A 69774-nucleotide genomic window follows, 5' to 3' on the forward strand; every position below is an offset into this window, starting at 1 on the left:
GGTGGAACACTGGAAGGGGTTGCCCAGGCCCAGTCCCTGGAGACAGTCAAGGTGAGGCTGGACAAGGCTCTGGGCAGCCTTGTTATAGAGTTTTATTAAACACAACACATCACCGAATAGAAAATTTTGGCAATTTATTAAGTAGCAAGGCAGGAGCAAACACAGCGCTGGGCGACAGGGGAGTCTCCGCTCCGCCAACTGCCGCGCTTAACACGAGTTCCCGTCCCCTTTTATAATTCCTCCTTTGATTGACGCCCTCCTTCTCGAAACTTCGTGGCTCTACTCTGCGCATGTGCACCCAGTCTCTTCCAGGTCTCCCCCGCCTCCCGCTGGTCGCAGCGACGAAGATCGGCAGTCCCCCCCCCAGCCGCTCCTCAGATGACAGCCCCGGTCCCACCCCGTGGGCATGCCCAGGCATGCCCATACACACAGAGCAAGGTTTTATGAACAAAACTAATCAGATGGACAAAACCAATCAGGATGTACTTCCCATTCTATCACAATTCCCCCTCTGTCTTCATCCTGATTGGTTTTGTCCATTATATGTAACATAACCAGCACCCCTCAAACCAGGGCACATATAAAATCCCGTCGGGTTTAACATCTGATTCAGTATTAGTCATAAAACAGTTGATAACCAAAACCACTTGTAAGGACTATAAGGGTCTACAACATCAAAAATCCACTCCATGGTCCTGCTTTAAATGATTATTAGGGGTTCTTGATCTCCACTATTTTCTACTCCTCTGCCTCGCTCGTCGACTCGGGTGCCTCGAGCCACGAGGGGTGTCATCTTCTCGGCAGCAAGAGTATTCTTCAGGAGTCCCCAGAATAACTGTCTCTGTTATTTGTTACAGAGGTTTGAGGATTATGGAGGGATTTTCTGGTTATCTCACCCTTTGCCCTTTACAAAATATTAGATTTCAATGTTTTAACAAATACAGATGAGATTTGACTCAGGTCAGTTCTTTTTCTTATGTATAGTAAGCCGCAAGTCCCCTGGTCCTCGGGTGACTTGCCACTCTGGTCCTGAATCAAAGGCTTCCTTTTGGTCTGGTCCCCGCACTGGTCCTTTAATTCTGCTAGCATGTGTCCATCCCTTTTCCGCTGTCCGAACTGCGGTCTCTGTGGTTAACAGCACAAGGTAAGGTCCCTCCCATCGTGGAGCTAGGGTAGTTTCTTTCCAAGTCTTAATCAATATCCAATCTCCTGGTTGGATGCGGTGCAGTTTTAGGTCCAATGGGGCCCTTTGTGCCAAAGCCCCTTTCTTCCACAATTGTTCTCTATACCTAAGTCTTGTTCTTTTAGTACTGGATGATCCAGAGGTCTCTCAATATTATAGGGCATTCCATACAGCATTTCAAAGGGGGAAAGTCCCATATCAGTTCTAGGCTGTGTTCTAATATTCAACAGGGCCAGAGGCAGACACTTTAGCCATGACAATTTGGTTTCCATCATTAATTTTGTCAATTGTTTCTACTCGTCCCGAACTCTGTGGGTGCCATGGGGTATGGTGATACCATCGAATTCCCAAAGCAGCCATAGTTTCCGTAATGATTTTGGACACAAAATGCGGCCCTCTGTCTGAATCAATAGATTCCACCACACCATACCGGGGAATGATTTGTTCTAAAAGAATTTTTATGACCGCCTGGGCAGTGGCTTTTACTGTAGGAAATGCCTCTTTTTGCTGCTGGCCGCCCTCCCTTCAGGGGTTGTCTAAGGCCAGCCTTATTAACCTTCAGACAGGTGATACAGCCCCGTACTATTTGTTTTGCCAAATCATCCGCCCCAAAGCACATATATTTTATAGTAAATTGATCAACAAGTGCCTGTGACCCCCCAGGAGTTTTGCTGTGTATCTTCCTCATAATATCCATAGCAACTGGTTTGGGTAAAACTACCCTCTCACTACCCAGAAGCTTCCATTCCCCTTTTAGGTTCTCTCGTAAACCCATTTTATGCATCTTCTCTTTTTCTTGTGTGGTAAAACTGTATAATTTCCATGGAGGAGGTTCCTCTGTCTCTGGGGGCCAATCCTCATATCCTGGATCCTTGCATACACAGTCTACAACATACATCCTGTCTCCTCTCTTATGGATATAACAAGGCTTCTTCAAATAAATTCTCCCACAGTCCCCACACTTTATTCCCTGCTGTATGTGTAGAGTTAGAAGAGCCGCTCTTTTTGCTTCCTGATCAGCTATGTTATTTCCTCTGCTTTTAGGATCCATTCCTCTCTGATGCCCTCTTACATGAACTACAGCAATTCTCTTAGGTTCTCTCAGAGCCTTCAATACTGCCTGTATCAATTCCCGATGTATTAAGCCCTTTCCTTGTGAATTTATCAGTTCTCTTTCCTCCCAAATCTTTCCAAATGTATGCACTACCCCATAGGCATATTTGGAATCAGTATAGATGGTACCCTCTTTATCGGACAGCATCTGTAATGCTCGTAGCACAGCATACAATTCACATGCCTGTGCTGACCAAGACTTATTTAGTGGTCCTGACTCTATCACGGTTAACTCTTTCCCTTCAATTATAGCGTATCCTGACACCCGCTTTCCATCCACCACTCGAGATGATCCATCAACAAATAGTTTTTCCCCTTCCCCTAATTCTTCCTCCTCCAAGTCTGGGCGGATTTTTGTCTGTTCTTCTATAACTGACAAGCACTCATGTGTTAGGTTCCCTTCTCCGGGTGTCCCATACAAGAATTGAGCTAGGTTCTGTAGGGCGGTTACCTCCAAAGATAATTTGGGGGAGTCAAGCAATACTCCCTCATACTTTAGAAGACGGGAGTCCGTAATCCATTTTTCCGCCTTTTGCCGCAATATCCCTCGGATATTGTGAGGGGATAGTACTCTCAACTCTCCATTCAAGGTAATCTTATTAGCCTCTTCAACAAGTAACGCACATGCCACTATGGCCTGTAAACAAGTAGGCCATCCTCGACTCACTGGATCCAATAATTTAGATAGGTACCCCACAGGTTTCTTTCTCCCCGCCCAATCCTGGGTTAGTACCCCATACGCGGTTCCGTCTTCTATATTTACAAACAAGTAAAAGGGTCTCTTTGTATCCAGTAAGCTCAATACCGGTGCATTGACCAAATCCTGCTTCAATTCATCCAAACTGTTTTCATCTTCTTTACTCCATTTCAATAATCCTTCCTGACTTAATTTGTTATACAGAAACTTTACCTTTGCACTATAATTTGCAATCCATTGTCGGCAGTATCCAACAAGCCCTAATAATTGCCTCACCTGCCTTTTATTTCTGGGAGCTGGCATCTCTAAAATTCCTTTTACCCTTTCGGGGTCTATCTTCTTCTCCCCCTTTCTAAGATAATGCCCTAGATACTTCACCTCTTCCTCAACAAACTGTAATTTGGCCTTTGACACCTTCAATCCCTTTACACTCAAAAAAATTCAATAACTGAATACTTTCCTCACGGACTTCTTCTTCCGTGTCACCGGCAAGGAGTAAATCATCTACGTACTGGACAAGAACCACCCCTTCCCTGGTCTGGTATTCCTGTAAGATTTGCTCCAAAGCTTGTCCAAACAAATTTGGGGATTCTGTAAACCCCTGGGGAAGCACCGTCCACCTCAACTGCTGCCTTCGATGCGAGATAGGGTCTTCCCATTCAAAGGCAAAATAATCCCTACTTCTTTCATCTAGGGGACATGCCCAAAAGGCATCTTTCAAGTCTATGACACTATAATATTGTTTTTCTGGACCCAGTCTACTCAACAAAGTATATGGATTAGCTACCACTGGAAAACGAGCAATGGTTCTTTTATTGATTTCCCTTAAATCATGCACTAATCTGTATGACCCATCCGCCTTCTTCACAGGCAAGATGGGGGTATTGAAAGGGGACATACAGGGTTCTAAAAGACCCTTGTCCAAAAGTCTCTCTATCTCCGGTTGCAGTCCTGCCTTTCCCTCAGGGGAAATGGGGTATTGCAGGGGTGTACCAGACCTCTGGGTTAATCCTCGCCTCATCCTCCACCCTTAAGGGGCAAAGTCTAATCTTTATTTCCTTATTCACTACCTCTATGTTAATACCTAACTCAATAATTAAATCTCTACCTAGCAGATTAAAATCCGCTTCTGGAACTAGCAAAAAGTTTCCTACTCCTATCCTTGAGTCTGTCTCTATTAACACATCCTTTATTACTGAGACCGTAAAGGGTTCGCCCTTAGCTCCCACTACTTGAGCCACTTCCTTAGATAAACTACAACCTTTTGGTAATTTTTGCACAGTTGATCTTTCAGCTCCAGTGTCCACTAAGAACTCAACCTCCTGTTGCTGGGGACCAATCTTCAATTTTATCAAGGGCTCCTGATGTCTCTGGGTCCCCAGCAAATAGAGCCCCTGACCCCTCTAATCTTCCTGAAACTCTTTTTCATCCTTTAATCTTTTCCTGCACTCCCTCTTAAAATGCCCTTTTTTCCCACAGTAATAACACACAAAAACTTCTCTCCTTTCTGCCGACATTTCCTTTTCCCCGCCTTTGTCCCCCACCCGATCTCGTCCTGTAAGAAGCTCCAGCCTTTTCAGCCTCCTTAATCACCGCTATCATTATCCTAGCCTGCCTGCGCTGACTCTCCTCGTCCCGTCTTAAAGGTGTCTGAGGGGGAGGGGGCGGGTGCCGGAACGCTCTTAAAGCGGCGATGGCCGCGGTGAGGCCCACAGGAGAGGCGCTTGGAAGGGGTTTAAGGAGAACCAAGCTGGAGGGGATTATTTGGGGGAGGAAGAATTAATGACTCCTCCTCCTCCTTTCTATGTTTAATCTCTCACCTCCTGATTTACCTGAGTTTTATCATTCACCCACAGATTAAGTCTCAGCTTCACCCAGTCTTCCGATGACCCAAACATTGGCCACAAAACATTTGGGGAGATTTCTTTCCCTCCCCAAATAACCGCACAGTAGTGAATAATTTTTTCCTTCGTCTTGTTTTTAATATTTGGGTAATGTTCCCAATTTTCCAACATGAATCCTAACGGACTGTCCCCGGGAATCGGGGGAAGTTCTATAAGGGTTAAGGACTTGCTTCTCCCTTGTCCCCTCTTCTGGAGTACCCCTCAATCAATCGATGTTCAGTCGCTTCCCCTGTTTCGTGGCTCACGCTCTCGCGAGCAATGAGAACCGCACTACTGAGGGTCCACACTCGCTTGGGGAATCCGAGCTGCCGGTTCCCCTCTCACACTCACACACAGTCACTGCAACTCCAGGATCCCTGACCCAGACCGAACGGTTCCCGCAATTACTCACGCATCCCGCGTCTTCGTCCGGACCTTTGTGCACAAAGTTTATAGGGTCTGCCGGCTTCCCTTTGCTCCTGTACCTTGAATTTAGGTTCGTCGGTACAACCAGGGTGAGATTGGACCACCAAGGCCACTAAAAAAAATCAAGTGGGGCGCCTCCTTGGAATGGTCACAAGCCCAACCACTTAAGTTGCATCCGAGTCACGGCACCAAATTTGTTATAGAGTTTTATTAAACACAACACATCACCGAATAGAAAATTTTGGCAATTTATTAAGTAACAAGGCAGGAGCAAACACAGCGCTGGGCGACAGGGGAGTCTCCGCTCCGCCAACTGCCGCGCTTAACACGAGTTCCCGTCCCCTTTTATAATTCCTCCTTTGATTGACGCCCTCCTTCTCGAAACTTCGTGGCTCTACTCTGCGCATGTGCACCCAGTCTCTTCCAGGTCTCCCCCGCCTCCCGCTGGTCGCAGCGACGAAGATCGGCAGTCCCCCCCCCAGCCGCTCCTCAGATGACAGCCCCGGTCCCACCCCGTGGGCATGCCCAGGCATGCCCATACACACAGAGCAAGGTTTTATGAACAAAACTAATCAGATGGACAAAACCAATCAGGATGTACTTCCCATTCTATCACAGCCTGATCTAGTGGAGGATGTCCCTGCTGACTGCAGGGGGGTGGAACTGGATGACCTTTGGAGGTCCCTTCCAACCCAAGCCGTTCTCTTGCCTGCTGTCCATGCAGGACTGGAGCTGTCACATCTGGGTGGTGCAGGAGTTCTCAGCCTTTGCAGGCCCTTTGCTCATCACATTGAGAAACTCCCCTGAGGCAGGAGCACAATCCTAGAGCCCGGCCTGAACCCCTGCCTTGGTCACTGCTCTGTGCTCCTGTGTGGCAAACCAGCCTGACCCACTCCAGTGCACTCAGCCCTCTCACAGCCAGCTGGCAGCCAGGCACTAGTGCTGTCCCCCAGGGATCAGTGCTGGGCCCCATGCTCTTTAACATCTTCATTGATGATCTGGAGGAGGGCATTGAGTCCATCAGCAGTAAACCTGCAGATGACACCAAGCTGGGGGCAGGAGTTGATCTGCTGGAGGGTTGAGAGGCTCTGCAGAGGGACCTGGACAGGCTGGGCAGATGGGCAGAGTCCAACATTTAGCAAGTACAAGTGCCAGGTGCTGGACTTGGGCCACAACAACCCCATGCAGAGCTACAGGCTGGGGTCAGAGTGGCTGAGAGCAGCCAGGCAGAGAGGGACCTGGGGGTGCTGGTTGACAGCTGCCTAAACGTGAGCCAGCAGTGTGCCCAGGTAGACAAGAGGGCCAATGGCATCCTGGCCTGCATCAGGAACAGTGTGGCCAGCAGGAGCAGGGAGGTCATTGTGCCCTGTGCTCAGCACTGCTCAGGCCACACCTTGAGTCCTGTGTCCAGTTCTGGGCCCCTCAGGTTAGGAAAGATGTTGAGCTGCTGGAAGGTGTCCAGAGAAGGGCAACAAAGCTGGGGAGGGGTCTGGAGCACAGCCCTGTGAGGAGAGGCTGAGGGAGCTGGGGTTGCTTAGCCTGGAGAAGAGGAGGCTCAGGGGAGACCTTGCATGTCTCCAACTCCCTGAAGGGAGGTTGTAGCCAGGTGGGGGTTGGTCTCTTCTCTTAAGCAACCAGCACCAGAACAAGAGGACACAGTCGCAAGCTGTGCCAGGGGAGGTTTAGACTGGAGGTGAGGAGAAAGTTCTTCCCAGAAAGAGTAATTTGCTATTGGGATGTGCTGCCCAGGGAGATGGTGGAGTCCCCACCCATGGAGGTGTTCAAGAGGGGATTGGATGAGGCACTTGGTGCCATGGTTTAGTAGTCAGGAGGTGTTGGGTGATAGGTTGGACTTGATGATCTCTGAGCACTTTCCCATCCTTGATTCCATGATTCTCATGCTTGGCTTCCCTGGCAGCCAGCACAGCTACACTTTGCTACTTGATCTGCTCAAGAGGGCACTCAGCCTTCTGTACCACAAAGAAAAAACCTGAAGCACACTTGATTAATTCTGGTGTAGACCCTTTATTAGTTGACCTTTCATACAAAGTGTACTTCAAAGTGGTACAAACCGGTACTGCTGCTTTTCCAGGCTACACAGGTTAAGATCTGCTAAGTGCTGTCTTTGTCCTTCTAGTGTTATACAAAGGTAGAAAATTGGCAGTGAAGCACCCTGCTGGAAGACAAGTTCAAGGTTGGTTTGTTAAGAGAAAGTTGCATAGAGTTGTAGGTCCTTGGAAAGGCATCTGTCTGTGTGGTGAGATCTCCCTGCCCTGCCCTGCTTCACCTGGCAAGCAGTGGAGGAGAAAGGCCAGGCCAGTACTGCTCCCTGCCTGGCAGCACTGCTAAGGGAAAGGGCTGTTGGAAAGCACCATGCCAGAAGCCTCCCAGGGGGCAGCTGCTGGCAAGGGGAAGTTGCAAGGCTACACAGTTACAGGAGGAATTTTTGCCACCTGGGATGGATGGGCAACCAAATCTGGTTGAGAGGTGTCCCTGCCTGTGGCAGGGGGCTTGCAGTCTCTGAGGAGTTGGATCTCTGAGGTCCCTTCCAACCTGAGCTATTCTGTGATTTAAAATCCTTAAAAACACCTAAGAACAAGAGAGACCAAACCACTCTTGGCCAAAGGGCTTCACTCTGCTGGGGATGTGGCTTGCCTGCCCTTCCTCTCCTTTCTGTGCTGGTGAGTAGCTCTAGGATGGGTGCTGCTACATTCATTGCCCTCCTGTGAGCCTGCTGCTCCAGGAGCACATTGGTGCTAGCTGAAACCTGCCACCTGAGTTAGGAAGTCCCCCAGACTTCTTCCTTGCCACTCCTGCCCCTGGCTCAGATGCATGGTCCTCAGTTCCACTCCCTTGCTGAAAGTGCCCTGAGCCTGCTGGAAGCTCTTCCCAGCACGACTGTGCCTGCTCTGAGGGAAGGAAGCCCAGCAGCAACACTTGCTGGGCAGGACACCACCAATGGTTTGCTCTGGGAGGAGAGCAGGGGCTGCAGCTTGGCTGCTGAAGGGCACAGAGGCTTTGCCTTCAACCTGACCTCTCAAGGGCAGAAGTCAGTTCAAGGGAGCCAGCTGCTGTGTGTGTGTACCTGGCCTCTTGCTCCTGCAGAGTGAAGCAGCTGATTTGCCTTCAGAGACTAACTTAGCACTTTCATTACTGAAATACACCCTGAGTTATCCCTTCCCACCCAGTTTCATGGGGGATGAGGATTTGCTCAACACCTCCTTATGGCCTCTGGTCTCCCAGACTTGGCAGCTTGCTCTGAGTCTTTCTGTGACTCTCCCAGGCTTAGACCTACTGCATTTGTGCCCCCAGCCTCATCTCCCTCTAGTTCTAAAGCCATGTTAACTCCAGTGGCACCAGCTAGCAGTTTGCACTGCTCAGCCAGCTGCTGGCACAGGCTGGTGCAGCTGCTTTGTTGCTCTTGGGCTGTGGAAAGAGGGCAGCCTGCACTTCTCCTTCCTCTCCCTGCTCCACACAGCTCCACACAGCACCCAGGTCTGGCCAAGAAGGCCAATGCCATCCTGGGTTATATTAGGAGTGTGGTCAGTAGGTCAGGAGAGGTTCTCCTCCCTCTCTGCTCTGCCCTGGTGAGACCACATCTGCAATCTTGTGTCCAGTTCTGGGCCCTTCAGTTCAGGAAGGACCTCAGGGAACAGCTTGAGAGAGTCCAGCGCAGAGCCACAAAGATGATGAAGGGAGTGGAAGATCTTCCTTAGGAGAGCCTGAGGGAGCTGAGTGCTCTGTAGCTTGGAGAGGAGGAGCCTGAGGGTGACCTCATTCATGCTCATGAAGATGTGCAGGGGCAGTGCCCAGAGGCTGGAGCCAGGCTCTGCTGGGTGATGCCCAAGGACAGCACAAGGGGCAGTGGTGGAAGCTGAGGCAGAGGAAGTGCCATGGAAACAGGAGGAAGAATTATTTCCCTGTGAGGGTGCCAGAGCCCTGGAGCAGGCTGCCCAGGGGGGTTGTGGAGTCTCCCTCGCTGGAGACTTTCCAACCCCACCTGGATGTGTTCCTGTGTGACCTGCCCTGGGTGCTCCTGCTCTGGCAGGGGTTTGGACTGGGTGAGCTTTGGAGGTCCCTTCCAGCCCCTGAAATTCTGTGATCCCCACACAGCTCCTACATCTCCACTCTCTCCTGGCTGCAAGTTAAGAGTACCCCAACTGTTTGCATGCTTATAGTGGTCCACTTGAGTCACAGCTCCCCTTGCTGTCAGCACAGCTCCACCTGGGAGGAAGTGGAACTGATTCCAGTGTGGTTTAGGTGAGGGAATGCCAACAGCAGGAACTGAGTGCTGGAGCCTCCAGCATGCCCTCCTAGCAGTGTCTCTCACATGAGCCTAAGCAGACTCTGCTTCCAGGGAAGCAAGCCAAGGCCTTCACTTACACCAAGTCTAGTCCAACAGCTGGATCCTTAGTCTTTATCAAAAGGAGTCTTTATCAAAAGGCTGCTTGAAAGGAGGAGAAAAATTCCCTGCTTCTGCCAGCTGCTGCTGAGAGCTGTGTAATCCATGAGTATGGGAAAGCTAAGAGCAGATAAAACAGGAAGATAAGAGGCTATTTAATTTCAGCCCAGTTAATTGTAAGCCAGGTAACAGGAGGCCCATACTTCAGCACACACCACCCTGGGAGTGGTTCAGCACCAGAGGAAAACTTCCAGTGCAGAACAGTCACCAGCACAGAGGAATGGGATTCACCTCAAAGTACCTGGAGGGGTCAGATGCTGTTAGCTGCTGTGTGCTCATTAAAAACACCTCTGCAAGTGCTTTGCTGCTAAAGGAAGCCTGAGCTGACAGGGTCATACCAGCAGCCAAAGTGTTGCCACAAATCCAGGCTGGGGAAGGAATGGCTCAAGAGCAGTGTGGAGGAGAAGGCCTTGGAGATGTCAGTTGGTGACAAACTGCCCAGGAGCCAGCAATGGTCCCTTGCAGCCCAGCAGGCAGCTGTGTGCTGAGCTGCAGCCAGAGCAGGGAGAGCAGCAGCACAGGGAGGGGATTCTGCCCCTCTGCTCTGCTCAGACCCCACCTGCAGCACTGCCTCCAGTTTTGATGCCCCCAGCACAGGAGGGACCTGGAGCTGATGGAGCAGGTCCAGAGGAGGCTACAAAGATGATCAGAGGGCTGCAGAACCTCCCCTCTGGAGACAGGCTGAGAGAGTTGGGGCTGTTCAGCCTGAGGAGGAGAAGGCTCCATGAACACTTTAGAGCACCTACAGGAAGGGGCTTACAAGAAGGCTGGGAAGGGACTTTTGATAGGGGCTTGTAGTGCCAGGATGAGAGGGAATGGATTGAAGCTTGAGGAGGGCAGATTCAGACTGGAGATTAGGAAGAAATTCTTTCCAGTGAGGGTGGTGAGACACTGGCACAGGTTGCCCAGGGAGGTGATGGATGCTCCTCCCTGGAGGTGTTCAAGGCCAGGTTGGATGAGGCCTTGAGCAGCCTGGGCTGGTGGGAGGTGTCCCTGCCCAGGGCAGGGGGTTGGAACTGGATGATCTTGAAGGTCCCTTCCAACCCAAAGCATTCTATGAATTTGCACACTGAGAAGGTCAAACTCTCCAGAGCTGGGGACTAGAAGCTACCCAGACTGCACAGCAGGAGGTCCCTCCTTAGCACCTAGGACATCTTTGCTCACCCAGTTTCATGTGGGTCACTTAGGGGACAGACAGCAGACCAAGGGCTAAGCAAGTATTAATTAAACCCTATTTCTTATACAGGAGGGAATTTAGTCCTAAGTAAGTGGCTGGAGTTCCTGAAATGAATGCAGAGTTCTCACCATGGAGAAAGCAAAGAGCTAATAACTTGCTTTTGAAAGGCTGGGTGACCATTACTGCCCTCCAGCGTGGGGAAGATGATCCAGCCCAGCTGGGTTCTCAGGAATTGTGAAGTCATTTTCTTCTTTACACATCCAGCAATGCAAATAATGCAACTAAAAACCACCCCACAGAAGCACACAGTTACAGCACACAGAGAAGCACTGACTGAGTCCAAGAGCCCAAGTGCTGGGTCCTACACAGTGGCCACAGCAACCCCATGCAGAGCTACAGGCTGGGGTCAGAGTGGCTGGAGAGCAGCCAGGCAGAGAGGGACCTGGGGGTGCTGGTCGATAGTAGGCTGAACATGAGCCTGCAGTGTGCCCAGGTGGCCAACAAGGCCAACGGCATCCTGGCCTGCATCAGGAACAGTGTGGCCAGCAGGAGCAGCAAAGTCATTGTGCCCTGTGCTCAGCACTGCTGAGGCCACACCTTGAGTCCTGTGTCCAGTTCTGGGCCCCTCAGGTTAGGAAAGATGTTGAGATGCTGGAAGGTGTCCAGAGAAGGGCAACAAAGCTGGGGAGGGGTCTGGAGCACAGCCCTGGGAGGAGAGGCTGAGGGAGCTGGGGTTGCTTAGCCTGGAGAAGAGGAGGCTCAGGGGAGACCTTCTTGCTCTCTCCAAGTCCCTGAAGGGAGGTTGTAGCCAGGTGGGGGTTGGTCTCTGCTCCCAGGCAACAAGCACCAGAACAAGAGGACACAGTCTCAAGCTGCGCCAGGGGAGGTTCAGGCTGGAGGTGAGGAAGAAATTCTTCCCAGCAAGAGAGATTGGCCATTGGAATGTGCTGCCCAGGGAGGTGGTGGAGTCACCATCACTGGAGGTGTTTAAGAAGAGCCTGGATGAGGCACTTGGAGCCATGGTTTAGTTAGTCAGGAGGTGTTGGGTGATAGGTTGGAGTTGATGATCTCTGAGCTCTTCTCCAACCTGGGTGATGCTGTGATTCTGTACCATGCAATCTGGTGCTGCCAAGGAGCTTCCAAACGAGTGTGAGTGCTGCAGTGGAGTACCACAGACACCAACAGCCTCCTGAGAACACAATCAAAGCACTGCTGCCTTCCACCTGCACATTGGAGGATGTGACTGCTTATTGTGGATGAAGCTCTTGCCAAATTACAGCTCCACCTGGGAGGAAATGGAACTGATTCCAGTGTGGTTTAGGTGAGAGAATGCCAACAGCAGGAGTTCAGTGCTGCAGCCTCCAGCATGCCCTCCTAGCAGTGTCTCTCACATGAGCCTAAGCAGACTCTGCTTCCAGGGAAGCAAGCCAAGGCCTTCACTTACACCAAGTCTAGTCCAACAGCTGGATCCTTAGTCTTTATCAAAAGGAGTGACAGGCTGCTTGAAAGGAGGAGAAAAATTCCCTGCTTCTGCCAGCTGCTGCTGAGAGCTGTGTAATCCATGAGTATGGGAAAGCTAAGAGCAGATAAAACAGGAAGATAACAGGCTCTTATTATAGGGTGCTTGGAAGAAGGAAACAAACCCTGCTGTTAAGAGCTGTGGGTTAGTGTTTCAGATGGTTAAATCTGGCTGCTCAAGAGCTGTGCCATGTCATGAGCTGGTGAGACTGCTGCAGTGACCTGAAGACCACCAGTGGCTGTGATTTAAATACAAGGCAAAGTCTGGACACAACTTGCCTTAAGGATGCTTGCTTTCAGAACCCCAAGCTGTTACAGAAGAATCACTTCTGTCACTCTTCCAAGGAGCAAGACCTGAACCTGTGCACAGCTGCTTCAGTGGTCCTGAAGCACTCAGAGAGTTAGAAGGATTTATTAATGCCTGCAATGAAGGCAGCTCTGCCTTTGAGTCTTCCCCCATGTGCTGCCCCTGCTGCAGAAGGTTGCTGCCTCTCTTGGGTTGGGCCAGGAAGCATTGCTCTGGGTGACAAGGCAAGCACAGGAATGGCTCTGCTTTCTCAACTACAAAATCAGCTTGCTCAGATCGCTGCACCTCCAAGTTCAAAACTGATTTAACACATTCAGGCCAAGGCTCTTGCCTGGATACTCCACTGAGGAGCTGCAATGGGCAGAATATGGCTCAGAGATAGCACTGAGACCAAGGGGAACAGGCTGTAGGAGAGGTTCAGCAGAAAGGCTTTCAGCTGCACAGATTTCTCCTGCAGTCCTCAGGGATAGTTCTCTTCATCCAGTATTTGTGGGTCTGTTAAGAAATTCCCAGCTCTGCCACAGCTGCACACTTGAGCACTGATAAAGATGCCTGAAGTCTCTGCCTACTGCAGAGGGATTGGACTAGATGACCTTTGGAGGGCTCTTCCAACCCAACCCATACTATCACTCCATCAAGTCCAAGTGACTGTGCAGACCCCTGTCTAGCTGTGGGTATTGATGATCAAGCAGCCTGCAACCTGCCAAAAGAGAAGGAAGGACACTCCAGGAATTGAGATGTGCTTTAAAGCTACTGAGTGCCAAAAGGGCTGGTCTGGGGCTTAAAGGAGCTGCAGGAACAGGTGTTCCTTCACAGGTAAAAGCTGCTCCTCTGAAGACAGACTGAGAGAGTTGGGGCTGTTCAATCTGGAGAGGAGAAGGCTCCAAGGAGACCTCATTGTGGCCTCCAGTATCTGAAGGGGGTTACTGGGGAGGGACTTTTGAGGGTGTCAGGGAGTGATAGGACTGGGGGGAACGGAACAAAACCAGAAATGGGGAGATTCAGCTTGGATGTGAGGAAGAAGTTGTTCCCCATGAGGGTGGTGAGAGCCTGGCACAGGTTGCCCAGGGAGGTGGTGGAAGCCTCCTGCCTGGAGGTGTTTGCAGCCAGGCTGGATGTGGCTGTGAGCAACCTGCTGTAGTGTGAGGTGTCCCTGGCCATGGCAGGGGGGTTGGAACTGCCTGATCCTTGAGGTCCCTTCCAACCCTGACAATTCTATGATCCTATGATTCACAGCTTGGAATGAAATGTGCATCCCCTCCCACAAGCTCCAAGTTGCCCTCACATCTATCTCAAAAGGGTTTTTTAGGTGACTCTGTTGCCTTGGGCTTTGCTGTTAGTCTCTAAAGTGTGTATCAGCCTAGGAAATTAGAAGAGCTCTGAAGTCAGCCTCACCTGAAGCCGTTCTGGAGCTGTAGCAACACAACTGAAAGTGCTTTCTTTCCACCTTTGAAACAGCCTCTGCACGAACACAATCTATTCATTTCTATTACTGACTTACTAATTCTAGCAGTGACTTCCTAAAATGATTACTTAATTATTATTACTGATGCTCACCGTTTTCTTCCCACTTCAGTTATAAGCATGAACCAACAGACTAAGATGGAGCAGGAGGGAAGCACCCTTGGAGTATCTGCTGTCTTTAAAAGGCTCTAGCTCGACAGGCTGCTGTAAATGATTCCCTGCAGAGCTAACAAACCGAAGCCTCCTGCCCCCTTTTGGTAACAAAACGAGCTGGCAATGTTCTTTGCCAGCTGCTGGTTTCAGTGCCCTGTGCTCCCCAGGAGGACATGCTCCTGTTTGCTTCCATGCCAGGAAAGGAAGGAAGGTGGACATTTAGACTGAAAGGAAAACAAACCCCCACCCCAACCCAGGAAGTACGTCAGAAAGGGAATGATGTGGAGTTGCCCAAGTAGAGAGGCCGGCCAGGCGGCGTCAGAAATGGGCGCAGCGCGCTCCCCGAGCTTACTCCTGCTCAGATGACCGTCACCTCCCGAGGCTTCCGCTTGGCGCTCTCCAGCCGCGGCAGGGGGCGGAAGTGCGCCAGCTTCCTGCTTCCCTCGGGGGCAGCTCCTCGGCAGTCCTGCTGCAGCGCCCGCAGCAGCTCCAGCAGCTCCCGCTTCTCCAGCTCCGCCTGCTCCAGCTCCTGCCGGTGCTGCCTCTCTGCCGCCATCAGAGAGCGGACGTCCGACATCAGCCGCGACATCTGGCTCTGCGGGCACACACCCAGCACGGCGGCGCCCTGAGGCTGGAGAGGCCTTCAGTGTGCCCTGAGCCCAGCCGAGCCCCTGCAGCCCAGCCGACCCCCTGCAGCCCAGCCGACCCCCTGCAGCCCAACCGACCCCCTGCAGCCCAACCGACCCCCTGCAGCCCAGCCGACCCCTGCAGCCCAGCCGACCCCTGCAGCCCAGCCGACCCCTGCAGCCCAGCCGACCCCCTGCAGCCCAGCCGACCCCCTGCAGCCCAACTGACCCCCTGCAGCCCAGCCGACCCCCTGCAGCCCAGCCGACCCCTGCAGCCCAGCCGACCCCTGCAGCCCAGCCGACCCCCTGCAGCCCAGCCGACCCCCTGCAGCCCAACTGACCCCCTGCAGCCCAACCGACCCCCTGCAGCCCAGCCGACCCCCTGCAGCCCAGCCGACCCCTGCAGCCCAGCCGACCCCTGCAGCCCAGCCGACCCCCTGCAGCCCAGCCGACCCCCTGCAGCCCAACTGACCCCCTGCAGCCCAGCCGACCCCCTGCAGCCCAACAGACCCAAAGCACAGCTGCACCCTGAGGCTGGAGAGGCCTTCAGTGTGCCCTGAGCCCAGCCGACCCCCTGCAGCCCAGCCGAGCCCCTGCAGCCCAGCCGAGCCCCTGCAGCCCAAATGACCCCCTGCAGCCCAGCCGAGCCCCTGCAGCCCAAATGACCCCCTGCAGCCCAGCCGAGCCCCTGCAGCCCAAATGACCCCCTGCAGCCCAACCGACCCCCTGCAGCCCAGCTGACCCAAAGCACAGCTGCACCCTGAGGCTGGAGAGGCCTTCAGTGTGCCCTGAGCCCAGCCGAGCCCCTGCAGCCCAGCCGAGCCCCTGCAGCCCAGCTGACCCCCTGCAGCCCAAATGACCCCCTGCAGCCCAGCCGACCCCCTGCAGCCCAGCCGACCCCCTGCAGCCCAACTGACCCCCTGCAGCCCAAATGACCCCCTGCAGCCCAGCCGACCCCCTGCAGCCCAGCTGACCCCCTGCAGCCCAACAGACCCAAAGCACGGCGGCGCCCTGAGGCTGGAGAGGCCTTCAGTGTGCCCTGAGCCCAGCCGAGCCCCTGCAGCCCAGCTGACCCCCTGCAGCCCAGCCGAGCCCCTGCAGCCCAACAGACCCCCTGCAGCCCAGCTGACCCCCTGCAGCCCAGCTGACCCCCTGCAGCCCAACCGACCCCCTGCAGCCCAGCTGACCCCCTGCAGCCCAGCCGAGCCCCTGCAGCCCAACCGACCCCCTGCAGCCCAGCTGACCCCCTGCAGCCCAGCTGACCCCCTGCAGCCCAACCGACCCCCTGCAGCCCAGCCGACCCCCTGCAGCCCAGCCGACCCCCTGCAGCCCAGCCGACCCCCTGCAGCCCAGCTGACCCCCTGCAGCCCAGCCGAGCCCCTGCAGCCCAGCCGAGCCCCTGCAGCCCAGCCGACCCCCTGCAGCCCAACTGACCCCCTGCAGCCCAGCCGACCCCCTGCAGCCCAACTGACCCCCTGCAGCCCAGCCGACCCCCTGCAGCCCAGCTGACCCCCTGCAGCCCAACTGACCCCCTGCAGCCCAGCCGAGCCCCTGCAGCCCAGCCGACCCCCTGCAGCCCAGCCGAACCCCTGCAGCCCAGCTGACCCCCTGCAGCCCAACTGACCCCCTGCAGCCCAGCCGAGCCCCTGCAGCCCAGCTGACCCCCTGCAGCCCAACTGACCCCCTGCAGCCCAGCTGACCCCCTGCAGCCCAACTGACCCCCTGCAGCCCAGCCGACCCCCTGCAGCCCAGCTGACCCCCTGCAGCCCAACTGACCCCCTGCAGCCCAGCTGACCCCCTGCAGCCCAACTGACCCCCTGCAGCCCAGCCGAGCCCCTGCAGCCCAGCTGACCCCCTGCAGCCCAACTGACCCCCTGCAGCCCAGCCGAGCCCCTGCAGCCCAACTGACCCCCTGCAGCCCAGCTGACCCCCTGCAGCCCAACGGACCCCCTGCAGCCCAGCCGAGCCCCTGCAGCCCAACTGACCCCCTGCAGCCCAGCTGACCCCCTGCAGCCCAACTGACCCCCTGCAGCCCAGCCGAACCCCTGCAGCCCAGCTGACCCCCTGCAGCCCAACTGACCCCCTGCAGCCCAGCCGAGCCCCTGCAGCCCAGCTGACCCCCTGCAGCCCAACTGACCCCCTGCAGCCCAGCTGACCCCCTGCAGCCCAACTGACCCCCTGCAGCCCAGCCGAGCCCCTGCAGCCCAGCTGACCCCCTGCAGCCCAACTGACCCCCTGCAGCCCAGCCGAGCCCCTGCAGCCCAACTGACCCCCTGCAGCCCAACTGACCCCCTGCAGCCCAACTGACCCCCTGCAGCCCAGCCGAGCTCCTGCAGCCCAGCTGACCCAAAGCACAGCTGCACCCTGAGGCTGGAGAGGCCTTCAGTGTGCCCTGAGCCCAGCCGACCCCCTGCAGCCCAGCTGACCCCCTGCAGCCCAACAGACCCAAAGCACAGCTGCACCCTGAGGCTGGAGAGGCCTTCAACACCCTGAGCCAAACCAACCCCCTGGAGCCCAACTGACTCCCTGGAGCCCAACAGACCCAAAGCACAGCAGCACCCCTGAGGCTGGAAAGGCCTTCAACACCCTGAGCCCAACAGACCCCCTGGAGCCCAACTGGCCCAAAGCACAGCTTGACTCCCTGAGGCTGGAAAGGCCTTCAATGCCCTGGAGCCCAACTGACACCACTGGGTCCAACAGACCCCTTCAAGCCCAACTGACCCCCTGCAGTCCAACAGACCCCCTGGAGCCCAACTGGCCCAAAGCACAGCTTGACTCCCTGAGGCTGGAAAGGCCTTCAATGCCCTGGAGCCCAACTGACACCACTGAGCCCAACCGACCCCCTCGAGTTACAGAATCACAGAACATGAGAGGTTGGAAGGGACCTTCAGAGATCATGCAGTCCAACCCCCCTGCCAGAGCAGCATCACCCAGGGTAGTCTGCACAGAATGCATCCAGGTGGGCTTGGAAAGTCTCCAGAGAAGGAGGCTCCACAATCCCTCTGGGCAGCCTGCTCCAGGGCTCTGCCACCCTCACACCAAAGAAGTTTCTCCTCAAGCTGAGCTGAAACCTTCTGTGTTTGAGTTTGTATCCATTGTTCCTTGGCTTATTACTGTGCACCCAACCAACATCCTCAAGCCCATCCCAACTGCCATGGCCACTAAACTATATCCTGAAGTGCCGTATCTACAACCTTCTTGAACACCTCCAGGGATGGTGACTACACCACCTCCCTGGGCAGCCTGTTCCAAGCCCTCACCACTCTCTCAGTCACAAAGTTTTAACTCAAGTCCAACCTAAACCTCCCCTGGCACAACTTAAACCCATCTTCTCTTCTTCTATCTCTGGTTACTTGGGACAAGAGACCAACACCAGCCTCACTCCAGCCTCCTTTCAGGTAGTTGTAGAGAGCAATAAGGTTTTCCCTCAGCCTTCTCTATTCCAAAGTAAACAACCCCAGCTCCCTCAGCTGCTCCTCATATGATGCCCTTCAAACCCCTCACCAGCCTTGCTGCTCTTCTCTGGACATGCTCCAGGCCCTCAATGTCTTAATGCAATCCTTTAATGCAAAGGCCAACCCCAGGCACACAGGCTGGGTGCAGAGTGCCCTGAGAGTAGCCCTGAAGACCATTTAAATTATGAAGCACTTTCATAACTTTGGTGTTGAAAGATCCTTGTTGTGTGATGCAATGAGGACTGGCTGACTGAAAAGGTAACAGCCTTGCTTGTAACTTGATGAAGTTTGCAGCCCCACCTTCCAACCCTCTGATCAGAGCTGAAGCACAAATGCCACTGCCTGCAGCAGGGCTCTCTGCCAGCACTGGACTGAGTCCCTGTGGACAGCACTGCAAGAGGAGCTGGATATTCAGTTACAGCTGAGTTGTGATGTATGCCCTGTGTGTAGACACTGAGACCTGGGGCTTTTTAGTCTGGAGAGAAGATTGAGGGGGGATCTAATCAATGTCTATAAATGTCTGAGGGCTGGGGGTCAGGAAGGAAGGCTCTGCTCACTTGTGCCCTGGGACAGGACAAGGAGCAATGGATGGAAACTCCAGCACAGGAGGTTTCACCTCAACATGAGGAGGAACTTCCTCACTGTGAGGGTCACAGAGCCCTGGAGCAGGCTGCCCAGAGAGGTTGTGGAGTCTCCTTCTCTGGAGCCTTTCCAGCCCTGTCTGCATGTGCTCCTGTGTGACCTGTGCTGGATTCTATGGCCCTGCTCTGGCACAGGGGGGATGGACTGGAAGATCTCCTGAGGCCCCTTCCAACCCCTAACATCCTGTGAGCCTGTGACTTCTGGTACATCATGCATGCAGCAAGCAGTGCAGCGCTTCTACAGGGGGTACCCAGCTCCAAGTCAATCTGAAGCAGCCAAACCACTCAAGTACAGCACCCAGCCTGCTTCTCAGCAGAGCTGCTTTGCCTGTCAAAACCAGGTGCTAACAACCTTGCCCACTTCCCAAGCTTCAGGTAATTCTCATCTCTATGAGACTACACCTGCAAAATAAGGGACTCCTGCTGGGAAAAGTCAGAAGCTGGACCTCTGGGAGGGGGGGGGAAAGAAAAACACAATGATGAAATTTACCTTTAGCTCCTCAATTTCATTTTGCAGAATACTCTCTTTTTGGACCATGTGTCTTCTCTGTGAATCTAACCTTGACTCCATCTCATGTTTTGCCTCTTCCACTCTGCAGATCATTTCTGACCTAGAAAGTTTATTTATCCTTGTTAGAACAGGGAGGGGTGGGGGGAAAGGAGATTTTCAAATACCACAAAGCCTTTTTGCAGGCAAACAACCTGACCTGCTTCCCACTGTATTCTACAGCACACCCCTCTACACGTGCCTTCTGAGCTCAGAAAGCAGACAGGAGAATCCTTCCTGTCTTGATGCACTTAACCCAGATTTGAGCCTGAGCTCAGAAAGCAGGCAGGAGAATCCTTCCTGTCTTGATGCACTGACACCAGATTTGAGCCTGAGCTCAGCAACAAGGCAGGAGAATCCTTCCTGTCTTGATGCACTTAACCCAGATTTGAGCCTGAGCTCAGAAAGCAGGCAGGAGAATCCTTCCTGTCTTGATGCACTGACACCAGATTTGAGCCTGAGCTCAGAAAGCAGGCAGGAGAATCCTTCCTGTCTTGATGCACTTAACCCAGATTTGACCCTGAGCTCAGCAACAAGGCAGGAGAATCCTTCCTGTCTTGATGCACTGACACCAGATTTGAGGCTGAGCTCAGAAAGCAGGCAGGAGAATCCTTCCTGTCTTGATGCACTGACACCAGATTTGAGCCTGAGCTCAGAAAGCAGGCAGGAGAATCCTTCCTGTCTTGATGCACTTAACCCAGATTTGAGCCTGAGCTCAGCAACAAGGCAGGAGAATCCTTCCTGTCTTGATGCACCTCAACCAGATTTGAGGCTGAGCTCAGCAACAAGGCAGGAGAATCCTTCCTGTCTTGATGCACTTAACCCAGATTTGACCCTGAGCTCAGCAACAAGGCAGGAGAATCCTTCCTGTCTTGATGCACTGACACCAGATTTGAGGCTGAGCTCAGAAAGCAGGCAGGAGAATCCTTCCTGTCTTGATGCACTGACACCAGATTTGAGCCTGAGCTCAGCAACAAGGCAGGAGAATCCTTCCTGTCTTGATGCACCTAAACCAGATTTGAGCCTGAGCTCAGAAAGCAGGCAGGAGAATCCTTCCTGTCTTGATGCACCTAAACCAGATTTGAGCCTGAGCTCAGCAACAAGGCAGGAGAATCCTTCCTGTCTTGATGCACCTAAACCAGATTTGAGCCTGAGCTCAGAAAGCAGGCAGGAGAATCCTTCCTGTCTTGATGCACCTAAACCAGATTTGAGCCTGAGCTCAGAAAGCAGGCAGGAGAATCCTTCCTGTCTTGATGCACTGACACCAGATTTGAGCCTGAGCTCAGCAACAAGGCAGGAGAATCCTTCTTGTCTTGATGGACTGACACCAGATTTGAGCCTGAGCTCAGAAAGCAGGCAGGAGAATCCTTCCTGTCTTGATGCACTTAACCCAGATTTGAGCCTGAGCTCAGCAACAAGGCAGGAGAATCCTTCCTGTCTTGATGCACCTAAACCAGATTTGAGCCTGAGCTCAGCAACAAGGCAGGAGAATCCTTCCTGTCTTGATGCACTGACACCAGATTTGAGCCTGAGCTCAGCAACAAGGCAGGAGAATCCTTCCTGTCTTGATGCACTGACACCAGATTTGAGCCTGAGCTCAGAAAGCAGGCAGGAGAATCCTTCCTGTCTTGATGCACTTAACCCAGATTTGAGCCTGAGCTCAGAAAGCAGGCAGGAGAATCCTTCCTGTCTTGATGCACCTAAACCAGATTTGAGCCTGAGCTCAGAAAGCAGGCAGGAGAATCCTTCCTGTCTTGATGCACTTAACCCAGATTTGAGCCTGAGCTCAGAAAGCAGGCAGGAGAATCCTTCCTGTCTTGATGCACTTAACCCAGATTTGAGCCTGAGCTCAGAAAGCAGGCAGGAGAATCCTTCCTGTCTTGATGCACCTAAACCAGATTTGAGCCTGAGCTCAGAAAGCAGGCAGGAGAATCCTTCCTGTCTTGATGCACCTAAACCAGATTTGAGCCTGAGTTCAGAAAGCAGGCAGGAGAATCCTTCCTGTCTTGATGCACTGACACCAGATTTGAGCCTGAGCTCAGCAACAAGGCAGGAGAATCCTTCCTGGTTTGGTGGAGCTTGAGGCATTTCAGTCTGTGCCTGTCACAATAATTAGAGGTTTCTCTCCTCTGGATCTGCAGATATGTAAATTACCTACAATTATTATACAATTTGACTTTGGGTTTATAAGATGCCAATGGAAAGAAATGAAATTGCCAGCTTCAGTCCAGTGTTCTTAGTGAGGTATTTTGCCATTGTATCTGGGTCAGCTCACAGCTTTGTTCAGCTGCACACAATGGCACCTGAGGATTTACACTAACTTGGGAAAAAACTCAGCAGAAATAATCTGAAGTGGCAGACTGGATCTTTAATGCTCCCAAGCATGACTGTTCCTCAGACACCTCCATTCAGGTTACTCTTAGTGCTTGGGCCTTACTGCTCTGTGAACATCTGGGCATTACAGGGAAGAGCCTGGCTTGCAAAGCTCATTAGCTTGTTCTTTTGCCTGAAAAGAGGAACTTACTTCTAGAGCACTTCTAGAAAGGCATGCAGCTCAGGGAGCAGTCACAAGAGGTTGTACATCAGCTATCTAAAAGGTAGCACCCAGGGAGTGCTAGACTGAACAGAAATAGCCCTACATGTAACTGCACTAGCCTCTCTTTTTGACTACAGGCAGAGGGCCTTAGAGCTTCACTTTTAAATGTTACCTAAGAAGTGCTTCACAGAGAATAATTGGCCATTGGAATGTGCTGCCCAGGGAGGTGGTGGAGTCACCATCCCTGGAGGTGTTCAAGAGGGGACTGGATGTGGCACTTGGTGCCATGGTCTAGCCATGAGGTCTGTGGTGACAGGCTGGACTCGATGATCTTTGAGGTCTTTTCCAACCTTGGTGATACTGTGAGAGATCCTGAAAATGGAGGATTTCCCCTTCTGAATCCCAGATCAACAGACTTGGGAAAGGCTGCTTGCTTAGAGAGGAAAGGATACATTCCTCATGGAATATCCCTGGGGGGCAGAGGATTAGCAGCCAATGAATCACGCCAGTGAGAATGGGAAGTCTCCTCCGGCCCAGGGGCACGGAGTCATTGCCGTGCACCGGAACCCAGTGTGAGTGCTTCCCGCAGCCGGCTGAGGCCCGGCCCGCCCCACGCAGCCCAGCAACAGAAGGTGTGTACCGGAGCAGCTCCAGCTCGGTCCTCAGCTCTGCCACGCAGTTGTGCTGCGTGTCCTCCGCGCCGAGGACGGTGTAGCCGCAGCCGTTGGGGCACTCGCGGCTCCGGTACTCGCACACCGCCAGGTGCCCCTCCAGGTTGCGCCGCTCGATCTGCACCGTACAGCCTGCAGAGGGAACAGCCGGGGAAGCCAGGCCCCGGCAGCTAGCTGAAGTGTTTGCATTCATGCCCCACAAAGACACTCCAAGCAAGCTGCAGTATCCCGAGTGAAGCAACTCTCAACCTGCAGGAGCAGTGAGACAAGCGATTTCATTACAGCAGACCCCAGAGCGGCCTTCCAGTACCCAAAGGGGCTTCCAACGCCAGGAAGGCTGCAGGGGGACTGTCTGTAAAGGCCTGCAGTGACAGGGTGAGTGGCAATGGTTTCAAAATGAGAAGAGAGCAGATTGAGATTGGATGTTAGGAACAAGTTCTGCACCATGAAGGTGCTGGGACAGGTTGCCCAGGGAGGTGCTCGAGGCCCCATCTCCAGAGATAGTCAAGGCGAGGCTCAACAGGGCTCTGAACAACCTGATCTAGCTGAGGATGTCCCTGCTGACTGCAGGGGGGGTTGGACTGGATGAGTCTTGGAAGTCCCTTCCAACCCAAGCCTTCTCTGATTTTCTGCCTCTACTTAACAAACATGTATCTCAGTTTGCCCCAGACATGCTGAGAGCAGCACTGCCTTGTTTTCTACCACCTGGGGGTGAAAGAACTGCTGTGCAGGACTCAGTGCTGCCTCCTGTGTTCTGGGAGACATTCCTCAAGCAGTAGGTGACCTCCAGCCATGCTAGCAGTGCATCTGCTCCCCAGTGACCAGAGGATGGTAAGGAACACAGGCTTTGCTTCAGGCTTCTGGGTCTGCCAGCTGGAAAACATCTACCCAAACCTTGCCCATAGGTGAGCTCCATGCTCGACAGGGCTCTGAGCAACCTGATCTAGTAAAGGATGTCCCAGGCTGACTGCAGGGGGGTTGTACTGGATGGCCTTTGGAGGTCCCTTCCAACCCAACCCATTCTCTGATTCCCCATGCAGCAGGCTGTATAAATAAACTGGGCCTCATAAGCATTCTGGAGGTGCCGCTGCATGGAGTGAAACATCAGAACGAGCAGTTAAAACTGAAAGGCAAACTCCTAAGTTGACAGGAAAGAAAACAAACACACTGCTGTGTTTTCATACATTTGAAACCCAGCATGTGAATTGAATTTGGCTGGCTCTTGGGTAGGAAGCTGCCATCAATCAGCAGCCCATTTTGTTTCAAACCCAGCGCTGCAGACAGGGATTTGTGTTAGGCAACAACAGCCATGGATTGCCACCCTGGCAAACAGGAGCTTGCTGAACATCAAGGATTCAAATTCTTGGCATGCTACTCACCAGCATTGGAGCAAGGTATCTGGCTGTACTCACACTCCCTTTCATGCCTGTCTATAGACTCCAGAGAGCAAACCATTTCACAGCCATACTCTCTGTTCTTGCAATGCAGCTGCAGGCGGTTCAAGTCGTTTTTCATGTACCTGCAAAAACCCAATGCATTCACAGTGTCACAGTATCACCAAGGCTGGAAGAGACCTCAGAGATCATCAAGTCCAACCTGTCACCCAACACCTCATGACTAGACCATGGCACCAAGTGCCACATCCAATCCCCTCTTGAACACCTCCAGGGATGGGGACTCCACCACCTCCCTGGGCAGCACATTCCAATGGCCAACGACTCGCTCGGTGAAGAACTTTCTCCTCACCTCCAGCCTAAACCTCCCCTGGCACAGCTTGAGACTGTGTCTTCTTGTTCTGGTGCTGGTTGCCTGGGAGAAGAGACCAACCCCCACCTGGCTACAACCTCCCTTCAGGGAGTTGTAGACAGCAAGAAGGTCTCCCCTGAGCCTCCCCCAGGCTAAACAACCCCAGCTCCCTCAGCCTCTCCTCACAGGGCTGTGCTCCAGACCCCTCCCCAGCTTTGTTGCCCTTCTCTGGACACCTTCCAGCATTTCAACATCTTTCCTAAACTAAGGAGCCCAGAACTGGACACAGGACTCAAGCTGTGGCCTACCCAATGCAGAGTACAGGGCACAATGACTTCCCTGCTCCTGCTGGCCACACTATTCCTAATGCAGGCCAGGATGCCATTGGCCTTCTTGGCCACCTGGGCACACTGCTGGCTCATGTTTAGGCAGCTGTCAATCAGCACCCCCAGGTCCCTCTCTGTTTGGGAGCTCTCAGCCACTCTGACCCCAGCCTGTAGCTCTGCATGGGGTTGTTGTGGCCAAAGTGCAGCACCTGCCACTTGGATTTGTTGAAAGCCATCCTGTTGGACTCTGCCCATCTGTCCAGTCAGTCGAGGTCCCTCTGCAGAGCCCTTTGGCCCTCTAACTGATCAACATTTGCCCTCTAACAGATCCACACCATTCATTCATCCATGTTGAAATCTGGGAACCTCACTGAAGAATTGCTACTTTCAACTTTTCACACAATGTTAGGCCTTGGAAGGAACCTTGAAAGCTCATCCAGCCCAACCCACCTGCCGGAGCAGGCTCACCCAGGGCAGGTCACACAGGAACACATCCAGGAAGGTTTTGAATGTCTCCAGAGGAGACTCCACAACCTCTCTGGGCAGCTTGCTCCAGGGATCTGGAACCCTCACAGGGAAAAAATATTCCCTTCTCTTCCTATAGAAGCTCCTCTGCTCCAGCTTGCCCCCAGTGCCCCTTGTGCTGCCATTGTCCTATCCCTGAGCAGAGCCTGGCTCTGTCCTCTTGACACTGCTCTGCACATCTTTATCAACATGAATGAGGTCACCCCTCAGGGTCCTCTGCTCCAAGCTCCAAGCCCCAACTCCCTCAGCCTGTCCTCAGCAGGTAGATGTTCCACTGCCTGCAGCAGCTTTGTGGGAAAAGAAAGCAAAATTCTGACCTCTGTTAAGAAAAATGGTGAATAACCAGTTTATGTTATGAAAATAATAACATCAGGCTGGGGTCAGAGTGGCTGAGAGCAGCCAGGCAGAGAGGGACCTGGGGGTACTGGGTGACAGCAGCTGAACATGAGCCTGCAGTGTGCCCAGCTGGCCAAGAAGGCCAAGGGCATCCTGGCCTGCATCAGGAACAGTGTGGCCAGCAGGAGCAGGGAAGTCATTGTGCCCTGTGCTCAGCACTGGTTAGGCCACACCTTGAGTCCTGTGTCCAGTTCTGGGCTCCTCAGTTTAGGAAAGATGTTGAGATGCTGGAAGGTGTCCAGAGAAGGGCAACAAAGCTGGGGAGGGGTCTGGAGCACAGCCCTGTGAGGAGAGGCTGAGGGAGCTGGGGTTGCTTAGCCTGGAGAAGAGAAGGCTCAGGGGAGACCTCATTGCTCTCTCCAACTCTCTGAAGGGAGGTTGTAGCCAGGAGGGGGTTGGTCTCTTCTCCCAGGCACCCAGCCCCAGAACAAGAGGACATAGTCTCAAGCTGTGCCAGGGGAGGTTTAGGCTGGAGGTGAGGAGAAAGTTCTTCCCAGCAAGAGAGATTGGCCATTGGGATGTGCTGCCCAGGGAGGTGGTGGAGTCACCATCCCTGGAGGTGTTTAAGAAGAGCCTGGATGAGGCACTTGGTGCCATGGTTTAGTTGTCAGGAGGTGTTGGGTGATAGGTTGGACTTGAGGATCTTGGAGGTCTTTTCCAACGTGGTTAATTCTATTCTATTATTATAAATCATTAAGAAAGCAAATTCTAACCTCTGTTAGGGAAACCTGTGAATAACCAGTTTATGATATTACAACAATAACATCATTTATTATTAGGAAAGCAAAATCCTAACCTCTGTTAGGAAAAATTCTGAATAATCACTTTATTATAGCAAAATAATAACATAATGTGATTATTATCATCATCATCATCAACCACCACCACCCTTTAACTGTGGTTATTGAAACAGTAAGAACCAAGCTGTGAACAACTGTGTGGCAACTGCCCATATCTGAAAATAACAGGCTTAAACAGAAGCAGTATTAATGGCAAATTCAGTCTCCCAAATGACCTGCTCCAAAGAAACCTTCATTCTGGAGTGCATTTTTAACCACTGACACACAGTAGGGGCTACACTCATTCATCACTTGACTTCTGTGATTCTCAACATGCCAAGCCAAACTGACTACAGCTGAGCACAGACAAAACAGTCCAGATGTTAAACTCTAAGAAGCTTCTGGCTGCTCTACACTTCAACTTTCCAGACTGTTAAATCCCATTAGTGACAAAAATACTGCAGAGCTGGGCCCAGGACACCCTCATGAGGTTCAACAAGACCAAGGGCAAGGTCCTGCAGCTGGGTCAGGGCAGTCCCAAGCACTGATATAGGCTGGGCAGGGACTGGCTGGAGAGCAGCCCTGAAGGAAAGGCCTTGGGGATTCTGGGGGAGGAGAAGCTCAACAGGAGCCAGCAGTCAGCACTTGCAGCCCAGAGAGCCAAGCAGAGCCTGGGCTGCAGCAAGAGAAGTGTGGCCAGCAGGGCCAGGGAGGGGATTCTCCCCCTCTGCTCCACTCTCCTGAGACCACAGCTGGAGCTCTGGGTCCAGGTCTGGAGCCCCTAGGACAGGAAGGATCTGGAGGTGCTGGAAGGTGTCCAGAGAAGGGCCACGAGGATGAGCAGAGGGCTGGAGCTGCTCTGCTATGGAGACAGCCTGAGAGAGTTGGGGTTGTTCAGTCTGGAGAAGGGAAGGCTCTGAGGGGACCTAATTGTGGCCTTCCAGTATCTGAAGGGGGCTCCCAGAAAGCTGGAGAGGGACTTTTGAGGGTGTCAGGGAGGGATAGGACTGGGGGGAATGGAACAAAACTAGAAATGGGGAGATTGAGCTTGGATGTTAGGAAGAAGTTGTTCCCCAGGAGGGTGGTGAGAGCCTGGCACAGGTTGCCCAGGGAGGTGGTGGAAGCCTCCTGCCTGGAGGTGTTTGCAGCCAGGCTGGATGTGGCTGTGAGCAACCTGCTGTAGTGTGAGGTGTCCCTGCCCATGGCAGGGGGGCTGGAACTGGCTGATCCCTGCGGTCCTTTCCAACCCTGACAGTTCTGTGATCCCATGGATTCTCCATTCCTGTAACCTCCACATACAGCAAGGTCGCTGTGTACCTGTAGAGCGGTCGCAGCAGAGACACATCAATCATCTGCCTGTCTTCAGGGCAGTTACTGTGATGAACAAGCCAGCCATGGATGCAAGCAGTACAGAAGGCATGCTCACAAGGAGCCTGCAGGGGGTCTTCCAAGACATCACGGCAGATGGAACACAGCAGCCCTTCGTTAACGTAGCCAACGAAGCGGTCGATGTCATAACCCATGCTCCCCACACACCTTCAGCCTGTGGGAACAACAGAGAAACAAGGCAATGGGTCTCTATGGCTAGAGCCACAAAAAGGCCTGGAAGCAATTCTAGAGCTATGGAGAACTTCATGGGAGTGAAGAACTTGAGAGGGGAGGCTGCAAGCCCTTCTGTACCTTGGGGAGCTTCAGGTTTAATTGAGAACGGGAGGATGTCAGGATCCTCATTTTGTATCAGGATTCTCTGAGCTGTGAAAGCAGACTTTGGAAGACAGTTGAGCCATACAGCAGGGTTCTCCTCTCCCTGTACTCACCTCTGGTGAGACCACACCTGGAATACTGTGTCCAGTTTTGGGCTCCCCAGTTCAAGAGAGACAGAGACCTGCTGGAGAGAGTCTAAGGGAGAGCCAGGAGGATGATTGCAGGACTTGAATCTCTCTCCTATGAAGAGGGACTGAGAGCCCTGGGGCTGGAGAAGAAAAGGCTGAGAGGGGAGCTGATCAATGTCTATCAATACCTGAGGGGTGGGTGCCAGGATGAAGGTGATGGTCTCTTTTTGGTGGTGCTCAGTGATAGGACAAGGAACAACAGGTACAAGCTGGAGCACAGGAGGTTCCACTTCAACATCCAGGGACACTTCTTTATGGTGAGGGTGCTGGAGCCCTGGAACAGGCTGCCCAGAGAGGCTCTGGAGTCTCCTCTGGAGGCTTTTCTAAACCCACTTGGATGTGCTCCTGTGTAACCTCCTCTGGCAGGAGAGTTGGACTGGATGATCTCTGAAGGTCCCTTCCAACCTTACCATTCTGTGGTTCTGAGCTCTGGTTACTGAACAGTTCACAGTATCACCAAGGTTGGAAGAGACCTCAAAGATCATCAAGTCCAACCTGTCACCACAGACCTCATGACTAGACCATGGCTCCAAGTGCCACATCCAATCCCCTCTTGAGCACCTCCAGGGATGGGGACTCCACCACCTCCCTGGGCAGCACATCCCAATGACAAACGACTCTCTCAGTTCCAGCACCCACTGTGAAACACAACAGTTTCTCTTTACTTGAGTTCTACCCAAAGCAGAAACATGGTAGAAATGTACATGGAAGTATTTGTTGTCCATTTTCATGCCTTTTATGCCATGCCTTAGAAACCTTCAAACAGTGCCCTGGCAGGCCACAGCTGGGGCACTCTGAGCTAGCAGATTTTGCCTACCTGAATGGCACACCACTTGGTATGGAAAAAAACAGAGAGAGGATAAAAAGAGGCTAAGATTCCCTTCTCACTGCAGACTTCCCTTGCAGAGGGAACAGCATGAAATCTCCATATGCCTAGAGAAACACTTGGTATTTGGGAAGATAAAGAAGCTGAAACTGCAGCTAACCCTGAGATCATGGGGAGCTACTCTCTTCCACATAGCCTAGCTGATAAAACTGAGTAGCCCTTAAATGGATTTGCAAGCTTTGTGAAAAGCAATTAACAGGCAGCCTGCCTTCACCCAAATCCTGTCCTGGAAAGCTCAGTGGAATTTGGTTAAGACTCACTTAGAAGAATGTTTTAGGCTTCACATTCCCCCTTCAACATACAAACCTAGTTCTGGAACCCCACTGAGACTTGTGGAAGGAGTTTTCACTAGTGATGAGGTTTTCCAAAAGAAACAGAAACTGAAGAAAACCTCTCTTTGGAGACTTTACTACAGATGTATGTGGCTTGTTCCAATACTTCAGAAAACAGTTTTCTGGTCAGTAAAAAAAAAAAGTAATACTTCCTTCCCTCAGTCTCTTTTCACTGTTTTATTATGCCTGGGAGAAACATTAGAAAGAAAAAGGCTCAGCAGTGTTTCCTAAGTTACCAAGTCCTATGTCTAAGCAGCCAGCAGCTGAATGGATGCTGTCCAAACTGCCCACGAGAACAAAGTTTTCCAAAGCAAGCCACTTGAAACAGCTAGAATTCAACATGAGTGGTCTGGGGGGCAGAAATCATCAGACACTAGATCACAAAACTGAATCCTCTGCTGCCATTTGATTTTCTCAGCACCACAGAATGCCAGGGGTTGGATCCCCCCTGCAGGATCCTCCAGGGCAGGTCACACAGGAACACGACATTCAGACAGGTTTTGAAAGTCTCTGGAGAAGGAGACTCCACAACCTCTCTGGGCAGCCTGTTCCAGGGCTCTGTGACCCTCACAGTGAAGAAGTTCCTCCTCATGTTGAGGTGGAGCCTCCTGTGCTGCGGCTTGTACCTGTTGTTCCTTGTCCTACCACTGGGCACAACCGAAAAGAGACCCACACCATGCTGACACCCACCCCGCAGGTATTCACAGACATCGACAAGATTCTCCTCTCGGCCTTCTCTCCAGACTAAACAGCCCCAGGGCTCTCAGACTCGAAGCTTTTTGAAGCCTTACCGTTTTGTTTGTAGGACTGACGACAAGAGAATTCAGTGTTCCTGGAAAGTAGCAACTGAAACCTGCTGCAACCATATCCCTTAAAAGGATTAGTGTTTTTTCTTACTGGACCTTCTGGAAACAGCAGTTATGAGATCAGAATTAATTTAAAAGCTGTGCCTCTGCCAGGAACTACCAAAGAAACCAGAACCACTTGGAAATGTCTTATTTTAAGCCAAGGCTGCCATTTGCCGTCCTGCTGCACCACAAGCCCTGCTCGGAAGGCGGTGGCACAGGATGTGCACCTCGCAGACCGCCTCCGAGGCTCGGGCGGGCTGGAATCTGCTGCACGGAAGGAAGACGAAGGGCTGAGGAGCTCTCCTCGGAGGCTCTGCAGGGGAGGAACTTTGCACAGCTTCGAGGAAGGCCTCTGGACCACGCCTGGGTAGAGTTTTTTTAAGGCATGGCCAACGATCTCTCGGTCATGGAAAGGGAAAGAAAAAAACAAAGGAAAAGCGGGCTGGGAGCAGCTGGACCGCGGAGCGACCGCACCTAAGCAGACGCACAAGGCCGCCGACCGTTACCTGCTCGAGCGGATGGCGAAGCCGCCAGCAGCCCGGCACGGGGGCTGAAGGTGCAAGCGCCAGGCCTGCCGACACCGGACGACCCTTGCCAAACGCCAAAGTCCCCGCGCAAGGCTTCCCGCAGCAGGGCCCCGCTCCGCGCTGCCACCCGCCCCGGCCGGCGGGCAACCCCCACAGCGGCCGCAGGCCCCGCTCGCCCCGCCCGCCGCCGCCCGCTGTCGCAAAACCGAGGCGACTTTCGCGGCCGCTCTCGCTTGACGGCCGCGCGGCACGCCGCAGGGGGCGCTGCGCCTCCGCCATGTCGTGTGTGGCCGCTCCCGCCGCTGAGCGCCGCCCCGCGTTTCCCCAGCGGATAGGAGCGGGCGTGCGCCGCGCGAGCAACCTCAGCGCGGTCCCGACGTCTGCGCGCTGGGCGGCAAGCGCGGCCCGAGGAGGGCGGCGCATGCGCGGCGCGTCCGGCGGGCTGACGGGAACCGGCGGCGGGACAATTGAGTGTCGAGGCGACGGCGGGGCCGGCGGCCCAGGTACGGCCAGGGAGCGGGCGGCGCTGGTGGCGCGTCGCCGTGGGGAAGGGCCGCTGGCCTCTCTTCGCGGCGCGGCGGAACCGGCTGGGTCCTCCCAGCTCCTGTATGTGGGCTGAGGGAGACACCCCCTGCACCCCATCTCTCCGCTGCCCTTGCCGGGCGGCTAAGGCCAGGTGCGCCAGGGAGCAGCGATGTGACTGGCGCCGCTTTATGGACCTGCGTCTCGTCTGTGTGGTTGCCTCCACATCTGCGCCGGGAAGGTCTCTTCCAGTGCTGAAGAGAGCAGCCCGCGTTTGTGCCGGGGGTAACGCAGCAGCCTGTGACGGCCTCCCGCACAGGGCCTTCAGTTGAAGGTGTAACGTTTTGGAATGCTTTCTGGGTACCTACTGAATCTCAAGGTGCCTTTAAGGAGACAAATGCTGCTGAATGCAATGCTTGCAAACCCAAGTGCTCCCTCTGCTGAGGCGTTTCAGGCCGTGGTGTCATGGGGCACTGCATTTGCCCAAGCCAGGCTGCTGATGCCAGGCAGGAGCTGTGCTTTGCTCGCTTCCTCCAGCTGCTGCTTCCCTCAGCCGCACCTGGTGGCAGGGCTACACGTCTAGGGGGGCTGTGAATGGCGCCTCCTGCACAGCAGAGGCCTCATTTGCTTGTTAGGTCATTTGGTTGTCGTCTGGAGCTGTTCCTTCCCCTTGCTACCCCTGCTGAGATCCCATCCACAGCATCTAGCATTGGCCATAGTGAGACTGAGCCACCCTCAGCCATGTGTGCAGCTGCTAACAAGCTGAGTGGTGCAGCTGGTCAGTCTGAAGGATGGAATGGATGCCATCCAGAGGGACCTGGACAGGCTGGAGAGGTGGGATGAGGAGAATCTCATGAGGTTCAATAAGGCAAACTGCAAGGTCCTGCAACTAGGTTGGGGCAAGCCTCTATCCCCTTTCCCATTCTATCCCCTTTCCCATTCTATCCCCTTTCCCATTCTATCCCCTTTCCCATTCTATCCCCTTTCCCATTCTATCCCCTTTCCCATTCTATCCCCTTTCCCATTCTATCCCCTTTCCCATTCTATCCCCTTTCCCATTCTATCCCCTTTCCCATTCTATCCCCTTTCCCATTCTATCCCCTTTCCCATTCTATCCCCTTTCCCATTCTATCCCCTTTCCCATTCTATCCCCTTTCCCATTCTATTCATACAGGCTTGGGGCTGATGAAACCATGAAGAGCCCTGCAGGATAGTACTTAAGGGTTCTGATGGATGAGAAGCTGCACATGAGCCAGCAATGGGCACTTGCAGCCCAGAAGGCCAATGGCATCAAAGACAGTGTAGTCAGGAGAGGTGATTCTGCTGCTCTGTTCTGGTGAGTCCTCACCTGCAGTGCTGTGTCCAGATTTGGGCACCCAAAATAAGAGAGACATGGACCTGCTGGAGTGGGTCCAAACCAGGACCACAAAAATAATCAGAGGGCTGGAGAACCTCTGCTATAGAGACAGGCTGAAAGAACTGGAACTGTTCAGCCTGGAGAGGAGAAGGCTCTGGGGAGACCTTAGAGCTGCATTTCAGTATCTGGAGGGGACCTACAGGCAGGCTGGGGAGGGACTGTTCAGAAGGGCCTGTGGGGATAGGATGAGAGGCAATGGTTTGAAACTGGAGCAGGGCAGAGTTAGATTGGGCATCAGGAGGAAGTTCTGCACAGTGAGAGTGGTGAAATACTGGAACATGCTGCCCAGGGATGTGGTTGAGGCCCTGTCCCTGGAGACATTCAAGATCAGACTGGATATGGCCCTGGGCAGCCAGTTGAAGGTGTCCCTGCTGAGTGCAGGGGGGTTGGCCAAGATGTCCTTTGAGGCTCCCTTCCAACCCAGTGCAGTCTGAACTTTTTGCATGTCCTTTCCTGTCTAGTACTGTAAAGGTACAAAATGTAAACTTTTATATATCCATTTATATTTGCATTCTGTGTTAGAAACCTTGTACTTTGAAGGCAGAGGGAGAAAGATGTATTGCTGGCAGCAGTACTGGATTCTTAAAAACATGGGTGCAGGTAGGGGATGAAGTTACTGAGTTAGCATAGACTCCTACCATGAAGTTTGGTGTTAATTTGCAAACCCCTTAATGAGTCTCTTTGTTGTGGTTTAAGACCAAATGACAGTGCAAAGTCCAAGGGGATCTGGAACCCAAAACACTTCAATCACAGATAAATGCCCTGACCCATGGGAGATGTGGCAAGCTCTAGAGGTGCAGCAGGCAGTGTCAGTGCAGCACTGCAGTGGTGTATACAGCTAGGTATAGTCCACATGTGGAGTTGTGGTTGTATTCTAAGTTGGCTTCCCATGTGTACATTAGAAAACCTGTTCAGCACCTAAAGCTGGTTGTGGTCAGCACTGCCTATTGCAGTCCACTGTTCTGGAGGGTTCTTGACACCTTGGCAGCTTTCAGAGTGACCACCAATTGTTTAGACTGCAGGTACTCCTGTTGTAATGAGCAAGCTACTCCCTTATTGCACAGGCTGAACTAAAGATCACATCCTAACACTGTTGTCAAGTAGGCCTAGCTTAGAATCACAGAATTGTTAGGGCTGCAAGGGACCTCAAGGCTCAGCCAGTTCCAACCCCCCTGCCATGGCCAGGGACACCTCACACTACAGCAGGTTGCTCACAGCCACATCCAGCCTGGCTGCAAACACCTCCAGGCAGGAGGCTTCCACCACCTCCCTGGGCAACCTGTGCCAGGCTCTCACCACCCTCATGGGCAACAACTTCTTCCTAACATCCAATCTCAATCTACCCATTTCTAGTTTTGATCCATCCCCCCCAGTCCTATCACTCCCTGACACCCTCAAAAGTCCCTCCCCAGCTTTCTTGGAGCCCCCTTCAGATCCTGGAAGGCCACAAGAAGGTCACCTTGGAGCTTTCTCCAGACTGAACAACCCCAACTCCCTCAGGCTGTCTCCAGAGCAGAGCAACTCCAACCCTCTGCTCATCCTCATGGCCCTTCTCTGGACACCTTCCAGCCCCTCCAGATCCTTCTTGTGCTAGGGGCTCCAGAACTGGCCCCAGAGCTCCAGCTGTGGTCTCAGCAGAGTGGAGCAGAGGGGCAGAATCCCCTCCCAGGCCCTGCTGGCCACACTTCTCTTGCTGCAGCCCAGGCTCTGCTTGGCTTTCTGGGCTGCAAGTGCACACCCTGAGCTAGGTAACTGTTGGCACAGAGAGAGACCTCTTTCCTTGTACTCAGTAACAGCCACAGTGGAAGTGAGAACCCTTTGGATTGCTTTGCCATGTAGTAACAGCACCATATATGTACTAACTGTTCAGATATGAAGGGGACAGCAGTAGTCACCTTAGTGCTTGTGTGGTTGCAAAGTACTTTGACAGTGCTACCTCACTGCCTCTGTGCAAAGCTTGGGTTGTTGTGCCCTCATAAGCCACTGGAGTGCAGGGTAGTGTCAAAAGTGCTGAAACACAGGCTGCAAACATGCTTTCAAGATGGTAGGGAGTAGAGAAGCTAGAGTCTGCATCTGGTTATGGTTTATTTTTGCCTAATAGTTGGTAATTAAAACAAACAATCCATGTCTGTATGGAGAACTGAACTAAAGCACCTGCCATAAATTGCTGCACTGTGCTTGTCTTCATCATTCCAGATCCTGGATTATTCTGTAGGAACTTTTTTCCTTGCTGTGTTTCTACTGCTTTGAAGTACTGAAATTACAACTTGTAACTCTAGTGGCTGTAAGCATGTTTTCTAGTCACAGAATCATCAAATAGAATAGAGAATAGAATTAACCAGGTTAGAAGAGACCTTTGAGATCATCAAGTCCTACCTATCATCCAACACCACCTAATCAACTAAACCATGGCACCAAGCACCCTATCAAGTCTCCTCCTGAACACCTCCAGGGATGGTGACCCCTCCACCTCCCTGGGCAGCACATCCCAATGGCCAATCTCTCTTGCTGGGAAGAATTTCTTCCTCCTCACATCCAGCCTAAACCTCTCCTGGCACAGCTTGAGACTGTGTCCTCTTGTTCTGGGTGCCTGGGAAAAGAGACTAAGCCCCACCTGGCTACAACCTCCCTTCAGGGAGTTGTAGAGAGCAAGAAGGTCTCCCCTGAGCCTCCTCTTCTCCAGGCTAAGCAACCCCAGCTCCCTCAGCCTCTCCTCACAGGGCTGTGCTCCAGACCCCTCCCCAGCTTTATTGCCCTTCTCTGGATGTGTTCCAGCATCTGAACATCTTTCCTAAACTGAGGAGCCCAGAACTGGACACAGGACTCAAGGTGTGGCCTCAGCAGTGCTGAGCACAGGGCACAATGACCTCCCTGCTCCTGCTGGCCACACTGTTCCTGATGCAGGCCAGGATGCCATTGGCCTTCTTGGCCAGCTGGGGACACTGCTGGCTCGTGTTCAGCTGCTGCCAGCCAGTCCCCCCAGGTCCCTTTCTGCCTGGCTGCTCTCCAGCCACTCTGACCCCAGCCTGTAGCTGTATGGGGTTGTGGCCAATGTGTAGAACCTGGCACTCAGATGCGTTAAATGGTTTGGGTTGGAAGGGATCTCGGAGATCATCTTCTCCAACCACCCTGCCATGGGCAAGGTCACCTCTCAACTAGACTTGGTTGCCCAAGGCCTCATCCAACCTGGCCTTAAAACACTTCCAGGCAAGGAGCATCCACAACCCTCTGGGCAACCTCTTTCAGAGTCTCCCCAGCCTCATACTGAAGAACTAAACCTCCTCTCCCTCATTATTGGCTTTTCAACTGAAAAAGGTGGTGCCCAGCTGCAGGCTTTGCTGTGGTGTCTCCTCCTTGGTACTTAAATAAGAGACTGCAGAGATGCTGCTTTTAAGTTGTGTTATGCTTGAGATTTAAGACTGTAACTGAAAATGGTTTCTGCTGCATATTATTTGAAGATAGTGTTTGTGTTGTTATCTACAGATATGTTTCTCTATTTAAAGCCCACTCTGACTGCAGTTGTCTTTATCTGCTTCCTTCCTTTTTCTCCCCCTCCACCCTCTAGAGCATTGCAACTAAATATGAGAAGATCAGCAGCTCCAAGTCAAGTGGTAGGAAATGCAGCCAAAAAGCCTAGGTTTGTTCCACCAGGAAAAGCTGCCACAGTTCATCTCAAGAATGAATCTAAGGAGATGGACCAAGGAATCAAACTCAAAGAGGTAAACTGGACAGTGCACTAAAAAGCATATTTGTTCCTACAGTACTGTAACTCAAACATAGCCTCTGAGCTCACACAACGTGGACAAGTGGAGTCTTACAAACATAGAATCAATAAGGTTGGAAGAGACCTCAGAGCTCATCAAGTCCAACCTGTCACTCAACACCTCATGACTACTAAACCATGGCACCAAGTGCCACATCCAATCTCCTCCTGAACACCTCCAGGGATGGTGACTTCACCACCTCCCTGGGCAGCACATTCCAATGGCCAATTACTCTCTCTGGGAAGAACTTTCTCCTCACCTCCAGCCTAAACATCCCCTGGCACAGCTTGAGACTGTGTCCTCTTGTTCTGATGCTGGGTGCCTGGGAGAAGAGACCAACCCCCAGCTGGCTACAACCATCCTTCAGGGAGTTGGAGGGGGCAAGAAAGTCTCCCCTGAGCCTCCTCTTCTCCAGGCTAAGCAACCCCAGCTCCCTCAGCCTCTCCTCACAGGGCTGAGCTCCAGACCCCTCCCCAGCCTTGTTGCCCTTCTCTGGACACATTCAAGAGTCTCAATGTCCTTCTAAAACTGAAGGGCCCAGAACTGGACACATCTGGGAGAGAATAACCCTATGGACCAGTATAGGTTGGGGGTTAACCTGCTGGAGAACAGCCCAGAGGAAAGGGACCTGGGGGTCCTGCTGGAGAAGAAGGATGCCCATGAACCAGCAATGTGCCCTTCTGGCCAAGAAGGCAAATGGCAGCTTGGGGTGTATTAGAAGGGCTGTGCTGAATAGGTCCAGAGAGGTTCTGTTCCCCCTCTACTCTGCCCTGATGAGGCCACATCTGGAATACAACTGCTTAAAAGAGCTCAGCACAGAGCCACAAAGCTGCTGAAGGCAGTGGAACATCTCCCTGCTGAGGACAGGCTGAGGGAGCTGGGGCTTGGAGCTGGGAGCAGAGGAGCCTGAGGGGTGACCTCATTCCTGTTGATAAAGATGTGCAGGGCAGTGTTGGGAGGATGCATCCAGGCTCTGCTCAGGGATGTCCATGATAGGACAAAGGGCACTGGGGGCAAGCTGGAGCAGAGGAGGCTCCATGGGAATGGAAGGAAAAACTTTTTCCCTGTGAGGGTGGCAGAGCCCTGGAGCAGGCTGCCCAGAGAGGTTGTGGAGTCTCCTGCTCTGGAGACATTCCAAACCCACCTGGATGTGTTCCTGTGTGCCCTGCCCTGGGTGACCTTGCTGTGGCAGGGGGGTTGGGCTGGAGGATCTCTGGATGTACCTTCCAAGCCCTAACATCCTGTGATATGCTTAGCTAATCTATTGAGAATATATTTTGATACTCTTGCTCTCACTACATTTGATGTTGCTTCTGAGGTAGGTTCCTCTCACTCTAGGAAGTGGGTGCAGAAAAAAGGTTTTTCAGATAAGTGCAAGTAATCAGCATTGAGCCCAGCTGCAACACTCAGGGTAGCTGAGGCAGGGATTGCATCCTGGCATGGGCTTGGTTGGATGCAACTCTTTGAAATGCTTTGGCAAAAGCAGTTAAAAAGCCAAGACACTTAGTAATGAAATGTCAGTACATCCAGTTACAGCCCTGCTGCAAGGAATTTCCCTGAAACCTTTAATACCAGCCAGAAAAAAAGCAACACAGTTTGTCCTGATCTTTATCTGCAGCAGGCTTCCATTAAATTCACAAATCACTTGCACAAGTGCTGTTTGGTGGTGTGTGCTTTTTGTTGTGAGCACTGGGGTGCATGCTTCTGTAGGCTGTATAAATTCAGGCAGGTGGTTTGAGAATCAAGATCAGCACTGGTTAGGCCACACCTTGAGTCCTGTGTCCAGTTCTGGGCTCCTCAGGTTAGGAAAGTTGTTGAGATGCTGGAAGGTGTCCAGAGAAGGGCAACAAAGCTGGGGAGGGGTCTGGAGCACAGCCCTGTGAGGAAAGGCTGTGGGAGCTGGGGTTGCTTAGCCTGGAGAAGAGGAGGCTCAGGGGAGACCTTGTTCTCTGCAACTCCCTGAAGGGAGGCTGTAGCCAGGTGGGGTTGGTCTCTTCTTCCAGGCAACCAGCACCAGAACAAGAGGACACAGTCTCAAGCTGTGCCAGGGGAGGTTTAGCCTGGAAGTGAGGAGAAAGTTCTTCCCAGCAAGAGAGATTGGCCATTGGGATGTGCTGCCCAGGGAGGTGGTGGAGTCACCATCCCTGGAGGTGTGTAGGAAGAGCCTGGATGAGGCAGTTGGTGCCATAGTTCAGTTAATTAGATGGTGTTGGGTGACAGGTTGGACTGGATGATCTCTGAGGTCTTTTCCAACCTGGTTAATTCTGTATTCTGTCTCAGTCTCTCAGCTCCCTTCTTGTTGCTCTTTTCTTCATTTCCCTTCAGTTGCCTGAAGGAAATGCTATTGTGAACATACTTCTCTTTTGCAGACAGATGAGACAGAGGGAAGTGCTTCATTGCTTTCTAACCTGTGTGACCAGAAACACAGTGCAAATTTTACACAGTCTGTGGAGTCAACTGAGAAAGTCAGGACTACAAAACCATGTTTCAGCATTAACAAGAACAGCAAGGTGGAAATGAAGACACTACATACACCCAAAGCTGGTAAGATGCTCTGTTTACTGCCATGTTTCATAGAGGAATTGTGATGCTTATGAATTATATGCTACATACTAAACTTTGGTGAAATGTTACTCTGAGTCATGCAGTGCTGCCATTCTTTGGTGTTCTGCTGGCTTAAGAGTGAAAGAAACAAAAATGAATGGTGGGGGTTTGTTGGGGTTTTTTTTCCAGAGGAAAGGAAGAGTTGATGGTTTAAAAGCCAGTTAGTTGTGTCTTAGAATAGAATAATATTTACCAGGTTGGAAGAGACCTTGAGTCCAACCTATCACCCAGCACCATCTGATCAACTAAACCATGGCACCAAGCACCCCATCCAGTCTCCTCCTAAACACCTCCAGTGATGGTGACTCTACCACCTCCCTGGGCAGCACATTCCAGTGAGCAATCTCACTTTCTGGGAAGAATTTCTTCCTAACCTCCAGCCTAAACCTCCCCTGGCACAGCTTAAGACTGTGTCCTCTTGTTCTGGTGCTGCTTGCCTGCCTGGGAGAAGAGACCAACCCCCACCTGGCTACAACCTCCCTTCAGGGAGTTGTAGAGAGCAAGAAGGTCTCCCCTGAGCCTCCTCTTCTCCAGGCTAAGCAACCCCAGCTCCCTCAGCCTCTCCTCACAGGGCTGTGCTCCAGACCTCTCCCCAGCTTTGTTGCCCTTCTCTGGACACCTTCCAGCATCTCAGCATCTTTCCTAAACTGAGGGGCCCAGAACTGGACACAGGACTCAAGGTGTGGCCTAACCAGTGCTGAGCACAGGGGCAGAATGACTTCCCTGCTCCTGCTGGCCACACTGTTCCTGATGCAGGCCAGGATGCCCTTGGCCTTCTTGCCACCTTCCATAAGAGTACTATAGTTTATCCAGACTAATAGGAATAGGTTGCCCAAGGAGACTGTGGATGCCTCCTCCCTGAGGGTGTCATCAGGATCAGTGGTGATGCAACCATTGTACTGTGAATATTCTCCTGAATGGAGGCCACCTTAAACTGAAGTAATTTCTTAAGAACTTAGGTTTTCCAAGATAGTCTCTACCCTTCACATCACTTTTGTCTGCTACTCATTAGTGCTGATGTAGCAATTATGTAGATGATGTAAACCAGAACTTCCTTTGTAGTGTGAAATGAAATTGTTTTGTCAAAGCTGGTTTTGGTATGCAGTTCAGAAGTAATGGAAACCAGTTGTGAAAGCCTGAATCAGCAGGACAAGAGAGGGGATCCTGCCCCTTGACTCTGTTCTTGTGAGACCTCACCTCCAATCCTGCCTCCAGTTCTGGTGCCCCCAGCAGAAGGAGGACACAGAGCTGCTGGAATGAGTCAGAGGAGGCCACAAAGGATCCAAGGGCTGGAGTAGCTCTGCTGTGAGGATAGGCTGAGGGAGCTGGGGGTGTTCAGCCTGGGGAAGAGAAGACTCCATGGGGACCTTAGAGCTGCCTTCCAGTAGCTGAAGGGATCCTCCAGGAAGGCTGCAGAGAGACTTTTCATGAGGGAATCTAGAGACAGGACAAGGGGGAATGGATTGAAACAGAGGGAGAGCAGGGTGAGACTGGATCTTGGGAAGAAGTTCTTCATGTGAGGGTGGTGAGACTCTGGAGCAGGCTGCCCAGGGAGGTTGTGGATGCCTCTTCCCTGGAAGTGTTCAAAGCCAGACTGGATGAGGCCTTGAGCAGTTGAGTCTAGCTGAGAGGTGTCCCTGTCCATGGCAGTGGTTGGAGTAGATGATCTCTGAGGTCCCTTCCAACCTGAACCATTCTGTGGTTAAGATTGGGATGGCATTACATCTGACTGCCAGTCTCTGCAAACACTTTTCTGTTAAAGGAGCACAGAAATAATTGAAAGATTGAAAAAGTCTGTGTGTCTGCTAGGCAGGCAGTAAACCAAACTAACACAGTTCATGTAGACTGCAACTGTTAGCTTTATGTGGTGCCCAAAGCTGCTGTGTTTGAGTTTCCAGTCCCACAGTGTAAGATGTAAACAAATACCCCAGTTTCCATTGAGATTCTTGTGCAACACCTGTGGCCCACTGGACAACTGCACTGTTCACAGAGCTAATCTGCCTGAAACCCAGCCCTGAAAAGCCTCTGCATGCTTTCAAAAGGCCTTCCCTGACACATGGTGTCCATTTCCTGGAGGAGACAAGTAAGGATTTGATTAGGTAACATCAACCTCAAAGTTAGAGCAGATCTGTCTGGAAACAGACTTGCTGTTCTAGGCTGCTTTTGAAAAGAAACTCTTCCCCCCATCCCCCTAAAAATCTCACTTATAAAAGCCAAGTGTAAGGGACTCAGTAATTTTATCAGATGAGGTTAGTTCTAAAGCTGTTTTAGTAAGATTGTGGCCACTGTGCTCTGGTGGCTAAGAAGGCCAATAGTATACTTGAGTGCCTTAAGAGTGTGGCCAGCAGGTCAAAGGAGGTTCTCCTCCCCCTTTACTCAGCCCTAGTTAGACCACATCTGGAATATTGTGTCCAGTTCTGGGCTCCCCACTTCAAGAGGGACAGGGAACTGCTGGAGAGAGTTCCAAAGAGAGCTATGAGGATGGTTAAGGGACTGGAGCATCTCTCTTAAGAGGAAAGGCTGGGAGCCCTGGGGCTGCTTAGTCTGGAGAAGAGTAGGCTGAGAGGGGACCTGATGAATGTCTACAGCTACCTGAAGGGTGGCTGCCAGGAGGATGGATCCAGGCTCTTTTCAGAGATACACAGTGACAGGTCAAGGGGCAATGAGCATAAACTCAGCCACAAGGAAATTTCATCTCAGCATGAGGTGAAACTTCATTACTGTGGGGTGCTGGAGCCCTGGAGCAGACTGCACAGAGAGGTTGTGGAGTCTCCTTCTCTGGAAACATTCAAAACCCACCTGGATGCATTCTTGAGTGTTCTGCCTGAGTGTGCTGCTTTGCAGGGTGGTTGGAATCTTTTGAGGTCCCATCCTACACCCCCAGCATTCTGTGAACTGTTGTGTAGTGAAACCCTATCTGTGTGTTGTGATTTCTAAGACAGTGTGTAAGATACTCAACAGGCAGCTTACTGACCATGATCATGAGTTGTGAATAGTGGAAAATGATGTTTTCCTGTCAATACATCTCTCTACATGTAGGAAAGTGAACTTTACTCCTGCTCTATGAAGCAGTGTTTGCTTGTTCTTTCAGAGCAAAGAGCATGGGGCACTCTCTTTGGTACCTCTGTTTTGCATGCAGAATACAGCACTTGTTGACACTGCCAAAGGATGTGTGTGTGGGGGGTAAAAGATCTGATTTTGTCTTTAGTGCTTTTTCCCCCCACATGCCTCCAGAGAATTCTGTCAGATAAGGCTGCATGCTCCTTCAAAATGGAAGTGACTTTTACCATGCTTAAACCATGGAACAGTAATTGAAAACAAAAAACATCTTTGGCAGGGTACTGTGGCAGCTCTTAGAACTGCTTGGTTTCTGCTTGGCCTCCTGGAATTCTGAGGGCCTATAAGCAACAACAAAGGAACATCAAAAACCAAACCAAATTGAATCTGTGAGTCTGGGCTCTGAGTGCATTGGAGTTGTTCAGCCTGGAGAAGAGAAGGCTCCAGGGAGACCTTGTGGTGGCCCTTCAGTACTTAAAGGGACCTAAAAGAAAGCTAGGGGCAAACCCCTGTACTCAGCACTGGTTAGGCCACACCTGGAGTTCTGGGCTCCTCAGTTCAAGAAAGATGTTGAGCTGCTGGAAGGTGTCCAGAGAAGGGCAACAAGGCTGGGGAGGGGTCTGGAGCACAGCCCTGTGAGGAGAGGCTGAGGGAGCTGGGGTTGCTTAGCCTGGAGAAGAGGAGACTCAGGGGAGACCTTCTTGTTCTCTCCAACTCCCTGAAGGGAGGTTGTAGCCAGGGGGGTTGGTCTCTTTTCCCAGGCACCCAGCACCAGCACAAGAGGACACAGTCTCAAGCTGTGCCAGGGGAAGTTTAGGCTGGAGGTGAGAAGGAAGAAATTCTTCCCAGAGAGACTGGCCATTGGGATGTGCTGCCCAGGGAGGTGGTGGAGTCACCATCCCTGGAGGTGTTTAAGAAGAGCTTGGATGAGGCACTTGGTGCCATGGTCTGGCTGATTAGATGGTGCTGGGTGATAGGTTGGACTTGATGATCTTGGAGGTCTCTTCCAACCTGGCTGATTCTGTGATTCTGAAGAAACACTGGACAGGCAAATCTCTCAACTGTACTTAGTTATTTCCTCAGTGTTGCTAGCAAGTGGGATTGGCCAGAACTGAGGGGTTTACCTGCAACATTGCCTCCTTCAGCTTAGCATTTTTAGTCTTTACTTGTGTGACAGATATCCCTACTGAATTTAATTCATGTTTATTATCTGCAGCTTGCTTTCTGATGGTAGTTTTTAATCTAGGAGAATGCTGCTCTGTTTTTTCCTTTGGTCTTACTACATATACTTTGGTGTATACTTTGGGCTTACTATAGCGTGGTGTCCCCATCTTAAGAAGGACAAAGCTGTTGGAGCAAGTCCAGAGGAGGGCCACCAAGATGCTGGAGCACCTCTGCTATGAGGGAGCTGGGGTTGTTCATCTTGGAGAAGAGCTGCCTTCCAATACTTGAAGGCAGGAAAGCTGGAGAGGATCTTTTCCTAAGGGTGTCTAGAGACAGAACAAGAGGGAATGGTCTGAAGCTGAGGGAGAGTATGGTTAGACTGGATCTTAGGAAGAAGCTTTTCAGTATGAGGGTGGTGAGTTGCTGGAAGAGGTTGCCCAGAGAGTTTGTGGATGCCTTCATGGAGGTGTTTAAGACCAGACTGGACGAGGACTTGGGCCACCAGGTGTAGCTGAGAGGTGTTCCTTGCTATGGCAGGGAGGTTGGGGTTAGATGATCTCTAAGGTCCCTTCCACCCTGAGCCATTCTGTGTGTGGAAATGATCAGCTGTTTCACCTGTACACCTAGATACAACATTCTTCTTGTTCTGTGACCTCATTGTCTGAACCTCATGCAGGTGAGCCAGGAAAGCTGGGTATGCAGTCTGAGTCTGCTCCAGCTCACCTCCTGTTTGGTTTTCAGTTCAGGAGCACTTTTTCCTTTCATCCATCACTAACATCTGTGAAGGTGTCTTCCAAGAAGAACTTTGTCAGAAGCCATTCTCAAGTACTATCTTTGAGCCTATGGTGAAGAGAGGTTGTAGTAAGAGTCTATCACAGAAGGGTTACTTTGTTCACCCTATCTCTCCACAGATGTTTCTGAGTGTTTTTCATGTATTCTTTGCACCTTGCTTTGGTTGTACTGAAAACCTAATACTGGAACTTTTAAAAGTGAGGAGCTTAGCTCTGTACAGAGACTACTTTCAAGGACTCACTTGTGGCAGTAATAATTCTTTCAGTCTCCCAATTCATTCTGAGGGAAGTTTCTTCCTGATTCTCAACATTTATTATCAGCTCATGTGTGTGTTAAGGGATGAAGATGGGCAAGAGAGAGAAACACATGGCCATGGAAATGTCTTGGATGTTTTTCTCTTCCACTCTTTGGGAAGTCCTCATTCAGTGTGTGCTGGGGTATTTCTTTTTCCTTCTCCCAGCTCTACTGTCTCCAGTGGATATGAATCATAGAATCAATAAGGTTGGAAAAGACCTCAGAGATCATCAAGTCCAACCTGTCACCCAACACTATCCAATCAACTAAACCATGGCACCAAGTGCCACATCTAATCCCTTTCTGAACACCTCCAGGGATGGTGACTCCACCACCTCCCTGGGCAGCACATTCCAATGGCCAATCTCTCTCTCTCTCTGGGAAGAACTTTCTCCTCACCTCCAGCCTAAACATCCCTTGGCACAGCTTGAGACTGTGTCCTCTTGTTCTGGTGCTGGGCACCTGGGAGAAGAGACCAACCCCCAGCTGGCCTCAGCCTCCCTTCAGGGAGTTATAGATGGCAGTAAGGTCTCCCCTGAGCCTCCTCTTCTCCAGGCTAAGCAACCCCAGCTCCCTCAGCCTCTCCTCACAGGGCTGTGCTCCAGACCCCTCCCCAGCTTTGTTGCCCTTCTCTGGACACACTCAAGAGTCTCAATGTCCTTCTTAAATTGAGAAGCCCACAACTGGACACAGGACTCAAGGCTGATGACTGGTCTCCCCTGAGCCTCCTCTTCTCCAGGCTAAAAAGTGGAGAGAATGTAGCTCTCAGGTGGAAGGGCAAGAAATGCCTTATTGAAGGGAACCAGAAGACTTTTTTTCATCTGTTGTAAGTATTAGCACAGAGTTGGCCTGGATCCCTTCACAGATAGTTGCCAAACCTTTCTGTGGCTGTACTTATTGTTTGGATCCACTTTGTTGCCATGCCAGCATAACTAGAGTTCAGTCCCCGCTTTTGGCTTTGGGCCTTGAGTTTTCCCATGGAACAGAAGCTGTGTCACAATATGACTTTCCCAAAATCAACAAGGTAGTGATAAGATGGCTATCTCACTGTCCTAAAAATAGCCACTCTGAGCCAAATTAGACCAATGGAGAGAGAGCTGCTTTAATGTCAGCTGCAGGGAAGAGTGGTGGGGGAAGTATTTTGAGGTTAGTATTTAAAAGCATACTCTCTCTCTAAGAAAAGATGGGAGAAGTGCAGAACCTTGGCTTCTCTTACACCATTTCTTTTTCCAGAGGCAGTCTTGTTCATGGGGATTTAAGAATTTAAGCAAAACTTCCTGAGAAGAAATCACACTTTCAAGTCTCTCTGTATTTCTTGGCTGCTTCTGATCAGTCATTAGCCTTGAGTCCTGTGTCCAGTTCTGGGCCCCTCAATTTAAGAAGGACACTGAGACACTTGAAGGTGTCCAGAGAAGGGCAACAAGGCTGGGGAGGGGTCAGGAGAGGCTGAGGGAGCTGGGGTTGCTTAGCCTGGAGAAGAGGAGGCTCAGGGGAGACCTTACTGCCATCTACAACTACCTGAAGGGAGGCTGAGGCCAGCTGGGGGTTGGTCTCTTCTCCCAGGCAACCAGCACCAGAACAAGAGGACACAGTCTCAAGCTGTGCCAAGGGATGTTTAGGCTGGAGATGAGGAGAAAGTTCTTCACCGAGAGAGTCGTTCGTCACTGGAATGTGCTGCCCAGGGAGGTGGTGGAGTCCCCATCCCTGGAGGTGTTCAAGAGGGGATTGGATGTGGCACTTGGTGCCATGGTTTAGTAGTCAGGAGGTATTGGGTGATAGGTTGGACTTGATGATCTCTGAGGTCTTTTCCAACTTTATTGATTCTCTGCAAAAGCTTGTTGGAAGAGAGGATCAGAGAAGATACAACTGGATGCACTCCTGCTTTTGTGAAGAATGGTGTATTTAGCTTTTATTGTCTTTAAGGACATGACTTATCAATTGAAGAGCTAATTCCTGGTGCTGTGAAGTCCCTCAGTATTATAACTCAGAGTCCTTTAAGCCAGATTTAGTTTGAAGCATGGTTATGGGTCTGAGTATGTGTGTGCCCAGGACTGTCAGACTGAGATGAAGATTAATTACTTGGCATGGGGGAGATATTTTCTTTGTCTAACTTGAGTATTCCTTATTTTGGTGGGCTATACATTGATGGAATGCCTTACATCAGCTGAGGGCATGGAAGTGTAGCTGGCTTTTATGCTTGGAATTTTAGCTAAGAGCCCTGGAGCAGGCCATGTGTAATTCAGGCTAGTTTCAGGAGAGTGGTGTAAAAGTAATGACTACTCTGTTAATGTCTCTGTTTTCCCTGCTTGTCATGAGATGTACACACCCTTCTTCTTCCAGCAGCTGCAAGAACTATTAGATGTTCGCAGTTAATATGTGCTGGAGAGTGATCACAGAAATAGATGCAGACAAAAAGAGATAAAGCTTCCCCTTGCTCTCCCCACACCCGCTGCAGGACAGAGGTTTAGAAATGCTCGGACATAATTGTGCAGGAGAAAGGGAAGAAGTGGACTGAGAGGTCCAGGTACAGCAGGGGTAAAAGCAAGGAAGTGCAAAAGTGATGGTCAAAGTGTTGTTAAAGACAAGAAAAGAAATCAAGTGATATGAGAAAGCTATTTGAAACACAACAGGCTGAGAGAGTTGGGGCTCTTCAGTCTGGAGAATGCTCTGAGGAGACCTCACTGTGGCCTTGCAGTATCTGAAGGGGGCTCCAAGAAAGCTGGGGAGGGACTTTTGAGGGTGTCAGGGAGGGATAAGACTGTGGGGAATGGAACAAAACTAGATGTGGGTAGATTGAGATGGGATGTTAGGAAGGAGTTGTTCCCCATGAGGGTGGTGAGAGCCTGGCACAGGTTGCCCAGGGAGGTGGTGGAAGCCTCCTGCTTGGAGGTGTTTGCAGCCAGGCTGGATGTGGCTGTGAGCAAGCTGCTGTAGTGTGAGGTGTCCCTGGCCATGGCAGGGGGGTTGGAACTGCCTGATCCTTGGGGTTCCTTCCAACCCTAACAATTCTATGGTACTATTATTCCTGGCTCATTGATTGCAACTTCTGGCTCACAAGACTTTGTCCTCTTCAACGCTGTCCCCTCCCTGGAGATGTTCAAGGGCAGGTTGGATGAGGCCTTGAGCAACCTGTTCAAATGGAAGGTGTCCTGTGAAACTAGAGGATCTTTAAGCTCTTTTTCCAACCCAAACCATTCTATGAATCTATGAACCCTCTGCTTCATGCCTGCAACCCTTAGTTTTGGCAACAACCCACGAAACAACTGTCCCTGTGAGAAGCCTTTGGAATGGAAAACTTTCTCACCCACCCTTTGCTGCAGCAGGCTCTTAAGACAGGCAGATCAAATGACCTGGCACTCTCTTGCTGTTGTGGCAGTACAGAGGGCTGTATGATGACCTAATGGAACTTTTGCAGCCCTTACCACCTATAGATGCTCAAGTCAACTTATGCAGCTGCTGGATTCATTTGCAAGAGTGAGCAACTGTCTCAGTACTTGCCAAATGTTTCTGCTGACAGTGTAGCCCAGTATATTCAGTGGTGTGTGCCACAGCCCATCCGAGCTGCTGGATCTTCTCACAGTTTCTCAGAAGCACAGGAGACTCAGAGTTTCCCTGCACCTTTGATTCACATCTGCAATCGCCCTCTTAAGATTTTTCAGGCTCCTAGGTGCTTGGAAATGCTGGTGTTGGGTTAGGAACTGGCTGGAGAGCCGAGCCCAGAGAGTGGTGGTGAATGGTGCCACAGCCAGCTGGCAGCCAGGCACCAGTGGTGTCCCCCAGGGATCAGTACTGGGCCCCATCCTCTTTAACATCTTCACTGATGATCTGGATGAGGGGATTGAGTCAGTCATCAGCAAGTTTGCAGATGACACCAAGTTGGGAGCAGATGTTGGTCAGTTAGAGGGCCAAAGGGCTCTGCAGAGGGACCTCGACCGACTGGACAGATGGGCAGAGTCCAACAGGATGGCTTTCAACAAATCCAAGTGGCAGGTGATGCACTTTGGCCACAACAACCCCATGCAGTGCTACAGGCTGGGGTCAGAGTGGCTGAGAGCTGCCAAACAGAGAGGGACCTGGGGGTGCTGATTGACAGCCGTCTAAACATGAGCCAGCAGTGTGCCCAGGTGGCCAAGAAGGCCAATGGCATCCTGGCCTGCATCAGGAATAGTGTGGCCAGCAGGAGCAGGGAAGTCATTGTGCCCTGCTCTCTGCATTGGTTAGGCCACACCTTGAGTCCTGTGTCCAGTTCTGGGCCCCTCAGTTTAGGAAAGATGTTGAGATGCTGGAAGGTGTCCAGAGAAGGGCAACAAAGCTGGGGAGAGGCCTTGAGCACAGCCCTGTGAGGAGAGGCTGAGGGAGCTGGGGTTGCTTAGCCTGGAGAAGAGGAGGCTCAGGGGAGACCTTCTTGCTGTCTACAACTCCTTGAAGGGTGGTTGTAGCCAGGAGGGAGTTGGTCTCTTCTCTCAAGCAACCAGCAGCAGAACAAGAGGACACAGTCTCAAGCTGTGCCAGGGGAAGTTTAGGCTGGAGGTGAGGAGAAAGTTCTTCACTGAGCAAGTCATTCGCCATGGGAATGTGCTGCCCAGGGAGGTGGTGGAGTCACCATCCCTGGAGGTGTTCAAGAGGGGACTGGACATGGCACTTGGTGCCATGATTTAATCATGAGGTCTGTGGTGACAGGTGGGGCTTGATGATCTTTGAGGTCTCTTCCAACCTTGGTGATACTGTGACACTGTGATTCAGGTCTCTGCAGAGCTGGCTTTCTTGCACATTATTAAATATGAACAGACTTCCTTCAGATTTATTCTGCAGCCCACTTCACAGAAGTTAGGAATCCTTTATCTGTTGATTTGCATTAGAAGGTCACAGGCTGTATCACTTAAGCTGGGTGGTGTTCCCTTCAACATTCATAGCTGCCTGAACCAAACTACATCTCTCAAGATACATTCTTCAAACATGCTTGATTCTCTCAGATGCTTTTTGTCTTTGAATCATGTACCTTGCAGTGATTTATTCCCTCCCTCCCCCACCCCTAATTATTTTTCACATGTCTGACATGGAGAGACTCTTCCTCAGGTCTGTGTGACAAAGGATCCTTCCTCTCCCTTAATTCAGTCCCTAATCTCCTTGACAGGGTGCTCTGTCTCATAATGTGCCAAAATGTACATGTGTCACTTGGCACAGTTACTTGCCATGATACAAATCTGTCACTTCCAAATTTGGGCCCATTGAGTGTTTTCAGCAATTTGGAGTCATTTGGCTACTTTAATCCTTGACTATGTAATAGCTCTGATTCATCAGGAGGAGTGTGGGCAGCAGGGCAAGAGAGGGGACTCTGCCCCTTGACTCTATTCTGCTGAGACCCCACCTTGAATACTACCTCCAGTTCTTGTGTCCCCAGCATAAGGACACAGAGCTGCTGGAGTGAGTCCAGAGGAGAGCCACAAAGATGATCCAAAGGCTGGAGCAGCTCTGCTGTGAGGATAGGCTGAGGGAGCTGGGGGTGGTCAGCCTGGAGAAGACACCAGGAGAACCTCAGAGCTGCCTTCCAATAGCTGAAGGGATCCTAGAGGAAGGCTGCAGAGGGACTTCACCTGAGGGTGTCTAGAGACAGGACAAGGAGGAATGGTTTGAAGCTGAGGGAGAGTAGGTTTAGGCTGGATCTTAGGAAGAAGTTCTTCAGTATGGGTGTGTGGATGTGCTGGAACAGGTTGCCCAGGGAGGTGGTGGCTGCCTCCTCCCTGGGGGTGTTCAAGTTCAGGTTGGATGAGGCCTTGAGCAGCCAAGTGTGGTAGAGAGGTGTCCCTGCCTGTGGCAGGGAGGTTGGAGTGGATGATATCTGAGGGCCATTGTACAAGTCCATGATTCTATGATTCATAGCTCTCCACAATACACAAATTGTATTATTTTCAAGGTTTTATTTCTAGACTTTTCCACAGCAAAAACCTGAACCTGTTACCTGTAGTCTTCAGTCTGTCTTCCCAGCTGGTGAAGCTCTGCAAGCTTAGCAGAGGGCTGGTGCTTGGTATTTGAGTAACCAGGCTGATCTTCCTTTCCTTAGAGAAATACTCTGATTTACTCTCAGAGCTCCCACTTGATATGGATGTCCAAATACAAACATTTGGAAACTGAGGCTTTAATATTAACATTTAAATTGGGAAGCATCTGTTTGTGTGCTTTTAAGGGAAGAATGAAGCAAATTTACAGCAAGAACAACAAAAAAATGAAACTGAGACTTTTCATGAGAGGTTAGTGAATTCCACCTTGAAAATATGAAGGGACAATAAGCTGTAAACTGTACCTGGTATTAAAACAAGAGGTGCAGAAGGTAATGATAGGAGGGGTGCATGGCTGGCTATTCTCTTCAGCAGTGACCAGAATTTCCTTCCTGCCCCCTGTGGCTTGCTCTCCCCTCAGTTATGCTAGCAAAAGATTTTGTAGGGTGCACTGCAAACCATATTCCTGAAATGCTCTAGATAAGAATCTGAAGAAGCTTTTTCAGTCTACTTCTGCTGTGCAAGTTATTTATCCATGGCATATTGACACCAAGCTGTGTGGTGCAGCAGACAGGCTGGAGGGAAGGGATCCATCCAGAGGGACCTGGACAGGCTGGAGAGGTGGGCACAAGCCAACCTCAGGAGGTTCAACAAGACCAAGGGCAGGGTCCTGCAACCCCAGGCACAAATCCAGGCTGGGCAGGGACTGGCTGGAAAGCAGCCCTGAGGAGAGAGACTTGGGGGTGCTGGGGGAGGAGAAGCTCACCAGGAGCTCTCAGTGTGCACTTGCAGCCCAGAAAGCCAAGCAGAGCCTGGGCTGCAGCAAGAGAAGTGTGGCCAGCAGGGCCAGGGAGGGGATTCTCCCCCTCTGCTCAGCTCTGGTGAGACCCCACCTGGACTACTGCCTCCAGTTCTGGAGCCCCTATTCCAAGAGGGATCTAGAGGTGCTGGAAGGTGTCCAGAGAAGGGCCAGGAGGATGAGCAGAGGGCTGGAGCACCTCTCCTGTGAGGACAGACTGAAGGAGTTGGGGCTGTTCAGTCTGGAGAAGAGAAGGCTCCCAGGTGACCTCATTGTGGCCTTCCAGGATCTGAAGGGGGCTCCAAGAAGGCTGGGGAGGGACTGCTCAGGATCTCAGGCAGTGATAGGACTGGGGGGAATGGCATGAAGCTGGAGGTGGGGAGATTCAGGCTGGAGGTGAGGAGGAAGTTCTTCCCCATGAGAGTGGTGAAGCCCTGGAATGGGTTGTCCAGGGAGGTGGTTGAGGCCCCATCCCTGGAGGTGTTTAAGGCCAGGCTGGATGAGGCTCTGGGCAGGCTGATCTAGTGTGGGGTGTCCCTGCCCATGGCAGGGGGCTTGGAACTAGATGATCCTTGTGGTCCCTTCTAACCCTGACTGATACTTTGATACTGGATTAGGTGACCAAAGCTAATTCAGCTAAGGAAGAAATGATTGATTTGGAGACAAATCAGTTGACTTGCTCAGAGTGTTTGTGAGTGCACCTATTGGTACAGTGAAGGGGCAGGAACATGACAGGGCTGGGGGCAGGCAGATACTCCTGTTTTGGCCATGTCCTTAATTTATGTTGACTTCCTATATGTTCATAATTGCTTTAGAACTCAGCCTGAGAGGGTGCTGGGCCATCACATTTCACCTCTACCTCCACCTAGGAAGGTTGGACCAGATGATCCTTGGGGTTCCTTCCAACCTGGCACTCTATGATTAAATTCTATGCTTGCCACAAAAAAAAAAAAAACCAAACCAAATAGAAACAAAAGAAAAGAAATGGATTAGTCCATAGCTGGATCATCTCCCTGAGCTGGCTGTGCTCTGTGCTGCATTAATGTTAGTGTTGGTGGAAGGTGCAGGATGAAAGGTGGGCCGTGGCAACACTTCTTTTATAATTGTCTTGGAACTACATCTATTGTTTTAGCTCAGAGACACTACATCTAACATTAATATCCATATCCATGCTTCTCACCTTCTGTGATTTCTCACCCAAGCACTGCCATGGCCTTAGGCAGAGGAGCAGAGCTATTTTAAAAGGGGGGAAGGAAAAAAACCCCATCTTTGTTGGCAGCCAGCTTCGTTTTCACAAGGGTTATGTTATGCTGCTGCAGAACAATATGCAATTCAGACTGATTCCTTTAGGCACTTGCTCTAAAGGACTCTTTGTAGTGGTATTCTGCTGTAATTACACGAGTGTGGAAACTTGCTCTCTCTAGCAACATTAAGCAATGAGATGCTAGAATAACACAAGTTTAGGTAGGCCTGGAGCAGGAGGTGCTACGTCTGGTAGCCCAGTGTAGAGGAGACTGCTGCAGCTTCTCGTGGCCAGGACCACAGGATGTATTCCCAAGAGGCCCCCGGGCAGGTGTAGCCACTTCATAGAGGCAGGGCCAGCCATGCAGAACATGCAGCACTGCTGCAAACACAAGCGGCATGGGTGGCCTCACCCTTTCCATGCACTGGCTGACTGGGATGAAAGCCTGTTGTGGGAAATACACATGGACACCATGGATCCCCCAGCAGGGCTCAGACTCTTGCTACGCTCTTACTCTGCTTGGGAGCTGCTCCCTGAAGCCCCTGGTCTCCCAGTTGCCTCACAAGCCTGCACTGGGGCACTCTGGCAGCTGGTGTGCATTTATGACCTTACCAGTGGCCAGTTCCCCGGGTTTGTCCAGTAGCTTTTGGTTTCTCCAGCATCTGGTCCAGACTGACAGTTGCTCCAATTCTTGGCTCCCAAGCCTACTTGCTGACTAGTCTGACTTGCTGTTTGCCAGCCAGCACACACTGACACAGGCATGGGCTCCAGTTTGTGTTCGCAGGCCCCCGTGACCTGTGGTACAACTCCGGTTGCTGGCGCTTACGCTTCCACATAAGAGTCATGCACACAGAGTAGAGAATCCCTGCACCCAGAGAGTGAGTTACAAATGTAGTTTAACAAGAAGGTATGGATGAACTGTGGTGAATAGGTACAGGGCACAGCTAGACCACCATAATGAGCAGCATCTGTTTGCATGCACCTGGCCCCCTTTATCCTTTCTTCCCCCCAGTATTTTCCTACGTGTGTTTTGCCCCAACCCACTGTCCTTCCTCCCTTTTCCTGTCTATGGTTCTTCCTCAAAATATCCAGTACTATGCCTTCAGCAATCCCAAATACTCATGCTGGCATGAGTCCCCTACCCAGTGGGCAGTAACCCCCTCCTTCAGTCTGTAAGGTGATGTAGAGAGAACCTCATTCCATCTGGATCTCTCTGCTGGGCTGCTGTATTTCAGACAGCCCTGGGAGCAGCTGGGCTGAGGGCTCAGTTTCCTTCAGTTGGGTTATTGGAGGTCTCCTGCCTGACTCTGGTGGTGTGTGGGGAGGAGCCTTTAATCCCACAATCTAACACTGCCTTCTTTCTTTTGGTCACTAAAGAGACTGGGGGCTCTGCAAGAGCTTTAACAGCAGAGGGCACGGCCTAGGCTCACCTGTGATTCCTTAAGTGTCATTCTTCTGCCAGAGTCCAGACTGAGGCATACTCAGTTCTTGGTTTTCCAATTAGTGAAAAAAACCCCCAAACAACCCAAAACCAAGTGCAGAAATTATATTAACAAAAAAAGGAAAAGAAAATCAACCCAACCCCAGAAGATAGCCAGCAGCTTACTGCTCTTAACATTGGTAAAGTGCAAAGTGTGGGGGAACGAGGATTAGGCATTTAAAGGCGCTGGTTCGTACACAGGGCTCCCTAACCACATGAGTATTTCCTTTCTCAAATGGACTTCAGCCTATAAAATGCTTTATTTAAACTTGGCTCGAAAGGAATCGCGACGAAGTGGACTGCTCGCACTTTCGGGAGGTGGCAGGGCCCAGCCAAGTCTCCCAACCGCTTCCCAACGTGCTCGTTATGCTAAACGCTAATTGATTTGTAGCAGTTAAAAGTCTCCCTTTGTTTAGTTTGCATTCTTGTTTTGAATACGGCTTGTGTCTGCTTTGAGGTTGCTTTGGGGGATTTTTTTTTTGGGTTGTTTTTTTTTTTCCCTTCCCCTTAGAGCAAACAAGTTTATACCTAGATCTTTATAGCCCGGAGAGATCTCAAACTATAATTAGATTTCTCTTTCCTTCACCCCCCCATCCCCCTTCGAGGCTGCTCCTTTTCAAGGCTGAACACGTTGAGCTTGCGGAGCTGCTGCCACTACCCTCCCCACTGCTGTTTGTTTCCCCTCCACTCCTTAGGAGTGAAACTTGGGGGTTTGCTTTTTCCTCTTCCAGGTCCCTTTTCCTTAGAGCTGCAGCTTGTCCTTTCTCCCGATGTGTTGGGTTTGGTTTAGACCACCGGAATTTAACAGCCTTGCTATGGGAAGTCTTGGCTTAAGGCGCCGCTTTGGAGCGAACAGTAGAAATGGACCCCCAGAGCATGCACCTCGTTAGTAAAAAAACCCACAACAATAAAAAGCCGCCGAAGCACCCCAGATTTTTAGCCCGCAAGCACGCCTGGCAGCATGATGATTCAAAGGGGGTTGTTTGCTGGTGGGTACAATGCAAATCCCTGTATCCGGGCGCTGCAGCGCGCTCGCTCAATCTCTCTCGGCTGCCTGTAGCCTTTACTGCTGCTGGCTCTGGCCGTGCCCCTGTCCCGCTCCGGCGGGCCTAAGGGCGCGGACAGGGGCGGCGAAGGGCCTGGGTGGTGCCGCAGGGCACAGCCGCGGCCCGAAGGCACCGGGAAACGCCGGTGGAGGGCCGGCACGGCGGCTCCTTGCCGTCTCTCCGGCTCGCCCGGCAGGCTGGGCCGCCGAGTGAAGCGGCCTCTTTAAGAAGCCCCCGGTGGCGGGAGCGGGCGGCCGAGTGCAGGAGAAGCCGAGCTTTGCGGCGAAGCCTGAGCGTAACCTCGCCGGCTGGAGGAGCCGGCGGCCCTGATTGACAGCAGGACCAGCATTATGCAAATGGCGGCGGGAGCGCGGCGGCGGCGGCGGCCGGGGGCTCTCTCGGGGAGCTCGCTACACACGCCGCCCGCGCCGCGCCGCGCCGCTCCGCCGCCCGCCTCCCGCGCCCCGAAACGCTCGGCCGCGCTGCACAAAGCCGCCGCGGCTTTGGTCGGGGGACGGCGTTACGGTGTAAAAATCACCCCCAGCGCGGTTCCAGTGCGAGAGAGCGAGGGAGATGTGTCAGAGCTTGTTACTCAGGCTAAATTAGGTAATTTTTAGCTGGGTAACGTGCTAATCGTTAAACCTTTATGCCTTTAAATCCCGCGTGTGCCCGGGCTCTTCATACAAAAGTGTATTTTTGCTTGTTTCTTCTCGTCTTCTTCAGTCTGAAGCCTTATGTAGGTCAGGCTTGGCTTAAGCAGATTTCCTGAACCTGCGTCAGCTTAAGCTGAAGGAATTTTAATAAACCCTCCCTTGTAGGCGTGGGCCTAAATGAGACTAGCCTAGTTAAGCCTGATCTTTTTCTGTTTGTGAAAAAGAGCTGAGCGGAGCTAGGGACTGCATGGTGGCTCCAGGAGCGGCTGCTCAATTCAAAGCTAACAATGGTGGGGAAGGCCAGATCTTCTAATTTCACCTTGTCTGAAAAGCTCGATTTGCTAAAACTGGTGAAGCCCTACGTTAAAATTCTGGAGGAGCACACCAATAAGCACTCCGTAATAGTGGAAAAAAACAAGTGCTGGGACATCATAGCTGATAACTACAATGCCATCGGAGTAGATCGCCCTCCTCGCACGGCGCAGGGCCTGCGCACCCTCTACAAGAGGCTCAAAGAATATGCCAAGCAGGAGCTGTTGCAGCAAAAGGAGACTCACTCAGACTGTAAAAGCAGCATTTCCGAGCCAACCAAGAAAGTTGTGGAGATGATTCCACAGATTTCCAATGTGTGTTTAAGGGACAGGAGCAGTGTTCCAAGGTGAGACAATTCCTTTTTATTCTGTTACTGACTGCGAATGATGGCGCCTCCTACCTACCCCGTAATGCTTTGCTTGCGTTCAGCCTCCTCCAGGAAACGTTTGGCAGGGAAGAATCACCAAGTGGGGAGCAGTGACAAAATAATGCTGCTTTTGTTTTACAGGAAGCTTTGTGGTGACTTAGCACTGCATTCATTCCTCTCTTTTTTTTTTTTTTTCTCCCCCCTCCTTTCCTTTCCTTTTCTTTTCTCTTTTTATTCCCCAGCTCTCTCTTTTCAAAGCCTGCCTCAGAGTCTTTGTCGTACTCTGGAAAGTGAGGGTTAAGACGGAACCAGGGAGAAAGAGTAGCCCCAACCTCTACCCCTCCCCTACCTTTTAATAGGCAGATTATTCAAACCCTGGCAAAGTGATGGCTATTCTCCTCCATTTAAGGTAATACTGCAGTCATTTTGCAACATATGGAACTAGTACTAGTTTGGAGAGGGTTTTTAATAAAGTTAGCTGACAGAGCTGAGAAACCTTACCCACACACCTTTTTTTTTTTCCCCTCCCCTCTGCTTTTACTCAGATGTTTTCATGTGGCATTTGAACTGCTCCAAAGCCTTTAAAAAATATAAAGGGAGGGGGGAAAAAAAGAGTCCTGCACAGCACAGTGCCTTTGTGAGTGCAAATGTTTGTTTTTAACTGATACTTTTCCTTGCATGGACGGTGGCTTCCTGAAACTGGAGCAAAGCTAATTGCAGTCTGAACTCCCAAGTAGTTTGTGCGGTGGGCAGTCTAAATGCAGGCAGGAATGGAGAGGTACAGCACCAGAAGTTTTGTTTTTTGTAGGTTTTTTTTTTTCCCCTCCCCTTTACTGCTCACTAAAGTGAGACACACTGTCTAGATTTGAGCCAGACATAATACAGGCAGGCAGCGTGCAGGCTTTCTCCCACAGCTGGCTAATGCCCCTCATATCTGACTTGCAACACTCTGCTGGTTCTGTATTGGTCCTTGAGGGATCAAAAAATGCCAGGGTCAGGTTTTGGTTCCTCCAGATACAAAAACTAGGCTAGGGAGAAGGGGGGTTGGGGGGAGAAGTCAAGTAACTCCCCAGCAACCTTATGAAAGCTCTGGGTTTTTGGTGGTGGTTTTTTTTCCCTTATTTTCTCCAGCAGATTAATGGGAAGGAAACTTTGGGTATTTTAATGAGATGTGCTGCTAGTTGGTGCAGCAGCATAAGGCTGTCAGGAAAGCTGGCATGTGCACACACGCCAAACTGGATTCGTGGTGCCACTGGTTGAACTGAATGGTACCAATTGTCTAAATCCCAGCATGCCAGACCCTCTAAAAATAAGCCGTTGTGGGTCCTCTGCTTAAAGAAGTCTGAAGCAACTGGGGCTCTGCTGCTGCTGCTGCTCCTGGTGAATGCCCCTGGAAGGAACCATTCCAAAGAATTCTCTGGAACAAACCGAGGCTTTTAATTGCTCTCATAAAGGTTGCAGTGTCTTGACTACCAACTTTTGTGAGGAGTTACAAAAAACCCACCCAAAACCAACCAAAAAACCCCAACAAAACCAAATGGTGGTGTGAGAACTTCGGGTTGTGGATTGGCTTAGAAAAAGCACTGACCCTTTTTTGTCAGTGATTAAGAGCTAATGATGTCCATAGTTTGTCTCCTGTAATTGAAGCACTACTCTTTTTTTGCAGTCCCTCCCGAGTCTGGGAGCATTGACTTCGATTATCGCTTATCCAAAATGGTTGGTCGTGGGAACAGTCAATACATCTATCAATAACAGCCAATAACTGTGCACTGAAGGAGAAGAATAGAATGTAAAAGATGAATTATCCCTCCCTCCCCCTCGCCCCAAACAGATGATTATTTGATGGCTCTCATTTTAACTGAGTTGCAGTTTACCTCAGTTTCCCAAACCCACGGCTTTGGGTTTGAACTCGCCAGGATCTGGTTTAGGTTTCGTAGGAGGGGAACTACAGTTTCTGATGGATCCACATTCTTAATCGCACCTTTAAGCAATTTCTAGCTTGCTGTGATCAAACAAAACCTGGTGAATCACGGGTGCCTTCAGGGTTATAAACACCATCCCCCCAGTTGTGGTAACTGTTGTTTGTCTTTCTTTCAGTGAAGTTGTCAGGAGCGACGTTAGTAACCACCATACAGGCGGCTCTTTTGTTTCTCAATTGCTTCTTTCTCTCTTTGCCTCCTAATTGTTTTCCTCTTCAGAGAATGACTCTTACAAGGAAAGAAAAATAAAACAGTAAAAAGGAAAAAGCGTCATCAGAGTTACCTGAAGATTTGGTAATTTGCTAGTTCTGTCTAGATTGCTTCAAGAGATGGATTTTTCACCGTCTGGAGGCTCTAGTCTACGTTAGATTAAATCTTACCTTTCTTCTCTTTAACCTCTCTCACTCTTTCTCTGGTGTCTCTCTGTTTCCTTTTGTCAGAGTGACCTGCTTCTCCAGCTGGTTGTTTCCACTTTTCTCAGGCTAGAAGCTGGCCAGGAGCCAGCAAACGAGGAGGAGGGAAGCTGTACTAGAAGCTGCGGTTGTGGAGAGGGGGAAACCCAGAATTACAGTCAGCACTGGGGAAAACAAGTGCAAATGTGTGCGCAGGACAATACTGCCGGTGCTCCGTGTGAGGAGTGAGAGGAATGTGAGAGAGGGGTATAGAGGAAGAGGTGAAGCTTTGTCTCATGAGGAGGAGGGAGTAAGGTGATATAACTGATACACTATAGGCAGCTCAAGTAACAGCAAATAGAATTAAGATTATCCCTGCATTTTCTTCGGGGAATGAAGGAAAGGCCTATTTGCAACACCTGCCTCAGGTGAACTTGTAGAAATTTGGTTTAAAATCTTCAGTTGAGGTAGTTTGGGTGGCTGACAGGGTTAATTATTGGAAAATACATTGCTCTGGCCCTCCTGAACTTTTCTGCCATTGAGTGTTGAGAAGCTTTCATTCTAGAAAACGCACTTCCACGCTAAGGGATGCCAGGCTAAACCAGGCTCCCATGCTAAGGGATGCCAGGCTAAACCAGGCTCCCATGCTAAGGGATGCCAGGCCAAACCAGGCTCCCATGCTAAGGGATGCCAGGCCAAACCAGGCTCCCATGCTAAGGGATGCCAGGCCAAACCAGGCTCCCATGCTAAGGGATGCCAGGCCAAACCAGGCTCCCATGCTAAGGGATGCCAGGCTAAACCAGGCTCCCATGCTAAGGGATGCCAGGCCAAACCAGGCTCCCATGCTAAGGGATGCCAGGCCAAACCAGGCTCCCATGCTAAGGGATGCCAGGCCAAACCAGGCTCCCATGCTAAGGGATGCCAGGCCAAACCAGGCTCCCATGCTAAGGGATGCCAGGCCAAACCAGGCTCCCATGCTAAGGGATGCCAGGCCAAACCAGGCTCCCATGCTAAGGGGTGCCAGGCCAAACCAGGCTCCCATGCTAAGGGATGCCAGGCCAAACCAGGCTCCCATGCTAAGGGATGCCAGGCCAAACCAGGCTCCCATGCTAAGGGATGCCAGGCCAAACCAGGCTCCCATGCTAAGGGATGCCAGGCCAAACCAGGCTCCCATGCTAAGGGATGCCAGGCCAAACCAGGCTCCCATGCTAAGGGATGCCAGGCCAAACCAGGCTCCTTTGAAAATTGCAACCATGGCTGCTGATTTCTCTTCCACCAAGAGTTTTGGAGCTTGTGTGAGATGCAGAAGCGATCATGCCACCTTTTGATGAGGGAGTCAGTGCATCTACATGAGAAGTAGGATGTACAAATTAATTTTCTCCTTTGCTTCTGGGAGCCTGAACCCACATCTCTTGCCAGCCCACATCTCCTGCTAACCAGGACAGTGTTTTGATACCTAGATGGTGTTTGTCAATTGCAGCACTCCCATGGAGTTTAAAAAGTGTAGTTTACACTTCCCATCACCCCTCTAATTTAATGGACAGCAACTCAGGTCCTCCAGGGTTGCATCCCCATGTGAGTGTTGTCTCAAACATGGATATGGATCCACTTGCTGCCTTTAGCTGCTGGCAGCAGCTCAGTTCCTCAAGGGTTGGGGAATGTCCTGTATCTGCAGCCACCAGTGACAGTCTCTGAGACAGTCGTGGCCATGATTCATAGAATGGTTTAGGTTGCTGCAGTGTCATTGGTATCAGTACCAAGTCAATACACTCCTGTTCCCGTGTTACACCACACTGCCTTGCCAGTCATGCTGAAATGAGTCTTTGCAGATCTGTACTGTGAAGTAGACACAGCAGCTGATCTGGCTTAAAAAAAAAGCCTTACCTGGATAAAGGAGTGATGTGCAGACGTGTAGGGTTTCAAGCAGGACCAATGGCAGAGAAGTGGCAGGAAAAGCCGGAGCCAGTGTTCTCATCAAAGGCGATGTAATGTCAAATGGTGATTGGAGGTGCTGCTGACTCAGGGCTTTACACAAAGGCAGATGAATCAAGTGGGCGTTGTACTTTGGAAATGCACAGAACTATAGGGCTGTGTGCTTCATGGAAACATTTCTGTGGCTTGAAGCTTCAGAAAAATGAGATCACCAATTCAAAGAGAAGGAGGAAAGATTAGCTTGATGCCCTAATCTGCTGGTGGCAGGGTCAGCATTTGGGCTGTGGTTTCTTCTCCCAAGGCTTTTAATGGAATGTTATTGAGTGATTGTTTTGCATTACAAAAAACCCACCCAAACCAGATACTTGGGTGCATGACTCAGGGAACATTAGAACAGGAGGAGGTGAATAAGTTTGGGAGATGGAAATGTTTCTGCCACACTCCAGTCCAAATGAATGCCCTCTAAAAGTAACATCGGATATTATATAGATGATTTCCTTTACCACTTCCATGGCTTGCAACTGCTTTGCTTTTATTCTCTTTGTCACTAGTAGCCCTTCTTGCTTCTCCAGGGTCAGCAGAAGGGCCTACCAGGGTGGTTCTCTTTTGTATAAGCATCCAGTCTTCCTGGTAGTGTAATTTGCACCAGGCAAGGCCGTGTACACGTGGCGTAAGGAAGGAGGGGTAGAGGCGGTGTGCGTGTAACGAAGCAGAGTCCTAGGCAGAGATAGCAGAGTAGCATTTCAAATGAAGCTCTGGTTACTCCCAGCTGCACCTTTAAAGAACAGTTTGGAATGGATTATTTAAATGTGGTTTTGTGTGTTCTAGTGCTAATATCGATAAAGAAACTATTGCTGGCACCAGCTCACCACCGGCAATGCTGGATCACCACCCCGCCGCAGTCATGATGGAGCTGCAGTCAGAAGAGGATGTCAAACCTCCTCCTTCTTTGCTTATAGACTCCCAGCAAAACGAGAACTTGGAACAAGAGGAGGAACACCAATTGGTGCATATTATGGAAAGGTCTCCTTCCACATCAGTGTCTTCAGTTGACATGAGAGTCATGATGTCTCCCTCTCCTGTACCCAGAAGAGATGAGTTCTTTAGGCTTGAGCTTGGGGAACGCTTTAGACCGATGTATGGTTACGACCCGCAGATGCTGCAAATGCTGAAAGAGGAGCATCAAATCATACTAGAAAATCAAAGAAAAATTGGTCTGTATGTCCAGGAGAAAAGGGATGGCTTGAAAAGAAAGCAGCAACTGGAAGAAGAACTGTTGAGAACAAAAATTAAAGTAGAGAAGCTGAAGGCGATACGACTACGCCGGGATCTGCCAGAATACAGCAATATCTAAATGTTTTATTACTTCTGTCATGTTCTGTGAAACACTTAATAATAAATGCTCTTGCCCTAGCAAAATTGTTCCTGATGTGAATAGGGATGGATCAAAAAATCTGGGCTGGAGAGATGAAAGCCTGTTTTCCATGTCTGCTGTTTGAGTACCTTAGTCAAACAACGTCGTATGGGTTTGAGCCCGCCAGCTCTTCCGGCCTGAGCTGTGGTCAGATCCTGTCTCTTTTAAGTCCATGGGTGGCTAAAAATCCCAACTTTTAAAACATTTGTGATGAGCTAATGGAAATGGAAAAAATTTGATCATCATATGCATTATTTTCCACCTGTCCCTGGGTGTCTTAATGAAGCTAAGCTTAGTAAGTACGAGGAAGAGGAGCGCGGAGGCTGCGTTTCAATGTCTTACTCTTTACAAGTTGCTCAATCTTAAGATGGTGAATTGTTGTTTGCTGCTTGGAGAACAAAAAAACCCGACTGGATTGTTCTATTTTTTTAAATGTTCAGTAGACAGTTGGCTAAATGTAGCTCTTTTTAACAGAAGTTACCACTTGGGATTGTTTCCCCTGGAGGAGCGTTTCCCTAGGGTGTTGTCAAACTAGAGGCGATGAGCGCGACGCTTGGTTTCTGCGGCTGCATGCCTGTGTCATTTGTGTGTACAGTGGCCATCCTCATACATACAGGTAGGGTAATGACACTGGTGATCAAACCACAGCAGTGCCCCATTTCCTCTTTTGCATGCATCATTGCTGCAGTGCATGTGCAACCAACACTGTTGGCAGGTGCCTTTGAGCGATACCGCGACAAGCTACTGAGAATGAAATCGTTTCTGTCTGTAAGTAACACGTGACTTGAAAGCAACAGAAGATCCTTTGTTACCTTTTATAAAAGCTGTTGTTCTGGTCTTTCAATGAGTTTCAAATAAAAAGTCCCAAATGAAAAAAAGAAGTGGATTTCTCTGTTCTGTCCTGGTAGCAGCGGTTACAAACATCGTTCCTAAGCGGAAGAAAAACACCTGGGAGGGAAACGGCCCAGGTGAGACCACACCTCCAGTGTTGTGTTCAGTTCTGGGCCTCTCATTATAGGAAGGATATACTCTGGAGCATGTCCACAGAAGGGCCATGAGGCTGGTGAAGGGCCTGGAGCACATGGCCTATGAGGAGTACCTGAGGCAGCTGGGGTTGGTTGGTGTAATGGGTTGGGGCAGGCCCCCTCCCCACCACAGGCAGAAATAACGACTCAGACAAACGGATTGCAAAAAGTGATGGAAAGTTTAAATAGGAAAACAATAACAAACAACAATGAAAGTTTTACAGAGACCCACAAGCACCATGACAAAGAGAGAGATCCCAGAACATACCCAAGAACATCCCATCCCCACCTGGGGGTACACCCAAACCCCCCCAGGGCTCTTTCTCCCCCCCCCCCCCCCAACCCAGCCTTAGGCCTGAGCAGGCCCAAGGGAGGCAGCTCACGCCATGTTACCTAGGCAGCAGCAGGGGACGAAAGAGGAAGTGAAGACCCCGCATGGCCTTTTTATAGGGGAGCAGGGCATTATAGGAATGGAATACCTGGTCCCTGTGACCACCCCCTGGGCTGGGCCCACCCCTTGGGACCTCCCAGGTGTGGCCTGCACAGTGGCATCTGGGCCAGCACCCAGCCTAAACCACCACAGTTGGTCAGTCTGGAGAAGAGGTGGCTGGGGGGAGACCTCATTGCTCTCTACAACTCCCTGAAGGGGGGTTGGAGCGAGGAGGGGGCAGCCTCTTCTCCTGGGTGACAAGTGACAGGACCAGAGGAAATGGTTTCAAGCTGCATCAGTGGAGGTTTAGGCTGGATATTAGGAAATACTTCTTCTCAACCACTGGAATGGTCAGCCCAGAGCAGTGCTGGAGTTACCATCCCTGGAGCTGTTTAAGCAGTGAGCAGGGCTGGAGCTTAGGGACGTGGTTTAGTGTTGACCCTTCAGTGCTGGGTTGAAGGTTGGGCTGGATAATCTTCAAGGTCTCTTCCAACCAAATATATCCTGTGATTAATTTTACTTTGTTTTTAGTGCTTCTTAGTCTCCTGCCTGTTATGAATGGATCCACAGCTGCCTTGGACCTCTGTCTCCTTGTTCACTGCAGGAGTACTTTCTCCTTCCTCTAACCTTTAGCACACAAAAGGAAACGATGCACAGCATCAAGGGAAAAAGAGAGAACAAAGGAGATACAATTCCTCCTGTGCCTCCCATCTCAGAGGGCCCCAGCATCAGAAGGAGCAACAACAATGGGAAGGAGAATATTTCTCCCTGTGGCTCCTTGTAACTGTCACTCCTGCCATCACACTTTTCCCAGGTTTGCTCTTTCTCCATTCCCACAGAACCTCAGTGTGGGAGTGGGGGCCACTAGTCTGCACCAGCAGAGTGAATCACAGAATGGTTTGGCTTAGAAGGGACTTCCAAAGGTCCTCTAGTCCAAAGCACTTGCAGTGATCAGGGATGTCCTCCACTAGATCAGATTGCCCAGAGCCCTGGTGAATCAGGTGAGCCTTGCACCTCCTTGCAGCCCTCTGAGTCAATCAGGTCACCTTTGTAGCCACAAGGATCAATGCTTACTGCAAACTGAAGGCTGGAAGCGTGGAAGTTTGGGTGTGCAGTGGAGCTTAGAGAATAGTGGTTAAAATGTTATGCTAGGTGCCTGTTGGATAACTAACAGTGGGGAGTGGGAAGAGTAGGGGAAGCAAGGTTTTTGTCTGCAAACTGAGAAAGTGTCCAAACAGTGAAAGCAGGTGTCCTCACCTGGAGAAGGACCTGGGAGTGCTGGTGGACAAGTTCTGCATGGGACAGCAATGTGCCCTGGGGGCCAAGAAGGCCAAAGGGATCCTGGGCTGCATTCAAAGGAGTGTGTCCAGCAGAGCCAGGGAGGTTCTCCTCCCCCTCTACTCTGCCCTGCTGAGACCTCACCTGGAATATTGCATCCAGTTCTGGGCTCCCCAGTTCAAGAGGGACAGGGATCTGCTGGAGAGAGTCCAATGGACAGCTGTAAGGATGCTGAAGGGACTGCAGCACTGCCTGATGAGGAGGGGCTGAGAGCCCTGGGGCTGTTTAGTCTGGAGAGAAGACTGAGAGGGGATCTGATCAATGTCTATCAATATCTGAGGGCTGGGGGTCAGGAAGGAAGGGACAGGGACAGCCTCTGCTCACTGTGCCCGGGGATAGGACAAGGGGCAATGGTTGTAAGCTGCAGCGCAGGAGGTTCCACCTCAATATGAGAAAGAATGTCTTTACTGTGATGGTCCCAGAGCCCTGGAGCAGGCTGCCCAGAGAGGTTGTGGAGTCTCCTTCTCTGGAGCCTTTCCAGCCCTGTCTGGATGTGTTCCTGTGTGACCTGTACTGGATTCTATGCTCCTGCTCTGGCAGGGGGGTTGGACTTGATGATCTCTGGAGGTCCTTTGCAACTCTTAGCATCCTGTGAGCCTGTGATCAAGATGGAGTTCCACAACACCTCTCCTCTTCCAGTCCTGTGTTTGCTCTGTTGGGAGTGTTTGTGTGTGCTGAAAGCACTGATGCCTGAGTAGCTGTCCTCTGTGTCTGCACACTCCTTGGCTTTCTGCTGTATTTTTTGTTTCAAGGACATTGATCTGCTTTTGTGTGTAGCTGGAAGCACTTCAGTGAGAAACTCAACATCCCTGAGCTTAAAAGGCAAACTATTTGCTTTAATAAACAAATAAATAAGGGTTTTATTTGTTCTGCTTCTCAGAAGTGGCCAACAGCACTGAGTTCTCTGCACTTGTCTTGCAATTGGGGTCTTATCCTTTCAGTTGTAACTCAGAATTCTTCTTTCCAGTGCTAAGGAATTCATTTCTAGTTTTTTTGCCTCTGTCCTTACATATTTTGCAAATGAACAAATTCTGAGTAGCTCAGAAAATAATTCCCATATGGCTCAATTGTTTTGCACAGGGTTTGAGCTGGAGCTCGTTTTCTGCTGGCCACCATCATGCTCTGGAGACTTAAGAGTAGTTGCTGTTGAATTCTCCCCTGATGGTGACCCAAGGGTTTCTTCTGGCATGATATTTTTGTGTTGGGGACGGGAAGGAGGGGAATTGCTAGCCTTTGGAAGGTTGCAATCCTTTCCAAAGTGGCAGGCAAAGTAGATGCCAAAGCAGGACTCTGGGCAGAGCAAAGTCTCCCTTGTGTTTTCAATATGGGAATCATAGAACCATAGAATCAATAAGGTTGGAAAAGACCTCAGAGGTCATCAAGACCAGCCTGTCACCCAACGCTTCCTGACAACTAAACCATGGCTCCAAGTGCCACATCCAGTCACTTCTTGAACACCTCCAGGGATGGGGACTCCACCACCTCCCTGGGCAGCACATTCCAGTGGCCAATCTCTCTTGCTGGGAAGAACTTTCTCCTCACTTCCAACCTAAACCTCCTCTGGCACAGCTTGAGACTGTGTCCTCTTGTTCTGGTGCTGGCTGCCTGGGAGAAGAGACCAACCCCCACCTGGCTATAACCTCCCTTCAGGGAGTTGGAGAGAGGAAGAAGGTCTCCCCTGAGCCTCCTCTTCTGCAGGCTAAGCAACCCCAGCTCCCTCAGCCTCTCCTCACAGGGCTGTGCTCCAGACCCCTCCCCAGCTTTGTTGCCCTTCTCTGGACACCTTCCAGCAACTCAGCATCTTTCCTAACCTGAGGAGCCCAGAACTGGACACAGGACTCAAGGTGTGGTGTGACCAGTGCTGGGCACAGGGCACAATGACCTCCCTGCTCCTGCTGGCCACACTGTTCCTGATGCAGGCCAGGATGCCCTTGGCCTTCTTGGCCCCCTCGAAGGGGAAGGATGCAAACAAGACAAGAAATGAAATACAGCAGCCTGGTCAAAATTGTCTGCCTACAATTGGTTTTCCCTGTTTTGTTCTTCTGTGTTTCATTCTTCTTTTTCATGTGTGTGGCCTTGCCTTCCTAGCTAAATCTTATGGAGAGCAACTGATGGAGCTGGGACTGGTGAGTTTGGAAAAGAGGAGGCTGAGGGGAGACCTTATGGCTGTCTACAACTACCTGAAAGGATGTTGTAGAGAGGCTGCTGCTGGTCTCTTCCCACAGGTAATTAGTGCTAGAACAAAAGGGAATGGCCTCAAGCTACAACTAGGCAGGTTTAGACTGGACAGTAGGGAGAATATTTCCCCAGCAAGAGTGGTCAGGCATTGGAATGTGCTGCCCAGGGAGGTGGTGGAGTCCCCAAGCCTGGATGTGTTTAAAGGTGGTTTGGATGTGGTGCTTGGGGATGTGGTTTAGGGGTGAACCTTGGAGAGTAGGGTTCTGGGTTGGACTTGGTGACCTTGAGGGTCTTTTGCAACCTGAATGTTTCTGTGATTCTGACCTGCAGGCAGCACCTCTAGTTCAGAGAGCTCCCATGCTTCTCTTTTGCTTTGTTCTTGGTTGTGTTTCTTTTGGGTTTTGGAAAGCTTGGGGTGAGGCAGGGAGACATCTCTTGAGTCCCCATGGAGCTTGCTTGTTTCTTGGCCAGTGACATGGCCTTGGCTTCCTTTCACTACAGCAATGTTTCTTCCTTCAGTGATACTGTTGCTCAGGCAGGGCAGTATGGTGCTGGCTGTATGGTACAGCTCTCCATGCTGGTAGCTCTCCATTCCTCCCTCCACATCTGCTTTATGGGATCAGGTTAGCTGTTGGAGTCAGACTTCTCAGTGCCTGGTCCCTAGTGTGGGGCCATGCCCCACAGCTGTGGCTGATCCTTCTGGACCTTGAAGTGCTCTGCATTTTTACTGTCCCAGTGAATGAGCTCTCTTTAGTGTGTATGAAAGGGCTGGCAGGAAGCTCTTTCCTCCTTCACCCCCATCCTTACTCCCTTCAGTACATCTGGCAGTGCCATTCTCTGTCTGCACATTCACAGTGTATGTGGTACAAGCAGAGTCAGTTCAGGCCAGGACAAATTTCTACCATATGTTCATGTCCTCCTACTAAGGGAACTGGAATAAGCAGGGTCCAGGAGTGATTTAATTCCCAATATCTAATGGATTTATGTTCAGGCTTAGAGTCAAAAGAGGGCTGGAGCACCTCTGCTGCAAGGTTAGGCTGAGGGAGGAGGGTTCACCCAAAGCAGGCTCTGTTGAAGGCCTCTTGAATTTCTGACTCCCTGCATGGAATCATCTTACTCATTTGCACTGCAATTTCTGTGCCAATTAAGTTGTAATCATGGAATCCTAGAATGGCTTAGGTTGGAAGGGACCTCGGAGATCAGCTACTCCAAGCTCCCTGCCATAGGCAGGGACACCTCTCAACTAGATTCACCTGCTCAAGGCTTCCTCCAGCCTGGCCTTGAACATCCCCAGGGAGGAGGCAGCCACAGTGAATCTGGGCAAGCTCTCCTAGAGTCCCAGCACCTTCAACTGAACAGCTTTCTCCTAAGACCCAGTCTAAACCTACCCTCAGTTTTCCTGCACCCAGAACCAGCAAAGGCAGCACAGTTAAGCATCACTTACCTCCACAAGAATGAATTTGTCACAGCACCCCCATGCAGTGCTACAGGCTGGGGGTAGAGTGGCTGGAGAGCAGCCAGGCAGAAAGGGACCTGGGGGTGCTGGTTGACAGCAGCTGAACATGAGCCAGCAGTGTGCCCAGGTGGCCAAGAAGGCCAATGGCATCCTGGCCTGTATCAGGAACAGTGTGGCCAGCAGGAGCAGGGAAGTCATTGTGCCCTGTGCTCAGCACTGGTTAGGCCACACCTTGAGTCCTGTGTCCAGTTCTGGGCTCCTCAGTTTAGGAAAGATGTTGAGATGCTGGAAGGTGTCCAGAGAAGGGCAACAAAGCTGGGGAGGGGTCTGGAGCACAGCCCTGTGAGGAGAGGCTGAGGGAGCTGGGGTTGCTTAGCCTGGAGAAGAGGAGGCTCAGGGGAGACCTTCTTGCTGTCTAGAACTCCCTGAAGGACGGTTGTAGCCAGGTGGGGGTTGGTCTCTTTTCCCAGGCAACCAGCACCAGAACAAGAGGACACAGTCTCAAGCTGTGCCAGGGGAGGTTCAGGCTGGATATTAGGAATAAATTCTTCCCAGAGGGAGTGATTGGCCATTGGAATGTGCTGCCCAGGGAGGTGGTGGAGTCAGCATCCTTGGAGATCTTCAAGAAAAGCCTGGATGAGGCACTTGGTGCCATGGTCTAGTTGATTAGTTAGGGCTGGGTGATAGGTTGGACTTGATGATCACGTAGTGATAGGACTAGGGGGAATGGAATGAAGCTGGAGGTGGGGAGATTCAGGCTGGAGGTGAGGAGGAAGTTCTTCCCCATGAGAGTGGTGAAGCCCTGGGATGGGTTGTCCAGGGAGGTGGCTGGGGCACTGTCCCTGTAGGCGTTTAAGGCCAGGCTGGATGAGGCTCTGTGCAGGCTGATCTAGTGTGGGGTGTCCCTGCCCATGGCAGGGGGCTTGGAACTAGATGATCCTTGTGGTCCCTTCCAACCCTAAATGATACTGTGATACTATGATCTCTGAGGTCTTTTCCAACCT

General features: G+C 51.3%; 2 protein-coding genes across 2 annotated transcripts; one reads left to right on the forward strand and one right to left on the reverse strand.

Annotated features, from left to right (window-relative positions):
- Nucleotides 1–14739: 14739 nt before the first annotated feature.
- LOC104302432 (RING finger protein 151) lies at nucleotides 14740–31302 on the reverse strand. Its single transcript, XM_054167305.1, has 6 exons — nucleotides 31096–31302; nucleotides 27949–28174; nucleotides 24239–24378; nucleotides 22829–22991; nucleotides 19596–19716; nucleotides 14740–14978 (listed from the first exon to the last, which is right to left on the reverse strand). Exons 2-6 carry the CDS (start codon nucleotides 28152–28154, stop codon nucleotides 14742–14744), a joined length of 867 nt encoding a protein of 288 aa, XP_054023280.1. The 5' UTR covers nucleotides 28155–28174; nucleotides 31096–31302; the 3' UTR covers nucleotides 14740–14741.
- Nucleotides 31303–55846: 24544 nt separating this feature from the next.
- On the forward strand, nucleotides 55847–63204 carry FSBP (fibrinogen silencer binding protein). Its single transcript, XM_009902942.2, has 2 exons — nucleotides 55847–56605; nucleotides 61758–63204. Exons 1-2 carry the CDS (start codon nucleotides 56235–56237, stop codon nucleotides 62281–62283), a joined length of 897 nt encoding a protein of 298 aa, XP_009901244.1. The 5' UTR covers nucleotides 55847–56234; the 3' UTR covers nucleotides 62284–63204.
- The last annotated feature ends 6570 nt before the right edge of the window (nucleotides 63205–69774 follow it).

Source organism: Dryobates pubescens, chromosome 14, assembly GCF_014839835.1.
Source record: "Dryobates pubescens isolate bDryPub1 chromosome 14, bDryPub1.pri, whole genome shotgun sequence".
NCBI lineage: Eukaryota > Metazoa > Chordata > Aves > Piciformes > Picidae > Dryobates > Dryobates pubescens.

Excerpts from the sequence above, each read along its gene's own strand:
- LOC104302432 (XM_054167305.1), bottom strand. The coding sequence starts at position 28,154 with ATGGGTTATGACATCGACCGCTTCGTTGGCTACGTTAACGAAGGGCTG. Across the intron at positions 22,992-24,238 it reads GATACCTTGCTCCAATGCTG|GCTGTACGGTGCAGATCGAG; the intron begins GTGAGTAGCATG and ends TTCCCTCTGCAG. Across the intron at positions 19,717-22,828 it reads ACCGAGCTGGAGCTGCTCCG|GTCAGAAATGATCTGCAGAG; the intron begins GTACACACCTTC and ends TAAACTTTCTAG.
- FSBP (XM_009902942.2), top strand. The coding sequence starts at position 56,235 with ATGGTGGGGAAGGCCAGATCTTCTAATTTCACCTTGTCTGAAAAGCTC. Across the intron at positions 56,606-61,757 it reads GACAGGAGCAGTGTTCCAAG|TGCTAATATCGATAAAGAAA; the intron begins GTGAGACAATTC and ends TGTGTGTTCTAG.